Raw genomic sequence first — 72,089 nt, 5'->3', positions numbered from 1 at the left:
ACTTGTGCCAAACCACCCTCTGGGTTTTCCTGATATCCAAGCTAAAACTCCCCTGTCACAAATTCAGGCCGTTCCCTCAGGTCCTGTCACTGCTTGCCACAGAGGTCAGTGGAAAGGGATCAGGTTTGATAAGCAGGATTTTCCTCTCATGAAGCCATGCTGGCTGTCACCAATGACTGCCTCATCTTTCAGGTGAGGTTTTCTACTCAACCTACCTTACTCAAAGTGTGGTCAGCTACACAATGTTTTTCAGGGCCATGACAAGTTGAATTTTGAATATTTTCAAGAACATAACCTCTCCCCCAAAATAATTTTCTCCATAACTTTACCAGGCAATGAAATGAGGCTGTCAGGCCTGTAGTTTCTAAGGTCATCCTTCTTGTCCTTCTTGAAAATTGGGACAATATTTGCTAACTTACAGTCATTTGAGACCTCTTCAGATTCCCAGGAGTGCTCAAAAATCATCAAGAGAGTTTCTCAATACCAAATCAACATCTAGGGCACCCCAGATGTTTTCTAATAGTTAAATTAATTAAAAAATTATTTCTGAGACAAGAATTCTCTTCTGGGAGCAAAATAATGGATAACAGCTCTGAAACTTCTCTACATCTCATGTTCCCTGTACTCCCACAGACTGACTTAGTGTTAAACTATACTGAGTATCACAGCAGTAAATATGAATTTCACAGTATTGATTTCAGGGATCAATTCTCTGCAAATAAACCTGGCTGGCCTGAGTTTTGACTATATCTCTTCTACACACTTGTCTTTCAAATGGTTCCTAAAAATGCAGATTATGGGATATATAAATAAAAAAGAAAAACCTACTCAAATAATTATATATATTTAAATATTAATCATTATTATTATATTATTAATCATTAAATAGTCCTTGTTTACTTTTTTTTCTTAATTTGTAGAACAGACATTAAACTGCGTGAAATATATGGGCTGATGTTTCTCAGGAAACAGCATCTGAATAAAAAAAAAAAAAAATAATTTGGACGCACCAATCGACAAAATTGACCAGGAAATCAAATCTTTTCTTTTATTGGCTGAACAGTGAAATGTGGCAGCAATCAATGATGGGTTTACTGGAGTCTCTGCAATGGCAATTGTATTGCTTTATTTAGCTTAGACACAATAATAATAATAATAATAGGAATAATGGCAGTAAAAATGGCACTTTGATTTCCTGTCGTTCCACCTGAGTGACACGTAGACACATTGGTCCTAGTCAGCCTGCAACCCATCAGAAATGGAAACTAATGTGAATATGAGATGAGAAAAATTGTAAAAACGCTGTAATCTGTCACTTGTTGGCTCTGAATTACCTTGTTATTAACAGTTACTTATATTGCTTGGGGTAAAATACTGACCAGCCTGACTAAGGGTGGGAGAATCTGGGGTCATTATTGGGGGAACACTTAGATCTTCTCAGTATCCTTGCTATCTGACAAGGCAGTTGATTGAAAACACTGAGAATCTTGAATGGGAGTTGCACCAGTAGGTCACTGTACATATCTCATTCATGTTCTTTTTGACACACCTGGAAGACTAGGAGGAGGTTCTACGTTCATCAAGGAAAGAACCTAATGGAGCAAAGTTATGAGGCATGTTGTGTTGTCAACTAAAACTCAGCTTTAAATACAAACAGTGAAATTCAAATTTCTTCCGTTTCCCTTAAGGGTGGGTCAGCACACCTAAATGTTACTTGTCTTGATTTTGGATGCAATTATTTTTAAAATAGATCACTGCATTAAATGGAGTTAATTAAATTTCATAAATCAAAAGCACTTGCTCTCTAGACTTCTCATCCGTGGTTCAGTCAAGCATGTTGCAACTGCTGTTATCAGTTGGGCTGGTGGGTGATACATACTTAAGCCTCTGAGTGTAATTATGTTTTGCATCCTTCACACTTTGGGGTGGCAAGATCATAGTGTAATGAGCATTGCCCTAAGCTAAATCCATATTTAAAATGAAAAAGAAAACCGTGGTAGCTTTAGGTGCACCCACACTTTGTCTGGGACACCATTCCTAGTCACCAGCATAGAATTATACTATATAGCCTGTTATACTTTGTTCAGCATTTTCAAACCTAGACAGAAAAACAGTGTTTAAATATTTCTTCTTTAGCTAGGACTGTATTGGCTTTCAATCTGATATAGATTCCATGATGATGCTATCTTGAAAGCAACAGAAACCTTTTCTGAACAGTTCAATCTTCACATAAGCTTTTGCATTCAGTTTCATTCATGGTGTGAAACCATTTCCTCAAATCAGAAAAAACCTTTGTAATAGAAATAAAATACCATCACCTTCAGGTTAAAAAGCTTAAAGGCTTGGTTTCCATCGCTATAAATCTCAGACATATGCAATTTGGATAAATGTGATGAATATACCTGATGGAACCTGATGGTTTATTCAAAGTATTCAGAACTCACTGCTATCCCTAAAAGTTGCAGATATTCAGCCATAAAAATGTGCTTTTTTTTTTTTTTTTTTTTTTTTTTTTTTTTTCAGGGCCATGTTCTAAATGGTACCTTTACTTGAACAGTTTTTTGAGGGAGTTGATGTTGGTTGTTTCAGGACTAAACTGATTGTTGACAAAGCTCTGTTTACTGTGTAGTTAAAAAGAACATGTTAATTATCTTAAGAAATCATCTGATATTAAGAAATCATCTCACCAATCCACTTTTTAGAAACCTAATACCTCCTCTCTGGCAAGTTGGACAAAGATGGCTCAAAAGAATCAAAGAATAAGACATTAAAGAGTTAATATAGACATACAAAATAGTTCTCAAAATATGTGGTTCTGTAAAAGATAAAATTTATAATACACTAAAATAAATGATTTTTTGTCTTGAAAGAGAAGAAACAAATTGCAAATTTGCAGCTGATGGTAGCTGGAAAAAAGAAAGTGCATTGACCCAGTTTTGGAGGGAATGATAAACAACTGTAATATTTATATCAACTGTCTCAAGAACAACTACAATGTATACTTTGATGTGGGAACAGTATGATGATGAATTTTCTTTCTACTAACAAATTATAGTAAAATCACCACCACCAATAAAATAACTGGATAATTGTTTTCCAGTTTCTTTAGAGAAGTGCTTTCTTTAGCTTCCTGTTTCTATGAGAAGAAACATATGAATTTTTTCTAGAGATGTGTCAGAACACAGAAATCAATTCTCTGCACTTGTAGCCTATTACTTTTCTCAGAACTTAGACTGTATTTTACATGGCAAGCAAACAAAATCATTCCCAAGTTTAGAAAACTTTTTTTCTTCCCTTTGTACCTTTGCCCATGCAATATTGAAAAGTCAGTTGATTTTTTATTTTTCCACAGAACAAACAAGAACTCATTATGGTTTTAATCTGTTTTTTTGCTTTCTACTTAAAAATGCTTTTAACATTGAGTTTTAAAAGATTGAATGGTTTGAAGTAAACTTGTTTTATAAAACTATATACACTAATGGCTGGAAAAGAAAATGTACAGGTGACTGTAAAAAGTAAGTAGTTGGAAAAATAATTTTTTTATGTTTCCAGAAAAATGTTACCCACATTTCATAGTTTGGAAATTGAGGACACTGCTAAGAAAAGATTGTAAATATGGACTTCAAAGGAATGATTTAAAAAAAAAAAAAAAAGAATTGCCTATTGAAAAGATCCATAGCCATTGTTCTCATCCTGGATATTCTTAAAAGTCAAGGTTTTATAATAATCTAGTTAGGTTTGCCGTGCTGTGTATAATATCACTGTCACGGGTATTTCTCTGACTCACTGCATTGAAGGTCGCTGTGAGAGTTCAATGCCTCAAGAAACTTGCACTTTTGTTGAGATGACAATCTTTTGCTTTGTCCACTTTGAACCTCAACACTTTCCTTCTTTTTTCCTGCTTGTATTTCTCATAGGAGAACCCTTCTTCAGCTTTGAAATTTTATTTAGTTCTACATATAGACAGAAGTCTAGAGTTTCAATATGTGGAGGAGCCAATAGGAAGACTGAATAAACAGTAGGATTTTAGATACATTAGGAACTGTAGAACTTTATGGACAGAGGAACTTGAGTAGAAAGAAACCAGCTTAGCATACTCATAATGCTGCAGCATACTCATAATGGCAACGTTATCCCGAAACCAAAATGCTCAAAAGGATTACTTAAATCAGAAGTTAATAGGAAAGCCTGTTGTTGCAGAAGAACAGGTAGTTCAGGCTGACATAGTCTGCAGAAGCGACATCCAAATTAATGTTAAGTGTGTCTCTCAAAAGAGGAAGGAAATTCACAAGGGAAGCACAGTGCTTTATGCATAGAATATGCAACATTAATCAGTGAAATGGGGAAAACTTACTAGTGTTTCCTTAATTATGCTGTGAGCCTGGAAAACAACATAAGGAATTATTACAATTCTTGGAATCTAAGCAATTACCCTGACATACCAGGTAACTCAGAGACTTGGTGGAAAGAGGATAAGCCATGGATTGTTGTGTTGCCAGGCTTCCAGTTTAGCAGGGATTCTAGACTAGGACATAACGGAGAAAGAATGAATGTATGAAACTTAGGAAAAATTAAATTACTATGATAATAATTTAAAAGCATTATTCATTTTGGATGGAAATTTCATGTGATTAATAAAAATGTAGAACTAGCATGGAACTATGCCTACCCTCATCAGAAAACTACAAAATGCTGAGTGAGATGGAAAAAATTCCAAGTTTGGGAGAGACTCTGATTATCTATCTAGCAATCTGATAGGATTGAATGGAATGAGGTGTAAACTTACTTTTTTGCTGTGATGAATGTTTTATTTCTAGAACTACAAAAAATTCTTAGTACTCATAGGAAAAGATTTCCTCATAGGAAAAGTTAAAAATTTGGTCTTGAGCCATGCAGGAGAAATCATTTCAAGAGATATTATTGGGAGATTTGTTATGTGATAGTGACCATGCCAGAAGAAGTTTTAAAGGCAGGAAACAGGTCAAAAAAACCCCAGAATATGAGTTTTCATTTTTCAGAACAGAAGAAAGATTTACTTAACAAACGGGAGAACAAACCCTGGGAAAAAAACCCAAACCAAACTAACCAACCAACCAACCAAAATGTAACAAGAAAACTCCAAACAAACCCTTAAAACACTCTTTTCATCATTATTACAGTGGAAGTCCAAGTAAAAAGAATATTAAATTAAAAGAAATCAAAATAGACCTAAACTTCTTACGTTAGGTAAGGAGCTCAGAATACAAGTTAACAATGATAACATAGATAAAAACTCCTTGTTGAAGAAATTAAAAACATACTAAATATGGATAACAAATAAACCATAAAATATGCAGAACATATATGAACAAGCAATTTTAAAAAACCCTCAAAAAAAATTTGAATAGCACCTTCAAAAGTGTGCTTAGACTGATAATAAATCAGTCCTTAAAACAGCAAGTAGCAAATTTACAGAACTTACTGCACTATGACATTGTAGGTGAAGTCACGCAGTAAGCTGAAAAATAATAAGATATTCATTTACTTAAATGTCTAAATAACAGTGTACCATTAAACAATAGCCTGTGGCAATTGATTGAGTTTGGACTGCAAAAAGCAGCTAGATTGGTGTTTCCTCTAAACATCTCCTTCTGCCCGTGTCAAAGATTGGGCTCTGGGCTGGATTGGCTGTTGGTTTGACATATATCCTTATGTTTTTAATTAATGCATGTGGCCCTCCTCTGATCACCTAAAAGTTCCTCTGTGAATTCCTGCAATATCTGCCCAAGTTTCTGCCATCTGGTCTCTGCATTGGACCACCCACAAGGACAGTCATACTTCTGATATCTTCCCACTGTTCAGCATCTCTCAGAAAACACTATATGGCTATGCTTTGCCTTGTGCCTGAAAGTTAGATTGACATTTCCAGAAAACATGCGTTTAACGTATATTTATTGAGGAAATGATGCCCCCTTGTCCAGGCTTTCAGAATTCTGACAACCCACTGAAAAGTAGCTTTAATTAGCATAACCATAGTCCAGGAGCGACAGAAGGTTTAAAAATCCTTCAGTTTCATCTGAAATAAATTTTGCAGATGAAAGTAGATTTGATGAGGCCTGGGTATACACTTGCTGCAATCATTAAACACTGAGCTCTCCCATAATTTTTCAAAAGTCTTCATTTGGACTGCCAAATCCTTGACATAAACAAGAAATTATCTTGTATTCATAGACACAGGAGGAATGCTGGTCTCCTTGTTGTCCTTGTATGCGAACCATCCTAATATAAAAAACAAGATATAGCTTCTTTTTCACCTTAATTTTACCTTTGTATTTTGGGGGATTTTTGAAAGTTTTGGTTTGTTTGTTTACTTTTTTCCACAGATATACAGGTGGAAAATGGACCGAACACAAAATTACCTAGTTCCTTGTTGTTGCTCATAATATCAGCATTGATATGCTGAGATACTGAGACACTAATGTTGTACCATGCTGAATATTACTCTTTAATCATAAATTCTGATCAATTTGACCACCTCCAGACCAATGTCAAGAGGAAAGAAACATAAAATCCAAACCCAAAGCCTAATGTACCCAAAAATGCGTAAGTTAAGGCAAGGCATATTGTGTGCTTGTTATTTATTTTATCATTTTCTATTTTGAGAAAGAATCTTCAGTAGCCATTGAAACAGATGTAGTTGTGTGTGTCAGTAGATTACAAAATTTCAGGTTTGTTATTGTATTGGAATCAGGGTACTGTTCATTTTGCATACAAGATGCAGCTTAAACTTACAGATGCTAGACATTTTTAATAATGAAGGCAGCTGTCAAATTATAAAAAATGTCAGAGCAGATAAAACCCCTGAAGCCATGCTGATCTTTGAAAAGGTTTTCTTTTACTAGTATGCCATTGCCTCCTTCACCGTCATACCTGAAAGACATCAATGATTTCCACCTGAATGATGTTGTCATTGTTCTTTTCAATAATTAAATAATCTTCTTTTTTTTTTTTTGACATACCATTAAAATAGAGTTAAAAACACATTCTCTACATTTTTGTTTTAATTTAAATCTATGTAGCAACTAAAGGGTTTGAAATGTGGCCATTTTCAACACTCCACTAGAAATTTTATATATGGGCCGTACAGGTATCTTCCATTAGCAGAAATCAACTTTCCATTCCTTTGGCTAATCTACACATACTTCTTTATTCACTTTTGTCCAAATGAGATTAATAAAACGATGACAGTGATTTCTCAGCCCACGTGAAAAGGTTTAAATGCCTCAAAGAAAACTCAGATAAATCTGAAAAGGTTTAAACAGTGCAGTTGGCAAAATATACTTAAGCTATTGCTCAAAAACAACCCAGGTAATTTACAATGTCAATTGAAGCCCAGCCTCACACTGAAACTTCACTCCAGTCCTTCCCATGTATTGACTGGGGTTCTTGTATCAGAAGAAATAAAAAGACGAAAAAAGACATCAGTTTCCTAATTTTCATCCAGGTGATTTGAAGACAGCAGGGACATATGTAGAGAATCTACTGTATTTTTAGAGAAAATAGGATTAAGAAGAGACTTATTATATCATAACCTGTTATACTTTCTGTAATGGTGGACTACTAGCTTGGAGTACTTCACTGCTTTCTCTGCTCTAAATAAAAGAGGCTCCAAGCCTTAAGAGAATACATTGTTTACAAAGAAAGAATTCTGTCTCAAACAGGTGTGTTTGGGTTTTTTCTACTTGTGAAGTTTGGTTTTTTTTATTTTTTTAAAGATACTTTTCACTGAAAATACCAATTTTTCAAATTTTTAACTCATTAATCCCTAAGTTGTCTATCTTATGACCAAGAGAAAATGACACATATACACATAGTAAATACAAGAAAAAATAATTTGTAAAAACAAAATTCAACTTCTACAAACATGAATTTTTAAATGTAAAGCCAACATACAAATTACAGGGACTAAAATACAAAAACCACTTAATCCAGTGACATATAATTAAACCTTAGGGAAATATAATCACATTATCTGAGCAGTCCTCTGTCTAAGACAAAAAGTGTTCATTTCCATGGATGCTAACGGAACTTGGAGGAAAAAAAGACTTCCTTCCTGCACCTCTCACTGGTTCCATCACCTGCAAATCAAGTCACATTGCAATTTATACTTTTTTTGGGGTACATATGACTGTGAATATAAGAATAATTAAATTAGATCATTGATATGTAGTTTGCAAGTAACTACCAACAGGAATTTACTGATTTGTATTTGGGAACGTAATATTAGTTCTTGAGGGTTAGAAGGATTGTAACAACTGAATAGCTCTGAACATTACTTACCATTGAATTGTAATCTGAATGTATGGTCAACATTATGGGATTACACAAGAAAGCTACCAGGCTAATTTTACAGTTGTAGTGAGGCATTTTGATTCATCTGACAACATCATTTTATTTTCTACCATAAAGAGAAACACAAAGTGGGAAGATGGTTGCAAACACCACAGCAAAAGGGAGGAAAGCACAGACCATTTTGAAGTTTCACTTGTGTGCATACTGGAGAAAGAGTTCATGCACTCACAGTCACACAGAACTCTAAATAAAATGACTCCTGCACAGAAGTCCTCCTGGAGATAGCATCACTGTTCTTTGGGCTCTTGACAGTTTTAAAGGCCATTACGAACACCTCCTTTGCAATCTACTCCTCTGCATCACACAAGTGTCGGGGAATCGAATCAGGCAAAACTCCCATTAAAGTAAATGAAGGTCATGCCTGCATAAGAGACAAATGTAAACTCAACAAGGATCTTTTGGTTTGGCCTCAGGAGCTCAGGAGCAGCCTCAGAGAGAAAGGATATGCCCATTAATAGTGCTCTAGGTCAGATGATTTTCTGGTCCATTAGGTTAAGTTCTAGAGAAGAGAGAATCTAATAGTACTTTGTTCTCTTGAATATTCATATAGACAGATAATAAATTTATTATAATTATGCCTTAGAAACTTATAAAGATACACATAAGCATGCATCTGTCTGTAGTTATGATGAAGTGCTATTTCAATTCTGATTTCCACTTAGAAATTAGAATTATTTAATGGAGAGGAGTATATTTTATTGTTTTAAGAGATGTGCAATGTCAAGCAAATTGCTTGAACCTGATTTAGGTTGAATTTGGAGGGAATGAGAAACATGCAAATTAAATAGCATATTAATATATTGTTTCCTCAGTTGCATGTCACAAAATAACCTAGAACCAAATACATCATCTCAGGCAAAGCTAAGGCTTCCTGACTAAGGATAAAGTTTCACTGAACCACAGGAAGTTCTCCTGTAGCGTCAGTCAATGAATTTATGATTTTCCTATTAATTGTGTTGTTCCAATGATTAAGAATTTGTTAATCAGACCAATTCTTCTGGCATACTTTGTTTATCCTTCTTTCATCTTATGAACAACATAGACATTTCTCTTTCTCCATCCCAAAATTAATAAGGAAACACAAGTAAACAGGTTGCTGCATTTGCTCCTAAATTGTGTGGAAAGATTTTACAGACTCTGATTTCAGAAATATAAGTAGCAACTCCCAGATACATATGTATTTTGTAGACATCACTATTCGTGTTCTTTAATATGTTTATGGAATATTTCTTCATACTAAAATAAGGCAGGCCATGCAAGAAAGAAAATGTTCCCTTTTTTCCTCCATGAATTGCTACTGAGAATACTGATACTGTGCCTTCCTGAATTTGTCATAAAATTCCATTGTGCTTAGATGATATTTTTTTGAACCAGGAATATTTTCAAAGATGGAGCAGGGTCCAGGTGATTGAACGGCTTTTTTTTTGCATAAAATAGCCAAAGCACTGAATTTTTTTGCGTTGTGTTTTAACATGCTTCTGAGACTACACATGAAAAATAAATAGGGCATATATCAAAATAAACTCACAAAAGCATTTCAAAAGCATAAGAGGTCTGTGACAATTTGAACATTTTGGTCAATTGTTCAGGACCAGAAGATGCTAACAGTATGTTAACAGGTCATGAAAGTGGTGTAGAGAAAGGGTTAATTCATACTTAGATATACATCTCTTGTCTGTGTCCAGTGGTTAAAATATAGACACTCAAAATTATTTTCCACCCACATATTAGGAAACATTTCCCAAATTCTAATTCATTGAGCTAAGCTGTGTCTTATCTCAGGTTCCCTTGCATGGAATTATCACTTGTTAAAGTTATAGTTAGTATGAAAGTTAAAATATTAACAGAATTTTATCCATGTTACTCACATGCTTCTACAATTGCCGAAAGACAAAAAATTCCTAACATTAGAAAAAGAAAAAAACCAAAACAGATTCTGCAAACTGCCCCAACCAACATCTGGAGTAATTGACTTTTTAGTTCTGTGGGGTTTGGTTTGGGGATTTTTTTTTGTTTATTTGCCTGCTTCTTAGGGGAAAGAAAAAAGAAGAAATGTTAACTAAGACACTAAAGACTTTTCAAAACTTGAGAAAAAAGAAAAGTGCACCTTAAATCCCCTGCCAAATTCCAACCTAGAGCAAATTACCATGCTGCAGTCTTAGGTGGCATGGATACACATAGGCCTTTCAACATATCCCTGATTCAGTTAGGCAGGTAAATAATCAATTAAATTAATGGAGGATGACAGTTTCCAAGCCTTTCTGCTGTGAAAATTTCATAGTAACATATATGTACATCTCAACAAATTTCCACAAAACCCCACATTAGGAAAGAACAGACAGAGACCTTTAGACAGTTTAGGAAATTCAGCATCAGATGAATCTCTACTGCCAAAGTGAAAATTTCCAGCAGACCTACTACTGGCAAAGAGACATTTCATGGATATTGTCACTATCTTCACAAATGAAAGGGAATGCTTATAACTTTGTTTTCAGAATTTCAAATCTCTATGAACATATGGGATCTTCTTTGTTTTTTTTTTTTTTTTTTTTTTCCCCAGTTCTATCTTGGTTTAAATTATGATCACAATAAACTCTCATTAGCACCATACTATTTGTTTGAATTATAAATCAAATGTAGCCCAATGAGCACCTGTAAATCATTTGGCACAAGTTTGAAACTTTCCTAAAAGTTAGTCTGAAGACAAAATGCATCTTGACAAAAAGTTAATTTTTTCTTTTTCAGAATTTAGAATTTTAAATTTTTGATTGACTTTTATAGTAAAGCAAATGTTTAGCTTATGTCCTTTTCATGTACCATTATTTTTTTTTTCACTGAGAAGTTTTATTGTGTATATTAAACTTTGGTCTGCATTGGAATATTAAGGAATAATCATTTTGACTTTTATATACACTTTGCACATGCAAGGTATGACAACACCTTGAACCTATTATCCTATGATTATGAGGAATATGTGTTAAGTGCATACAATGTTTTTTCCCTCTCCATTTCTCAGTATGCATTTCAGGAAACAAAATGAAGAACAGGAAAGGCTTTAGTCTACAGGAAACTGTAGAATGAAAGAATGACAGCAATAAGCACATTAAATACAATAGTATATGAGAGATATTGTCTATAACCCATTTATATCAAAATGTTATAACTAAATTCTAAGGGTCCAAAGACATATGAGTCAAAGTACTGCTGTGTACTTTTCATATTGAGACTAAAATTGCTGAAATCAGTATTGTCCTTTTCACAATTTTTATCTTATCACCGGGGAATGAAATTATGAAGCTGACTGCCTCATTCTCTGCAGTCACCATTAGTTTACATGCACAGCTTTCAGAATTATTTTTCTCTCAGGGAAAACATCTATCCACTAGGTAATACTTATGCATCCTTATAAATGCTGTTTTCTGTGTTATTAAGCCACTTAGATGAGTTTAAAATGTTCAGTACATTCAGCAACAGGGAAGTGGTAGGGCAGGCTGAAATGAACTTTGATCATAGACCTTTTTCCCCCACCATTCTGAAAAAGACATTTTTAATGTCTTATTATAATAAGACATGAAAATAAATGACCATGACCATATAGTCATGGTAAAATTACCCATATTCTTCTGCAATACAAGAGGCTACTTTGCACATCAAAATAAAGGCTTTTTTTTGTGGCTAATAATATAGCTGTTAATATAATTTCAATTGCCAGCCTTAATTTCCAGAGAATCTTCAACAGATCAGGAATCTCCATTTACTTATTTATTTAGAGATTCAGTCAGCAACTGGGAATTTCTATTACAGTCCCCTAATTATATCTCCTTACACCTTTATCCTATTTATTTGCTTAGCCCAGGATCATGTGGGTGATTCATTTGGAAAAACTTTCTGAATTTAAATGTGAATATTATCTTAGCTCTTCTATAGGCGTTAGACCAATGGCTAAGTAGTTATTATTTCCAGATGTTGTTCCTTTCTATCTACACCCAGGTACTGCTCAGCTGTGTTTGAAGTCAAGGAATTTATTTACACACACAAAACACAAAAAGAAAAAAATCCACCTTGAGAAATGTTCCATACAGCTGAACTGTAGACTCATAAATTCCTCACTCTAATGTTTACATACTTCTGAATGGCTCCAATTGCTACCAGCCAGGGGCCTGGGTGTTCTGCTTGCCACAAAGAAATCTGAAACCTGAAAAAATTTCATAAACAATTGTCCTTAACCAAGAACATATGCTCACCCGGCCACTATGTAAGGCATTAAATATCCAGGGAATACAAAGAAGGGGGAAAGGGGAAGAAGAAGAAAGAGAAAAACACTGAATGCTTTGTTAAGTGAAGTAGGATTGTCAGGTAAAGGTCACTGTTCTACTTTAGGAGATTTTGCACCCTCAGTATTTTACCTAATATACACTTTCATATTTTTATCTGTCTGCAGCTATCTGCCATGAAACAATTCTGCTAAATAAACATGCACTATTAAATATCCAAATTTGCCTTTGCTGCTGTTTACCAAGTTTACTCCCCTTCTGCATATTGAATTTTCAAGTTTACAAGTCAATTTGTCACAGCAGTAGGACATAGACTCGCTCTCCCCCCTTACTACATATAAATTAGAGTACAGAAACAATGTTTAAACAGATTTTCCAGACTTTTCAAACAGCAAAAATTTCTTTCCCCATGGTTTAAACTATCGCCAGCTATTAGGATTCCACAGTTTCCTTTCAGAAACTATTTCACAATCTAATAGCATCCACCATGGGGAATTTCTTCTTGTATAATTGAGCGCACATTTGCTTAATATGTATTCTTTAGCTTGAGAAATTAATATATTTGATTGTTAGTTATGGGAGGTTAATCCTGTGGTTGTGTCATTCTTTCAGATTGCAAGTTCAGCTCAAAAGTTGGAAAAATGATCATAAAGTATAACTTTTTCTTTTTTTTTTTGGGGGGGGCGGGGAAGTATGATTCAATGTCTTGAAATTTGATGGCTTCCTTTGTTACCTAAAAACTCTGTGTGTTTGTCTCCTTGGGAAGAAGCTATTCTCCCATAGAATTTATGCAGCTTTGGCAGCATGATTAAGAAATGTTTAGATGATTTGATTCATTTTATCCTTCCATCACTGCTGCACAAGTAACATCATGTGCATTGAATATTTTCATGCCTTAACTTATTAAAAGAATGTGAGAGTAGTTGAGTGTATTTAAATGGGAAATATAAATCCAGAACTCTGAATAATGCTTGTTTAAGAGCACAGGTTGTTTAGCAGTAAGATATCAGACTAACTAATATGGCATTTTAAAAAGACACTCAAGATCAGTACTCAATATATCCCCCATTTTACCCCATTTTGTGTTTCAGATGTGCTTTTGAAATTGATAATTCAAGAATGCCTAAATGATTTCTTCAGGGTCTAGAGTATAACTATAAAAATCCTTTTTTTCCTGAGAAATACACACATCTACGCAGATGCACATTTGCAAAAGTGAATTCTAAGAGCAGACATATTGAAATCAGTTTTGGGTGTTCTGTTCAGCAGGAGTAAAATTCACAAGGAAAACAAAAGCAGAAAAAATGTCTGGCCATATTTTCTGTTGCTTTAGTGAGATATGATCTGTCTTGCTTACATCACAGATTCTTCTATCAGTTTTGTCACTTGGATTCTCCTACTGCCTTCATCAAAAAAACCATACTCGTCTGCTTACCTGAGGCTTGCTCTGCTCTGCTCTGATAGTACTACAAGTTTCAGATATACCCTGTTGCACCTCTAACACTTGGTGGATCTTAATGAATGAGTCTTGCAAACACTTTATGAAAGTTATTTCCAGAAGAGTTAAGAAGAAAGAAAGGAGCATGGATTCAAGTGGAGTAGGGAGACAGAGCACTTACAGAAATAAGAGAAATTATAGTCTCGTCTTCTTCACAGTATCTTCTTCAAAAAAAAACTGAAAAGAAAATTTGCTAAAAATATTACTGACAGACAGCATGCAAAGAAACCTGCTCACTCAATCTAAGCTGCAGCAGAATGCTGCATGCAGTGTTTTGAACTCCAAGAGCAATGAAAATGTGTCTGTTTTCATTAAGAAACCTCCATGGTTTCTTAATTTGAATACTACCATATACTGATGTTGCCATATTTCTCTTCTGGAAATGTCACTCTTGAAAACACCACGTCAAGGCTCACCTGTACTAAGTAATGACAGTACTTACACTGCAAACCCTTTGCAACATTTTGGTCCATCCACACCTCTTGAGATCTGCATTGCATTACTGCTACAATAGAAGAATAGAGGAATATAGTACAAAATGAAAATGAAGAAGCATAGCTTTGATTACTTGAAATAAATGTGGGGAACAGATGAATTAGCTGAACCCAAATGTGGATCAAATCAGGAATAGAATTCTCTATAGTATAACCAAGGTCAACTTGCCCTCTTTCCCATGGTTGTAATAATGATTTAATACAGAACAGTCTTTATGGCATATATTTCATATGCCGTTATGTGTCACATGCAAAGAAAAACAAAAAAAAAACCTCCTGCATTATCCAGAACTGTTCTATGAAAACCAGATAGTTTAAAAAAAAAAAAAAAAAAAAAAAAACCCAAAAAAACCTCCATGAATATATTGTCATGACATTATGGAGAAGAAGCCATATCTTTCCCACTTATTAATTAACATTATAAATGTCATCCCTAAATTCCAACACATGCAATTTATTCTGGGAAATTTCTAAGTAATCTTAAATATGAAAGCTAAAGAAGAAATTGTTGTCAACTATTCTCTGTCCACTTTGTGGGAAGACAGATAATCTTAAATTATATTCCTGAATCCTCCAGTCTATATTGCACATACATTGTTTGATCTCAGACAGGTCTTTTAATATCTCTACAACTCAGCATTCTAAAACACAGATGAAGAATAATTCTATTTATTCTCATTGTAAGGAAAATATTCACTGAACAGCAACCTTACAAGATCCTACAGTTCATCTGAAGTTTCCATGTGCTACTGTGGTATTGAATAATTTAACTGAATTATATAATATAATATATAGTATATAATAATAAATATATTTAAATATAAATAATAACTATATAAAATAATTATATAATAATATATAAAATATTATAGGATTATTATATATATGATTACACATATATATATGTACACAAATAGAGTTTGTTAAATGTGATCACTCAAGTATATACAGAAAGGAAATAAAAACTAGGCCCATAGTATAATTGCAGATGACATTATCATGTTTTAATATATCTATCATCAACTTTTATGCTACTTAAGCAAAGGGAAACTTCAAAATGCTCAGAAATAGCATAATTATGCTCTTTGATCAAGCCTTGAAGGAGCAAGTATAAACTGATTGATGTCACTTTAAAGGCTGACTGAACAGTCAAGAGCTAATATTATGCAATATTTCTTGATAGAATAAAAGAATACAGAAAGGTTCAGATTTTTGTCTGAAAAAGATACTATGGACTACAGATTATTTTTTATGTCTGTTGTTTTCTTGGTGTTTTTTTATTATCTCACATTTAAAGTGACAAGAAAGAAATACAGTGGTTTTAGGAACAGCAAATGTTAGGGGAAGATAAAGGGGCATGTTCCTAATCTTCCTGCTATTGTCAGCAATTTTCTTTGTTTAGGCAAAGCAGCTTGGTATAATTTGCTTGAAATCCTGCTAACAGTTAAAATAACTCAAAAGTTCCCACTTCAGCCTGCCAAATATGATTGCTGATGTATTGCAGTTGTCACATATGAACTTGTCAGGCTTTTGTCTTTCTTGCTATAGGGCCAGGAGTTGGTGTCCCAAGGGAAGGCGCACTCATTTCTATGCCCTAAATGCGCAGCTTTGCTGAGCTTTGCAGTTTTGCAGTCTAGGTAACCCTGAGAGTTTGTGTTCAAGATAGCCTGAATGCCTGCTGTTAACAATCATGCATTTTGTCATATAGACTGTGTGACTCCTTAAAAAGAATGTCCTAACTAATCAAACTTCGAAATTACATTTTTGTTTACACTGATCTGATTTTTCCTTCTTTAACTTGCTTTCCTATTTTCCTTACTAGTTTCAAATTAGGCTTTTATTTGTCTATATCAGTAGTAGTGTTATCTTTAGATCTAATCAGCCTAGTCCCATAGTACCTAGTAGAACAATAAAATTGGAATAAATGATTGCCCTGTAGCTTATCATTACGTGTATGTTCATGATAAGACTATTATTAGAAATTACAATGCCAGATGAAACTACTTTTCAATCATGTTATTGTTTTATGGGTGAATGTCAAATCTAAGTTTCAATGCATGCTTTAGTGAATAATTGTAGTTGAAAATGTTGTATGTTTTGCTATGAAATATAACTCTGATCTATCTGCCACAGTCTTACTATGTTTTTATGTACTTTTGGTTTGCCAAAGACCTGATTCCAAAAATCACCTTCTTGATGGAAACATATGAAACACTTTCTTGTACTTCATGCAATCAAAAGCCTTGCCATCAGTCATAAAAACGTGTATTCTTAAGTTGGTTAATTTGAAATAAAACCCCAGTGCAGACTAAAGAGTTTATAGTTTTCACTACAAAAATGCAATCAGGTCAAGCAAAATAGAAAACTTCCCTCTAGTCTTTAACTGAGGATACGAATCTTGTAAGAATTACATTTTTCCTGGTCTTTAGTAAAATTTGACATTGTGTATAATTCGTGTTGAGAATACACTTTTTCTCTCTCACAGACAATACAGCTGGATAGATTTAAGTAAGATAAACTTCCCAAATTAAGTGGAAACCCATGTATGTCCCTTTCCACAGTTTGGGTTATTGTGTAAATTACAAACTGTAGTAATTTGATGACACTGTTCATATTTTTTTTGCTAGTTGTCACTAATGTAAAACAATGCTATAGGGCAATTTGCTGTGATTACTGTTTTCTGATCAAAAGAATGTAATGAGTGGGAAAATGGAATGTTTGAGGTCAGGATCACAGAGAGTCAACAAAGACCCTGGAAGCTAGAGATCCGGAATAGCAGATCCTGCTGCATCATCTAATGACTGAATCACTATGCCAGGTTTGTGTGCAATCCCAAGTACAAAGAAATATGCCCAGACCTTATGACAGTTTTACAGCCATATTTCAGGAGTTCACTTAAGGATTGTCAGTGTTTGAGCAAAATAAGATTCTTATTTTGTCTATTATCTTCTGCTTTATTGAAAACAGGCCATAACTTTTTTTTTTTTTTTTACTTTTTAAATCAAGTGACTCTTTTATGACAGAACATGGTGTCATTAACTCATTCTTTACCAGTGGTTTGAAGTGGGTTGGCTTTTTTTTTTAATAGTGATTCATGCATTTGATGAAGATCATATGCCAAATGATTCCAAGTAAATTTTCAGATTCACTACAATAGTTTCCATCTTAATTATTTTCTTTTGAATTTAGGTAAATTTATACTGCATTACCATCATGTAAGATTTTGAGCTCAATAGGGGTTTATTTTACTTTTAAAGCTATTTTTCAAAAGTGAGTTTTTTCAATGTAAGGAATGAAATTTGGCTTCTCAGGTCTTCAGTAAAACATTGTGCATGAAGATAATTGGATAACCTTTTTCTTTTCCAAAACATTCCAGGATTTCACTTTCTTTCTATTGTATTATTATGCTGTGGGGTTTTCTTTCTTTATTTTTTATTAATATTTGGTAATATTTTTTTTTCTTATTTTCTTCACAGTATTTGTATTTATTTAATTTCTCTGTGGCAAAGTTTGTTTGGCATACACTAGTGTACTCTGAGGGGTTTTTTTATCTAGTCAATTAATATAATTTCATGGCTTTTTATTTAAAGGTAAAACAGAAAAATTAGGGATAGAAAATCTATTAACAAACACTTGATATTTCAAACTTAATGAAGGCTCATGAGCATAGAGGGTGTATGGCTCAGTAAATGTTTTAGAGTATCAGAATATAAGTTTTGGAACACTAAAGAATTCTCTGTTAAAAAGACAAAACTGCTATAGGGATGCTTCAAGTGACTAAGAGAGTGTGAACATGACTTTAGATTAGAATTTCACAGATATAATTTTTTGCCTTTTTTAATGACTTGTGTAACCTGGACCTCTATTTAGCAAGGAGATGGATAAAAGGAACTTTTCAGTTCTTTCACTTGCTTTTATCTTCTTCCACTATTTCTCTTGCTGGTAAAAGCACTGGCTTATATCTTTATGATGCTAAAACTATTCTAAAAAGGAAAAGTGATAAAATATGTCCCTACTTGCTTTCTTTCTGAAGTCCAAGGATGCACTTGATTGCAACAAATAGAATTTAATGAAGAACTGAGAATTAGGATGATAATTTTGATAATTATTGTTAGCATGTCAACAGTTATGTTACTAAAGAAAAGTTTGCAATTAGCTTATAGACTCTGTTTGGGAGCTACATTTCTGTATTTTTCTACCCTAATTATGAAATCTCTAGCAGCTTATATGTAGTTACATAAAATCCTATTTTACTATTTAAAACTAACTAGTGTATTGTTCCACATGATAGAGAAATAAGTAGACCAGCTAGACTTCAGGAAGATGGAAAAAAAAAAAAAACCCAAAACATCTCCTTTTTATTATAATCAAAAGATACTTTAAGTTCATAACTGACATGTCAAGTCCTTTTCTCATGTCCCAGTGATAGTTACAGTGAAGGAGACATGTTTTAATAAGGAGATGTGGAGGACAGTAGGCTTTAGGAAGAAGTTTAGCTGAGATTTAAAGCTGAAATAGAGGTAAAATAAACAATCAAGGATATTTCAGAAAAAAACCCCAAACAACAAAATCGACTGACCAACCAAACAAGAAGCTGTAACCAAACAAACCCTTGCTACTAAGTAGTATTAAATATGTTCAGAATTTCCATTTTTTATTTTACTTTTCAAAGATTTCAAAGCATTATTTTAATAAACTGGAATATCAGTGTATCAATAATTATTGTTGCTGTGAAAGTAAAGAGCTTCAAGTGGGTTATACACCTTATAGTTTATGTATGGTTAATCCTTGCTATGATTCAGTGGTGCTGAGAAACTTAAACCAGGAGCCGTGATATCCAGACCACTTCTCTCTTCTTTCACAGTAATTCCTTTTGACCTGTCCAGAATTAATTACCATCTGTCTGATGCTATCTTCCTAGCTGAAGGTGAGGTAACAGTAACAACATGGAGGCTGCAATAATGCCTACCAGCAGATTTCATTGGGTTTTCGCCAAATTGACAGGGTCCCATCTGCTTTGTGAGGACATGTTGCAACAAACTCAGGTGTTCTCTTAATGACCTGACATAACTATTTAAAGAGATGTTTATGATTGTAATATATTGCTCTCTTAATTACAGCAGCAGGGATTAGCTCTCTGTATGCTTCTATGTTGTTTGATTTTCTTACTGCAATCTTCTTAGTAGCTGCTTCACCATGTAAATTGTATCACATTAGATTCCCTTAAATCAATCCAATTTCAGATATGGTGCTTAAAAGAGTGTAAGTCTTCATTTCTTGCGTGAGTGCACACCAGAATGGTAGTGGTCCTCTTCTCCACTGAATAAATTATATGAAAAACTTCACTGTCCTAAACTCAGTTTGGATGCTACTGAATGCATGGAGTATAGGGAAATATACATTTGAAACAATGAACCAAGTTGTTTTCTTCAATGTCCTTGTTCTACATGTTTTGGTGACCCACTTGTAAATTTGAGTCACTAAAAAAAATAGCTGAGGTTGTTTGGTATTCTCAGATCACCTGTGAAGGAAGAAAATATGAACTGTAGAATTGCAGAGAACAGAAATTATTATGTTTGAGGAAAGCATCATAATAATGTGTATAATCCATAGGGAGATTTTGCACTTTTGAAATATTATTCATATGGGTGGTATCCCCTAATTTGCACACTTACCTCCATATTTTCTGTGGTTATGAAGGGATTATAGGATGACTGGACATCTACAATAAAGATGTCCACACACGACCTACAGGTCTATGAGCTCAATAACACCTTTTTCTCTGTTTCATGAAATCCACATGGTTTGAATTTACTGAAGATTCATCATTCCATTGTCAGTTATGATGAGCTAAAATGAGCTGCTTGCATGTAATTTAGTAAATGCAAAGCAAAATGTAGCATGTTGGAGGAATTTCACTCACCTTGGTAAAGCTTTCTGCTCCTAATTTTTTTCAGCATATTCCACATTCTCAGACAAAGAGAGCTGAGAGAGACACTGCAAAACACACTTGAGAACTAATTATCAACTCAAAAAGTACATGCCAAAGGAACTTTCTGGGAACTTTCCTTCAATACTTACTTTGCCATTTCTGCCAATTGGCAGTGCTGGTACCTCTCTGAAACCTCTTCCATTCTGACCTGATTCTAAGACAGTTATACCATTGGAGTAAGAAATTGTCCCGGAATTACTAACCATTAGTAATTTTTTAATGATAGACCCATTAATGACTTTCACACTGCAGAGGTACAAGCACGGTTTCTGGTATAGACGGAACACAGATAAAGGCTATTCCTTAGAGCCTGTGGAACCCCACATTTGAGATTTCCAACATTTTCATTAATTGCCAGACACACTTACACAGGCCATCCACAAGATACTTGTGAGGTAGTCATGTTGAGGTAATATGGGAAAGAAAAAGAGTGTCCCCAGTTACTGTTTGCTTTGGAATTGCCCTTTCAATGCAATATTAACTTTGTCTCTAAGTCTAACCAAAAGAAATTGAGCCAAATGTGGAGAAATTGTAGTTCTGAGGAAGAGAATCAATATTTTTGTCTCTGTTCTAATAGCATAGTAGCTTAATTCAAGGAGCACTGATTGGAAAGGAGGTTTTCAGTCAGTAACTCTGTCCAAAAAAAAAAAGCTCAGGCATTGAAAGTATGTCATAGTGTCATGGAACATTTCATTTGTATCTCACAATTTTGATCTCTTGGGTCTTTCTTTAGCTCTATCAGTGCTTCTTATATAATAATCTGAGACCTTTAGCCTTCATACATTGAATATACATAACTGCAGTGTGTTTCAGATTTATAGTGTCAAAAAGGCCTGTCTCAGTTATGCTGATTCTGCTGAACAAAGTCTTGTTTCTATATAGATGTGTGCATTCATGTGAGATCACGTATGGCCGAACTCAGCTGCACATTAGCTGCAGGTGGAAAACTGGCACATTGGTAGACTCTAATGACAGAATGTGTCTATGTGGGTCACCTTTTTCCTTTCCATATTTAAAAATAATGTTAAAATGATTTTTCATCCTGCCAGCATTACAATCCTTCTAAATCTAGTTAGTGTACATGGATTAGTCAATAGGAGAAACTGTCTCGTTAGACAGCATCATATGCTTCTAAGGAACCATCTCTAGCTGCAGCCTCTTTAGGGGATGGAAGGGAGAAGCAAAGAACCAAAAGTGTGAAACTATTTACTAGGCCTCAGAGGGTCAATAGTCTTTCATTTTGTGTGCTTGTAATTAACTTGTCTATCTGACATTTCAAATGAGACAAAGTCTAAAATCCTCTAACCCTTTTTTATAATATCTCTGTGATATCTTTTCTTAGGTGTCAATTAAAAAGTGTTCTCATCATAGACAGAGGAAAATAGAGAAATGAAAGGGATGTGGAGTGTAAATTTCTTATAAACCTGTAATCAGAGAGATAAATTAGCCTCAAGAAGAGACAGTATGAGAAAGGATATCTGTACAACACAGAAGTATAATGACACTGTTATTTCATTACAGTTTATTAGCTGCAAGGAAATGGAGTGTGAGAAAAAAGCACAGCTTTATTGAAAAGAGGAAGTCAGTCATTTATTATTCCAAGTCTTATAGTCTCAGAAAGTTTCCAATCTCAAATTCACCTTTCCCACCAAATTCAACCTTAGAAACCTTTTTAAAAATGTAACTTCACTGCTGCTTTGCATATGAGGGTTTATGCAGCCTCTCAGCCTGATACTGTCTCAGAGAAAGTAGAAATGGTATCATTTATTTTCTAATAAAAAAAAAATCCCTCCAACAAGGTGATTCTCTCTCTATCCTATTCCCTTTAATCAAAAGAATGTATGAGGCTTTCCCCTCAACCCCCATAGCAGAAAGACTTTTTTTTTTTTGATCCCTGATATGATACATCAGTGTGTTGCTGGTCTTTTCTAGATATCAAACTTGCTGTGAGTCAGGAGAACTTAGGGAAGCACCAGCAGAATACATGATTCCTTATTACAAAGGTGCCAGCCAAATGATCAGCTCAAATTCCCTCAAGCCATTTTTATTGTAAATTATATCATAGGTGTAATAATTAAGCTCCTCAATTTCAGCTGGAACACTTTTTATTACTAGACCAGATGACTCCCCAAACGGCACAAAGTTGATCTCAGGTATTTAGGCTGGGTCCCAGGGGGTGTAATTCAGGCTAAATTCTAATGTCATGCTCAAAATTCCTGACACTGCCACCATCAAACTATATCTAATATTTTTGTCTAGGAGGAGGAAAAGCCAGCTAGGAAGTGCCTCTCACAGGTGAGGTTTAACCATATTTGCCTAAAAAGTGAAATAAAGAAGTGGTTAGTAAAACAACTATCTGGATTTCTATAACTCATAGAGAAATATGAGGAAAATGCCTGTACGGAAAATTCATGTTAAGTTTCTATGACAAAATAAATGGTACATTACAGTTACTGGATATTTTATAAACATTTGTCTAAACATTTATATCTATTGATAGGCATCTTTTTTAGTTCACAATGCAAATTTATTAATGTCATTAACATTACACTTAGGAGCTTTACATATTTTGTATTCTAAGCTGCTCCTAGATTCACAGAACTCTTTGTGTCTTTTACTGTGTCAAAATATCAGTGTTCAAATATCACACCTTACAGAGCTTTCTCACTGACTTCAAAATTTAACTTATGGTGCTAGAATGGGGTGGGGTGGAGGGGGTGTACACTAATACAAGAATGGATTTCATAGAAGTCTTCTTAACCAGTCTTTCTGAAATCTATGGTCACCCAAAATCATCAATTGCCATTGTGCATAATTTCAACAAGCAGCTTGTAACAACTATACGAATTTCCTTGAGTTAGATGTTTTCTTGAAATATGTGTATTAATTAATATATTAAATTGTTATGGAAAGTAATTTTCAAAGTAGGAAATGCTTCATGTTGAAACATAATAATGAATTACCAAGAGGGAAAGGGTAAGATTCATTATGATTTATTTATTAATCAAGCAAATAGAGTAGGTAAGACTTTGTTAAATTATGCTCCTCATGGAAGCCAGGCATACCTACAAGTTGGAGACATTTTGGCAATTTGAGATCTGCCCTTCCTTTTTTACAAATTAACAGGTACAAAACCTTTATTCTCATTAGAATTGATGCTGATATAACATGGATGAAGAGTTGCTTTTAAGCATCTAAAGGCAACCAAAAAGCTTTAGCATTCAGGAAAAGGTTGGGGTACATGCTTAAATCTCAACACTCTTAATGTGTGCATAGTATGGATTTGTTTATCAGTGGTAAGGAAGATTGACCACACATGAAGAAATTTGACATCCTGAATAAGATTAAGTGCTATGAAAGAATGACTTTTACAGCAGCACTTGATTAATTCCTTCCACAGTGGACTTTTATTCAGACAAGCCCTTCCTTTGATCAGCTATAGGAGACTTCTCTCAGCTGCATGATCTCTTTTGCCTGCAATGAATAATAAAACATGCTTATTCAGTAAGATGTGGCCTTCTATAGATTAACTAATTATGTCATATGTGACATAAGCCTATTCAACCTTTTGGTAGTAAAATGAAATTAAGTAAGTGAGAGATGTGTGAGATTTTCTTAAGAGAAAGGATATGGCTTCTTTTAACTACCTGCAGTATGGAGAGATCAATGAGTACCTTAAATACCCCAGAGACCTGACATAATTGTTAGATATATTAGTAATTCCAGTTCCAAAGATTTTCTGTTGTCTCCACAGATGCCAGAAGCTTCAGGGGCTAGACAAGAGTCCTTTTCAAATTTCATATCATCTTTAGCCTTTCATGGACCGGCTGTAAAAATCAATTAGACTTGGTGAAACTAATCTGGTGCATGTTCTCAATAAGGAAAAATACCAACTGTGCTCTGGTGATATTCTCTGTCTGTAGAAAGAAGGATGGTGTTTCTGAATTTCTTTCTCACGTTTTTCCTACATAGACTTGCCTTTTTACTTCTGCTTTTGAAACTTACCAGATGTGCCAGACAGGTTAACACAGGACACTGTTTAAAAAGGCAGGAAAGCTATACTGTAACCCAGTTCTGACATTTGTGATTCCCTAAGGCTTGTGCAAAGCCAGCTCTCAAAGTAAAAAGCATCTGACCGAGAGCCAAAGTTGACTTACACTAATTCCTTGATAATATTATGATGCCCAGCAATTCCTTGGGAATGTAAAAGCTGTTCCTCTTACAGATGTCTTCTGCTTCTTTCTTTGCTTAGCAGAACAAGACAGCATCTTTGAATTTGAGAAACTTTAAGACAATGTTTGAAGAAGAGGATAAGAAGAATCTGCCTGCACTAATTACAATTTTATAGACAAAGAGAGGTGCATCCATTATAATGTCAGATGCTAGTCTGACATTACTGATTTCAACATAAATAAGAACAGGAATGAAAAAAATCCACTTTTAAGGCTCTTATTATCTTATTATTTTGTGTTTGACTTGGTGAGTTTATCTTCTCTTCCCTTTCCTCTTCCATCCCAAGAGTCTCAAGCTTCTTTGGTTCCTTCTACTGCTACTACTTCTAGTAGGCAACAACTACTTCTAGCAGGCAACACAAATCTAGGAACGACTTAGGAATGGATCTGATGTAGATACAGGAAGTTGGAATAACTCAGTGTGTAAGAGTCACTCACTGGAGAACTTTCTGAACAAAATAGGCATTTATTGACGTGCTGAGAAGCACCTAAGTTCATTGTGTCAGAGGGCAGAGTGCTTTTCTTCATGAGACAAATTAAAATTTGAGTTAAATCCCCAAATATGCCTGTTAGCTTATAGTATTATATCCTGGCATTTTTCTGAGCTTTGGTTCACACTTCAGTGATATCAGCTACCTGTCACACCGAGCACTGAAATACCACTGGCCCAGTCCATTACTTCCAACAAAATAACACACAGAAGAGGTCTTTTCCATAACTTAATTTTTTGAATGATAATACCATTATTTTATTTTATTCCTCAATTCAAACATAAACATATCCAAATACAATGGTTCTACCTCTCCCTAAAATCAGAACAACATAACCACAGACCTGATTATTGAAATTATTGAAAGTATATAAAACCTGAAATCTTGACAGAAGCAGTGTAAGTATCCTTTGAGTTATTTTATGGCTGTCTTCTGCTATGAAACATTTGTATGTTTAACAGATAGAAGCTTCCAAGTTATGCCTAGATTCTATGCCTGGACATGGAAGGACAGATAACAAAATATAAAAAGGCCTGTCACAAGGTCTGACTTTGGATAAATAATAGATATTGCAATGGGATTTTTGTCCTCATGGTTGCAATACTATCTATATGTCAGTACAAAATTCAGTGAGCTGAACTGTAAAGAACAATACAATCAATTCTGTTGTAATTTCACTTCTTTATTAAAGTAAGAAATTAGAGCGGTATAAAAAGTGATGATTTGGTTACTTTTGTGTAAGTGCTACTTTTTCTTGTGCCTCCTAGGTTTGTTTTCCTTCTATAAAACCTTCATAAAACAAATCAAACCTGAATATGTTATCTGTGAGGTATATTTAAAAAATTGAGTTGTTTATAGTGCTGATTGAGAAAAACAATTGTAAGGATTTACAGATTGGATCATAGATCACCTGCAAATGACTGAATCAGGATTCTAATGTTTTGTTTGTTATTTGGTAGAACAAGGAAATATATTGGAAGCAGAAGAAATCAGGGTTGGTTAGATATTTAAAATATATTTTATTCATATTCTATTGTGTTAAAGACAGACTGTAAAGAAAAAACAGAAGAGATGTTTCAAAGATGTAAATCTCCTCTTTCATCTCACATTTCTTGAAAGTTGCTCTAAGTTATGATTTCCTTAGTTCCTATATATGAGAAATAGACATTCCATATGATCAGTTGTGTAGTGTATATCTGTAGTCTATATCAGAATAGAAATTCACCTCCAGAGTTCTGCATCATTAAAATGAAGAAAAATATAAAGATATATGAACTACTGCATTAGTAATTAGCCTGGAATATTTTTGTGCCGCTTCTCTTTCCCCGGCTAGCTGATGTTAAGAGAGGGGGGCGGCAGTTTTCCCCCTGGAGCTCCATTGAATCCCAGTTGTCAATTGTTTCGGCGCAGTATAAAACACAGGCAGTGCACACGGGTCCCAGGGAAACTTTATTTGATAGTAAACTTCCCCTTTTTTCCTCTCCTGGGCCCCGATCAAGGGGCGAACAAAGACTTATATCTCGGGAGAAAGTCAAGGGAAGGCCCAACTTTCAACAAATCAGGAGAGTTCGGAGTAAAAAACCTAGGTGGGGATAACAGTAGTGAACCAATAAACTTCCAAGAAAGAAAAAACAGTTTCAGTAAATGGATAAAGTCTGGAGAAATAGAAACTAGAAACTAGCTGACGACATAACTGGGAAAAAGGCGGAGACAAAAGGAAAACTGCACCAAGGAAAACTACCAAATCACAAATCAAACCATAAACCTACTAATAAAACAAAAAGCACGATACAACATCTTTGCTGCTTTTAATGTACTGATAAAGCTTTTAACACCTTTCTTAAATGATATAGAAATATGTTTTATGCACTGCAACTACTGCAATTATCTGTACTTTCAATAGATAATGATATTCTGTTAGTCAGAGAATTCTACCAATAGAGAAAAAAACAAGCCAAACAAACTAGAGAAATGTACCTTGAATTTGACCAAGAAGAAGGGATTTTCATTAACTTTTGGCTAAAAGAACTTAATGCTGTCTGATATTTTTCATCCCAACAAAGTGTAATGTATCAGCTTCTTTATGGCATTTTTGGTTTCTGGAATCAGTGTCAAAGCAGTTCTGAAAACACCCATATAACATGCAACATTACACAAAAACATGCATGGATTAGTCAAAGTGCCACTAAACAGAGAAGAGTTACTCTCTTTAGGCAAAGTTACCCAAGATCAACCTCTCTGTGGTCTCGTGTCAATGACAGCAGCTCGAGTGGCATCTTACCTGACCACGCCCACCACAGCGCAGTTCCATTGGCTGCCAACACCCCAGTCCAGCTCATACATCCATCTAACACAAACCTGCTCTTCCTAGATCAAGTGACAAGGAATTGTGACACAACATTTCACTGCAAGACAAGAGCAATCTACCAGGAACCAAATAAAGGCATGTACCATTAGTTTCAAAGGAGCAGCCACCTCCTCTCAGCCTTTAAAAATCCTTGTCATCACCACAGTTTTAAACTTTCAGCCTGATGAAAAAAGGGTATAGAAAGGCTACCACTGTGGGAGTCACAGACATATATCTCAGCAACAGAATAATTCCATATATCAACAAGTGCAAATTTGTTGACCCAAATTTTTGCACCAAACTCAGCTAGCATAACTTTCTCAAAAGACCATCTGATTAAACATTATTATTAGTGCTTCTTATTTATCTGGCCTGCAGTCGTCCACAACCATTACTGAGGTAGGTTGTTAGACGTTAAGGACAGCTTTATATGCTGCTCTTTTGTCAACTTGATTCTCTATAAACTAGTCATTTAAAATTTCCCAAACCCCTCTTACAAGTTATTGTTTTGTGCACTTAGTACCAAAGACGTGTCAGGGAAATTAATGGTAAATACTTTTTCTTGTTCCATTGGACATCTCATCTTGCCACTTGAACATAGTTTCTAATAATCACACTGTTTACCTTGTTACAGTCTAAAGAACAGGTCCTTTAAAAAAGCTGATTCCTGTTCTCTTCACATCAGCCTTATTTTTCTAAGGCACATAGGATTTTTTTCTTTGAGCTAAAAGCTTTGGTTCATCTTTGCAGCTCAGGCTGAAAGACTTTTGTCCATAATAATGCAATTTTACCTTTTCAGTTTCTGTTCTTCCACTCCATCTGATGATTACATCCCAACCTTCAACTGAAAACCAAAATCTCTACCAGCTTCATTAAAATCAAGAATATTCCAATAACTCAGGTTTTTTACATCATGCTTCTAGTTCAAACTGCCCAAAGAGAGAAACAAAATGGAAAGGATGGGTACTGGTCAATGTGGAACTGAATAGAAAGAATTAGGCTTTTTAGAATAAACCCCATATTTTGCTGAATAACATTTTTATGGCAATAAAATTACAGCAAATTGTTTTATTAAATTGATAATTTAATTCCAAGGTGAATTTGTTAGCCTTTAGGATGAAGACAGAAAATCACTTTTGAAGGTAATGATATCCTCAAATCAATTTGGAATGTGTGGTCCACGTACTACACATTTTACTGCTTACCTAGAAATAATATCTCCAGAAAGGTCTTGTGTCTTAATTAAAATCACACATTTCCAATAAAACATTCTAAAGCTAGCAGCTGAAGGAAACTAATTAAAAGAAACCAGTAATTCTGAAGTTTAATGTCAAAATCCTAAATATTTATTTTATTTTATTAATTTATTTAATTTTGTTTAATTTAAATATCTTTATCTTATTAATTATTACTTTGAAACATGTTGCAGAGTCATTTTGAAGCACCTACCTTTGCAAATTATCTTTAAACAGTAAATGTATTTTGTTTTAATTTTCCCTTTCCTTTTGCTTTAAAACCAAGAATTTTTTAGGGTATCCTTGATATTTTTTCAGTTTATTTTTCTATTGCACAGTAAATGTGAGTTTATGAGCTGCCAAATTTCCTATTACATGAACCTTCAAAAAAGTTTTGTAATTTTCAATAAGCTATAAGAACCATATTTAAAGGTACATCTGCAAATCAATACGTGAGATATAGAGCTATTCAGAGAGAAGAAAAAATAATTTTGAATATGTAATATGTGTTTGTCTTCCTACAAGATGGCATTGAGGATTATAATTTTTTATAGCTTCTGTACTCTTTTCTGAGAATCATGATTTATTAGACAATAGAATCCCAGTATCAGCTACCTTCCATACTTCCAGAGAAATCTTCTATGCCCTGAGTATGTTAAGTTTATACTTCTCCTTTTAAACAAAAATTTTAGTCTTTTATAGTAATTCCCAACCAGAAGGCACTGACTGAGATCCTCTTTGAATATGCTACATATGGTTTTAATACTGCATTTCATGAACTCTGGGTTTTGGGGCTTACTTTCCTTTTCTCATCACCTTTTTTGGCTCAAGGGGGAAATTTAAGGCATCAGAGAGCATCAAATTCATCACTTGAAATGCAGTGAGACCTCAAGACAGATTTATTGCTTTACAAATGAATTTAAATAAAAGTAATTAGCTAGCATTCTTTACTAAAAAAAAAAAAAAAAAAAAAATTACCTCTAGAGAGAAATCCTTCTTGAGATTCAAGACTTACTGGAATTATCCCTGAGGGTGATCCAATAGCACAAGAGTAAATACACCATTAGCCAATTACACATAATGACTCTAAGACATAACAGTCCTGATGTCATTCAAGTGATTTATTAGATTTACTTCAAAGAGTCTAATTCTAATCTGTATTTATTAGAGAAAACATTATATGTATGCAGTGCATAACATGCAGTTTTAAATCTTGCACCATGATGCAAAAATTTCAATACTTTTTTAACTGAGGAAAAAAAATGAACCTTGAAGACAGTCTGTATTACATTAAAAATGATATCAAATATTTCCTGAATTATCCCAGACCTTATGAGTTTAAGGCCTGATGTGCTTATGGGATTACTTTAAATGAATCCTCAATTTGATTTCACTTCTAGCATTACTTAACAGAAGAAACACAAATGAAGATATATTTTAGTGCTAGTAATTAGATAGGAAGAGAAAGGAGAATGGACTTGAAGAAGGATTGCTTGATCATGTCCTGGAGCTAAATAAAAGTGTATTGTTTTTATCTTGAATCAAAAACATTAGAAGACTTTTCTTTTACTCAGAACCTCAGAAGTGATTTTTTTTTTTTTCTGAAAAAGGGAATATCTATAGTGTCATAAACAGTATTTGCTCCCTAACTTATTGCTATAGCAGTATATACAGAAATCTCCTTAGCACAGCTATATGAAAAAGTAGTTCTGATGCATAAAAAGTCAAAGAAAAAAATAAACCAAAACTGAAATCACCTACCCGACATAATAAACTAGAGAAGGAATAAATGACAGTGTTATTCATTTATACAACATGGTTCTTTCTAAGGCCACAAATATGCCTGTGATGTCACATTGCATTGGTGACAGTATTCATTACTATCTTTTACATCTGTGGATATTGGGACAGACTACTCACAGGCCTGTGTGAGGCGTTCCTGCATAAGGAGCAATTCTAATGCTGGCTGTGTGGTCAGAGACCTCCCTGTTCCTGCAGTAATGAAAGGCATTTTCTGATCAGGGCTTGGAGGTGTGTCCTAAAAACTCTTCCTTTTTATCTGCAACATGTTTGTTTACTCTCCATATTTCCTTTTTATCTATTACATACCTACAACCCTGCTGTTTACATTCCCCCCTTTGTCCATGGATTTTAGCTTTCATTAACAAGAACTTCTTTAAAAAATAGTAAAAAAAATGAGAGACTCCTTTAGTCTTTCTGCCATTTCTTATCTTGATGATATTTAGGATGCTCCACATTCTGTGCACTTAATATGTGATCAATACTCTATGAAAGGAAATTATCTTCTATTGTCTAGCACAATCAATTTTCATTGTTTATTGGCCTTTAGTTGCTGTCCTAATAAAAACTAACAATAATAAGACCTGAAATAACCCATGTTCCTGTCTTAGTTGTACAGCTGTGAATTACTACAATTTACAGGTATTTCTGTAATTAAGGATTTATTTTGTTTTTAGCATAAATCTCAGAAAAAAAAAGTTTGTTTGATTATTTGTTTATTTATTTTCTTTCAATTACTGTATGTCTCCAGTTGTGTAATGGGCCAAACAAGTTCCTCAGTGTTAGTGTAGACCCCATTTTTTTGGCATAAATCCAATAATTTATTTAAAACTGAAGGAACACTAGAACACAAGAATTTAATCAGAGTTCCATGAATGTTATTTAATCAGAGTTCATGAATGTTCCATTAAATGAATGTTAGTAACTATTGCTTTTCTTTGATCCCCAAAAGAAAAGGTAGAAAAAGAAGTTTGATCTATTTTTCTTCACAATTTATTTATTGGAGTTGAACTTCAAATTAAAGAAAATTCTATTTTCAATTGTGCAGTATAGCAATACAGTATAACACTGGAAGCAACAAAATGTTCCCTTTTTATCTGTCATGTTCATGTGCACAACGAATACATTGTCAAATTTGTGCTCAGTTCAGGAACTAAAAGTTAATGTCAGTTCTTCAGTTTATATAAACATTGCTTGGATGTTTCAATGCTAATTTACACCAGCAGAGAAGGTGTGAACTGAAGGATCAATGACATATATAATTTGAAGGGAGAATGCAAACACAAAGGATTTGCTTATTCTGAGCCACAGGGAGCATAGGAGTTTAATGCAATATAGTTTCTCTTTTGCAGGTCTGGCTCAAAGTCTTATCAATATAATGTCCTGATATCTTATCAATTAACAATACAGTCAAAATTTATTTTAATTTGTTTCATTTTCAACTTTGCCTACATCTGTGCATCACAAACCTGCAGATATATTTGTTGCACGTTTAGTCTTGGCTTTTGCTGTATGTTTAAGGATATTAAATCAAATTAAGGTAAACTGATAGCACAATCTAACAAGATCTAACAGATAACACAAGCACTAACTTGATACCTCATCCCTCAAATGTGATTTTGTGTTTACATTTCAGCATAACTAGAATACTTTTGGGGCAGTGGAATTCTTTATTAAAATTAATTCAAAGAAATGTGTGAATATGTGTGACATGAAGATTCTGAGACAAATGTTTTGGATGTCAAAGAAACTGGACTGTATTTAGGTCAGATAGAAGGTTTGATAGTCAAGATGTAATGAATTGCTGCTCTGACTAATGTGATATCATTAATGTTTCCTACTTCTCACTAATGCAGATGTCTTCAAATTAATTAGACTCTCAGAAAAAAAGAGGCTCAAGTCTAGATATTTCCAGAAATGGGATATCTGTATTACTCTGTGCAGATAGAGCAATTTAAACAAAAAATATCAAATCAAGTCTCACAACAGGAGAACGATCATCTTGAACTTAAGAGTACTGAACTTAAATTTGAGGTATTTGTATTCAGTTTTTACCTTTTATTGTGATTGACTTTCTATCCTCAAAGAAATCACTACGGATAAGAAAAGGTTTCCTCAGATAAAATGGAACAGTGCTATAATTTAATCTTTGGGATCTGCAGCTTCATTCTCCTACACTGAGATTTGAAGACAAAAAAAAAGAAAGAAGATGAAATTTAGAGTAAGGTGAAATCTACAATCCCTTGGATTAATGAAAATTCCATAATAAAAGTAGCTCTACATAACTACATAGACAGATGTGACTGTCTAATTTGTTGTCTTCTGTGTTGAAACAGTTGTGAAAAAAAACCCAACCAAACTCACATCTTTAGTACTCTACACAGTGTCAGAGTAAATGCCATTGTTCATTTAATTACTAAACTACACAATCCTAACCCATATGAGGAAATTGTAGATTGTGACAAGGTCCCCACAAGGGAGAAAACATTTTGATCAGTTTTGGATGCACATCAACTCTTTCAGAATCTTCAAACTTGGAACGTGTTCCAAATAATTTTTGGTTTTCATGGATTTTTAATTCTATTTGCAAATTGAGCGGCAACTTTAGAAAAACCCCTGAAATGCATTCTTTCAAAATAACCAACAGCTCCAATTTAATTTTGAATTATGTTTGGTTTAGTTTACAACAAAAGCTGAGACTGGGAAAAATTACTGGATGTTTCTCATTGTATCTTTATTCGATCAGCCATCATTTACTTCATTCATGGAGACTTAGAACCTAAAGCAGATCAAAAATACCAAATTTTTATCAACTGCTAATGAAATTCTGCTTATGTGATTTAAGATACTTCTCAGAGGAGAGAAAGCACCATCTGCTCCATCACTATTTTATAGAGCCCACAGGATAATATTTCTGTTTCCATACAGCAAAAAGCAGGGTTCTATGTCTTTGCATACAAGGGAGATAACAAAGAGAAGGTATTGTAACATTAGAATTTTGTTTGCTTTTTAAACTGTGTATTTACTGCCCTTTTTCTCAGTAACTTTGCAACAATCCTAAATGAAATCTCACAAAGAGCTGCATGTTATAACTGCCTTACTGGTATTGTTATTTCTGAAAGCTCAAAATTCAAAGAGCCATGGACACCCACCTTGATAAAAGATAAAAGAATGTTGCTGTATATCTGGTTTAAATTTCTTATCCCTTATTAAGCAAATGCATAGCTATGTCAGTTGTGTAATTGTGCTCCTGAATAGGCTTCATCTACAAAAAACTAGTGAGGTTTCACACTTTATTTCCCTGTGAATGAATTAAGGATGGCAAATGAAGTCTTAGAATTTGAATTTATCAATAAAAATATCTCTCCATGACCCACAGGGCTCAGTAGAACTTTTGGTTTTTGCTTTCTCCTCCATAATTTCTGGGGGGATGATTTTACATAGGTTCTGTTGGTAGTTTGGAAAAACCATGAAAATGAATCTTTGTGCATTTCAAAATATGTTAATATAAGTTAATCTATTGAAAATATATTAATATAAATATATTAATTGTGGCAAATATTGTTGATCATTAAATTGTATAATATTAATCAGCTTTCGGTAAGAAAGTTATTTAGTACAATAAAAAGTGCAAAAGAACATTAAAAGACAAGTAAAGATAAAATTACTGGGTTAAGCAGGCAACTTATAGGTCCAAGCAGGACACTTAACAATAGAATAGGTCTTTTCCTGTTGCTCATGGTGTAAATACTCCAAAAAGGCTACTTCTCCTTCAAATAGTTTCTTTAGTACTTTGGTTACTGTCGTGCTTAAAGTAAAAATTTATTATTTCCTTCATGGAGGGCATGCTAACCAGTGCCATTCTGCTTTCCTGCATTCCCATGTTTGTTGCCTCTGATCTGCCTTGCTTGGGATGACACCATTGTGCATTTGTGCAGAATGTGATAGAAGTAAAATCCCTTCTACACTGAACTCTGGGTGTTAGAGAGTGATTGCACAAATAAAGAAATAAATAGCAGTGTAGAAGTGAGAGAGGTTTTGCATACATATACCCCAGCAGTTATTGATGCAAGGGGAACACAAAACTGCCACAACGTGGCTTCCTGCACAGCTTTTTCCTTGGAACCAGCCTTAGCCCAGGGCTGCGTTTACTTCCTAGGGTTAGGGTTAGTCTTCAACAAGTCTGTGCACTACCTCACATGTGATATCTCTGCCTAAATTTAATTATCTAACAGAAGACAAACATTCTTTATCCATGAATGTGTGCATATTGGGGCATATATGTGTTAAACCAATAATATTCATTCTTCTGTAAAATGTTACTGAAGTTAATGGAAGAAATAGCCTAGGAATGATGTGTGTTGAGAGAAGAATGGGAGACTGAAGGAAGAAGACTGAGACAGAAGAGTACAGCTGCCTTTCATCTGCTACGTACCTGTTCTGTACTCCTCCCAGTTACAGTAAAACTTGTTTATTTTTCCCTTTTATCTAACTGCTATTGTATTTAGATTAACTATTTGTAGAGTGCTCCATAGTATGTCTCTATCAGTGATTTCTGTAAAAGTATTAGCACCCAGAAACATTTTCTAATGTATTATGCCATGACGAGGAGATAATCTGCAACTAACTGGAGTTTTACTATGAAGAGGAAGTTATTTCATCCTTTGTAATAATGCTTATGGGCTAAATGTCTAAGAGGAGAAATTCTTATTTTAAGGCAGCTGCTTTTTTTCTGAAACTTAAATAATTTATGCAATTTTACTTGCCCGTTATGCAAATTTTTCTCTTAGAGTGTAGTTGAAACAAAGTCTTGATGGGAAATACAGGATTGCATTGGCATAAGTTTGTCTAATAAATCTGGTTAGTTGTGTTCCAGCCTCTTCAGACTTCTAAATTCCCGCTAAGGAAGAGTTAAACACTGCATTAAATAATCAGGAAAACAGCTGCTGACATGTTTCATTACTTCAGAGCGAGATCAGGATCTAACTGCTCTTTCTGCTGCATATGCTCCACAGCAGCAAGTCTGGGGGGGGCAGAGACAGGTGGCCAGCACCATACCTGCCCAAGGCCAGAGAGAGCACTTATTTCCACCAGTAATTTGAAATGATAATCTAAGTAAACATTCGTTTATTATACTACAACTTATGTCCAAGCACATTACAAGGTAGGCCTGACCTACCTTATAAGAACTGCAACACTGTAGTATTGCAGAACTTCATTAGTTCAATGGAAAACTTATATGAAAAAAGCAAACATATATAGAATGTACATTCTATTAGTAGTAGTAGTAGTATAGTCAAAATAAACTAACTGACAACAGCATTTCTTAAATCCTCTATAGTGCTTATGCTTAACTTCATTATGGACAGAAAAGACAATTGTAAACCAGGGCGTTTTTACAAGACTAAAGCATTCACTCCTGATGTAGAGCAGACTTTCCTTCTGAAATGCTCTTTAATATTTATATTAAGATTTATATTAACAAATATATAATTAGTAAAATTAGTTGAATAATGAATCATTTATTAAATGCCTAATAAAATATAATGTACAAACAACTAGAATTCTCATTTTTGAGCAGCTTTGAAATATATTTTTAACTTTAAAGTCAAAATACAAAAAAACACATACCAGGAGATGCCAGCTATGAAACACAGTTCAGCAGATTTTAAAGCTAAACATGAATCTGTTTTATGGTCCTTGTTATCTGTTGAGAAAAATCTCACAAAGTTAATGAAGAACTCATCATCATGGTTGGATTTCTGCTGTTAAACCTAAAGAAAATGCCTTGGCATTAACATGAAGTAATTGAAGAAGGTATCTACTCCTTCTGCCAAAACCTGATTAAATTACTTCAATCTGCCTTTTCAGACTTTAAACTTATACTATTTAATCCACAATATTTAAAGCTATTGTTTAAGAAACTACCTTGTGAAAGAATCCTGTTCAGTGCCTGCTGCTAAGCAGCTCTGATCTGACTGCCATGGGTGTACATTAAACATACAAATTATGTGCAGAAATTATCTGCATAGAGCAGTCACTACAAACAACTTTCAGACACACATTTTCATTTGCATATGCTAAATGAGCGTAGAAACACCGTTAGTTATGGTACACTGAAGAAAACAAAATCAAGCAGGGATAAAGTGTTTTAACACCACTGGAAGATGGTCAGCTGCAAGTGAAAAACAGTTACTGAGCAAAAATATCTGTCACTATTGTCTTAGAAGTCTCTAAAGACAACAGCCAGTCTTCTTGACGTCAACACAGATTATGCTTATTCAGCAAGTTTATGTTATTTGCTGTAATTATTGTAAAACATTTGACCTGGGTCATGAAACCAGACAATGTCAATTAGTGCTCTGCATGCAGTTGAACTGGATTAAGCCCCAAGGTGGAATACTGAAGAGATTTAAGGGATGCATTATTGCATTACAGAACTGCGAAGTATATAACCCAAATGGCAATTTCAGTGTATGAGATGTCTCAACAGACTGTTAGCTCAAAGTAAACTATAGTAAACTTAACATAAATTTAAGTAAAGAAAAATGGCAAACAAATTTTAGCAGCAAAAATTTAATGTAGATGTGGAGGTGTGTATGTTTGTATAATTATATGCTTATACACCATCCAAGCAGAAGAAGATACAAATTTCCCTTTTAATTTTAGCTGGCAATGGTTTTTGCATGGTACACAACCACTGACAAACTAAGATCCACTGAGCTATTAAACAGGAGAATCCTAATGTTCATGTAAGCGCATATTATCTCTTCATAGTTAAAGCTGATTTTTAGCTCAGAATACTTGACTGCTACAAGCAGTTGAAACTTCGTTCTCTGTCTTTTTAGAAAAGGCAAGTTTTGCTCCTTCTCATGACAAGAAAGTAATGAAAGTGTTGGTTTAGTACTTCCAAATCAAATCTAGAGCTCTTACTTCCTCTTTCTCCAGTTTCTCAAATGCTTTTTTCATGGCTGCTTTTAAAGTACTGCTGAAAGAATGTTCTGGCTACAGGGGCAGTCTCTACCATGATGCAAAGTTGTTGCACAATAAATCCTGGAGCACCTAGTAGTGCATTTTAGCATCTGCAATAATGCCGCTGTAAAGATTTTATTAAGATTAATGTTAGTGTACAAAATGTTGAACCCTATTCTGGAATGTGCATATTTAGCCATACCCTTTTCTGATAGATGTATTGAAAATGTGGGGGTTTTAATTAACCTGCATTGTGAGGCATTGACAAATCAGCATAGAGGTAAGCAATACTGACTCTGGCACGTGTTACAGTTCATAGAAATCAGCAGGAGTTATGTTCTCACTCTGGCTGATTGGAAATTGAGCAGAAAATTATGTTGATGCCTCATGCCTTCATAAAGAATGGGTGGAGCAAGTTGCATAGCACAGAATCAAGGAATCATCCAGGCTGGAAAAGACCTCTAAGATCATTGAGTCTAACCTTTGACTGATTACTACCATGTCAATTAGGAAAAAATAAAAATAAAAAGTACCTCACTTATTATATTTAATTGCTGTAGCATAGCAAAAAAGATGTACAGGCATTGGAATTTCCCTTAAAGAAATAAATGGCTGTACAATATAATATTGTAAGCTGGAACTATAGTATTGGTTTTTTGTAAGAAATGAAGTATTAATGAACATCTCTATTTAAGTGCCTGCACCTATGTTTCCCAATTGCAGCAGTTTTGTTAGAGAAAGCCATTGCAACCAACTTATAGCTGTATGAAAAGACAAGTAAACATGCTCACATGAAAGGGTATAATAAATGAAGTGTGAATATTTTTCAGAACGCCTTGGGTTCTCTCCACTTCACTTACCTCACCTATGTACTTCATCTCCCACCAGCACTGACTCAGAAAAATGTGTCCTTCCCCCAAAACAGATGTTATTCTACTTTGAGTTTTACATAAGAAAAATATTTCTCCAAATTATACAAACCCTACCCTGATAAACCTAATATCTAATCATTCACAGCTGTAAATCATTATTGATAGCATATTACAAGTTGTATTTCATGTAAAGACCTTGTATGTCCTTGGGCAGATATTTCATGCCAAAACCTAGTTCAGAAAGCTATAGTCAAAATATAGCCTCTATAGGAGGGCACACCATATGTTTCCCTAACTAATTTAAGATACTGTTTAACAGAATGGTTGTTTCTTAGGTTACTCTGGGAAAAAACACTTTCAGGGGAACCGCACACATGCCTATTTCATGGCTGAGTACACCAGAGTTGTTTATAAATGGTTTCTTTGCATGCTATTTTTTTTAAATTTATTTTCAGTGTGCATAATTGCACAACCATGACAAGACAAAACTCTGCTTACATGCAAAAAGTGCATGGGGTGAAAACCAGAATACAATGGAAACATGAAGTTGTGACTTATTTCTCTTGAATCTGTTATTCAGTTCAATGATAATTTTTACTTTTTAATCTTTGGTAAATTTAGTAAGAGATTTAACTGCCTCACAGCTTCATTTTAGACATTTCCCCCGCACAAGCTTTCACATAAATTCCCAAGTCTTTCATCGCATCTTCTCTTTTTCTGATGAATGTGCAAACACCCACATCACATAGTTCTCCTCTCTTCAGCAAAATAACTTTCTTAGTAATTCTTCTCAGATCTAAAATAAAAGGATGTCTCCCATTTCTAAACACAAATATCTGCTACCAGCTGTTCATGCAGTAAGGGCATAGGACTTTTGTTGTAAAATAATAAATCTCACAAAATTATTCAGGAAAGTTTGAAGTTTTTACAAGTTTTTCATCCTGTGCAGTTTTCCAATTGGATCACTAAATTCTCATGCAAAGTACAGTTACCTAAGAAACAGATTATAGTCACATATTTTACTGTATTGGATTGTCATGAATACTCAATGCATAAAAATTTAACCAAGAACAACACTTCTTTTTATAACTTCTCCCTTTATCCCTTTTCTCAATATATCTAAATCTATTTCTGGCAGGTCTAATGAGTCTTTAAGTTCTGTATGAATTCAAGCCAAGGGGTTGAGATATAATGCATGCTGGACACAGAGGTGTTTCTTCCTTTGGAAGAGCAGGAGGCCTTAAATGAGATTGAGTATCTGAAGATGTCAGGTGGAAAAGTGTGTAAAGTAAAGAAGCTGAGGTGAGAAAACTGCCTAAAAGAGGGAGATAAACTTTTCAGTGGGTTTTACCTTGATCTCATGCAGACAAGATGAGGAGTATAAACAAGGTGTAGGACAGAAATACCCATTTTCTCAAGTTGCCATTTCATTTGGAGTTTCCATAGTAATTACGACTCAAACAAGGTAATTTTTCTATAACGAAATTTCTATTTGGGTGGCTGAAGCCTAATTATGGATTTTCATCACAATTCTGACTTTTATGGGTACCTGTCACATATATTTTGACTTATTTTGGACTGAATTTAAAGGTTTTCTAAAGTGTAGGAATTATTACCTTCTCTGAGAGATGTAAAAATTTATTGGGAATGAAAGACTTAAGGATTTCAATTTTTATCTAAAAGAAGACTATGTGATTATGTTATCTTCTATAACTACCTCAATGTTACTTTTCAAAATACCAACTACTAAAAGGATGCTTAATTTGGAAAAGAAAAGCAGAAGGAATGAATGGCTTGAAAACTGGCTAGATGAATGCAGGCCCTGCATAATTCAGAAGGAAAGTAAGAAAGATGTTAAACAATTTATTTTATCTGTAGTTAAATCTCCTTTTGATTTTGCTGCTGGTTTTGGTGCCATTTTTTTAAAAAGTGGTGAGTAAACAAAATCCAGAATGATACAGCTTGCAGAGAATTAGGCCCTTATGTTAATAGGGTTGAGTGGCACTAAGAAGTTGAATAAACATTGTGTATAAAAGTGAAGCAGTAAAGTGTGGAAGCTGGTAAGTGACTGAGTAGTTAAAAAGGTAAACTCAATAGGAATATTTCGGAGGGCTGGATTAGATCTGCAATGGCAAAACTATGTAAATGACCAGGAAGTCATATTAAAAAGGGGTTGCATGTCTGAGAAAAAAAATTTAATGTGAAAAATTAGATAATAGGAGTCTGAATTTACAAAGGTAGAGAGACTTGGCAGGATTCCCAGGACAGAAAAAGTTTCTTCTAAATTGTTCCAAGACAACTTCTTTTAATCCATGTATGAGTTGCTAAACTCACATTTCGAGGGACCAGAAAAAAAAGTTGGGTTATTTTTTTGGTATGTAAGATGTATTTTTTTCTTCAGCGGCATAAGGCCATGAAAATCAGTTGGAAGATCTACACAGAATTAAGATTTCATGCTATTTTTCTTGGATATTTGTATCTTGGGGTTAGATTTTGTCACTCTTCAGGTTTGCAAATTTTTTGAAGTACTTTTCTGGCAGGAACAACTCTATTATCTTCTAATCATGTCTGAACTTTTCTATTCCTGTTCTATAAATATGTTATTCAAGACTGTTAATGATAGAAGAGGTCACCAGAAAAGTATAAGGGGGAAAAAATATTAATAATTTTACCTCTTCATTTGTGTGGCTTAAAAATTCCAATTCAAGTTCTATTACATTATTTGAAGAGCTTTCTTAATTTTTGACTTCTTCTTCTGTTTCTGCTCAGTTTCTCTGTACAGTTTTTTCGAATGCACTTATGCATGCTGAAATGGCTATAGATGTGGACACATAGTCTAGATTAATTGAAATAAATGTAGCAATAAAACTTCTTTTTTATTACAAAATGATGTCCCACATGTGACAAGTAAACTTCAAATTTCCATATTAGCTAGGATTCAAAAACATATTTAAAACTTTAGATAATACTTTCATTTCAAACACCTTTAAAACATAACTTAATGTGATCTGAAGTAATCTCCATACCTTTACATGCCTTTTCTCTTTCTGCTTTTGGGTCTTGATTCCAAATATTTTAATTTCTAATTTTCTGTCACCAGTTATAGAGGAATTTTCCACTTGTTTTAGTAACTCAGCTGAATCTAAACTTTTAAAGTTAAAGTGACAAACATCAGCTCCAGGTTTCAAGTTCATGCCCTGTTGAGATTCTGAATGCATATTAAATTTGGTACATGTTCTCCTGTGTGTCTGTATTGCTCTAGAGGAAAATTCTCAATCTGCTCTGGAAGGAGATGTAGGATACTCCTACAGTGGTCTGAACTGAGGATTTAGAATTGCAAAGGCACTTCAGAATACATGTGTCTCATAATATGTATTTACATTTTGCCTGGCATGTATATTGATCTTTATTGGTTTATAATTCTATTTATATTCATAAAATGGAGAGAAAACAGAAATATTTACTTCAAGTATAATTTTAGAAAAAGCAAATTACTTTAGATGCTAAAATGCATTTGTGAGCTAAATGCTGTGAATAAGTTAAAAACCATCAAATATTGCAATGTTTATACTATACATGACATGGTATAGCCTGTAGATTTGAGCAGAACTCTGAATTATTTTGTAATCCTTTGGGGAGAAGAGGCAGAAGGCAAGGGAAGAGCAGGATTAAGATCAAGTCTCTTGTTCTGATTTGTGATCCCAGAACTGATTATCAATTTACAGTGCAACTGATGGATACAACTGGATCCAGTCCTTAGACCATAAGGAAGTACCAAACCCCCTGAAAAATGCATAAACCTCCAAGCTAAGGAATCACAGCTCTCCTGTGGTCTCTTCTAAATTGTACATTCCTGTCTGCACTATAGCCAAGGGTCTTGGAAAAGATGACTTTGAAAAATCCACTACAAGTTCCAAGTATTTTCCCCACTGAAAACAAAGTTGTAATTGGAGTCACTGGGGTTATGTAAGGTGTGATTTCAGCCTGTTCCCATATAGATAAGCATTTTTGCACCTTGTATGACCTTGATTGTCTGACAACTGAATAGATATTGCAGTAAGTTTCTGTTCATTTGAAACAATTATGTACAGATGTTTTCAAAGGATAAGAAAGCTGATCAGAAGGTACTTGAAATCCGGGAAAAGATAAATATAATATATGAAATAAACAAGTGCAACTGACACTGCTTGGAACTTTAATTGATGTATTGTGCTGACAGCAGTACTGAACATTTAAATGTTTTGCTCAAGATTGTGAAACTTTAACCCCTGGGAAGCTTAGCCTTGGGAATCACTACATGGGGTTTCTCATAGTAATTTTTGCTTCAAAACCATATTGAAAATGAGTGGAATAATTCAAAATAAATGCAATCCAGACATGAGCCTAGATTTTGATCTGAACTTTTCTTTAGGCTCAGACAAGTTGAGATAGTGTTTATAAAGGCTTTTGTCATTTATGTTCTGTTCTCTAAAGGAAATGAGATCATAGTTTGTTCCCTTCTCTTTCTCTGTATCTGTCCATCAGCTCTCACCTCTGTATGACAGAGTTTAAGTTTATTGGCCAAATGGACTACTTTGGCATAGACAGAGGTCCTTCACGGGAAAAAAAAAAATGCTTTGTGACATGGCTCAATTTTAATGGAATAATACAGAGTTTAAACTGGGAAACATTGCCTGGAATGTTGGTAGAAGTATGGAATAAATATTAAGTGGATCTTGTGCTATACCAGGTACCAATACAGTCCAAATACAAGACACCAGGCTTCAATGGCTCTGCTGTTTATGGTGTTATTGTTATATTTCTGGTTACTACACAGGTAGGAAATTCCATTATTTAATATGCATTTTAACTTAAACTTCATGTGCATTACAGGGAAAGTAAAACAAAATAGTCTCTTCTACTGCTGTATTGTCTTAGTTCTCTGTAAACTCCTTATTGTATCCTAATCCTCAGTTTTTAATCACAATTTTCTTCAGCCATCCCTTGCCCTGTCTTTCTCTGAGAGCATATTTAATTATCATCCTCTCCATGAAAAATTCTAGATGTACACTGCTGTTTCAAATGTTTCCATCATTTTTTGTGGCATCAACAACTGGAGCCATACCTGTTGAAACAGTTGGTCTTTTCTTGAGCTTTCAGTATTCTTTAATCTTTATTTCAGACTGAAAACTATCCTCGTGTCTATCCTCTCTCTGTTGATAAATTCTCAAGCCTGCAAGGCTCTCAGCAAATAAAAAAATTATTAATATTTAACACAAATATACAGGAAGGATTGTAAATTTAGCACATGAAATATTTGTTAAATTTTAATGACCTAAATTTTGTTCTTTACAAGGCTATTTGTCTTCCAGCTGTAATATATTCAACAACATATATTATATTTTCAATAAATATAATATTGTGTGCCTATCTATAATACATATAAAGATATATTTTCCATGGGAAAATTGAATTTATTTAATTTTACAGAAATCCTATGTGTTAAGTAAGTTTCCAAAGTAACAGTTCAAACAAACAGTTGTAAAGGTTCAGTAAACACCTGTTTACTGAAAGTAAAAAAAAACAAAGAAAACACATCTTGATCTGAGGACTGAGTTCACTGTGAAGAAAATGACTTTTTTTTTTCTTCCTTTTTGAAGTTCTGAGGTCTAACACTAGGAAAACTACAACTTCTCTACTGATAATATAATTTTTTTGTTGTTGTTTGGCAGGGAGGGGAGTTACAAGAATAGTCAAGGTGTTTATACATTCTCTTTTCTGCCATTTCCTTCTCCATCATATCTAGAGTTAGATTGAGCACAATATTGCATGAACAAACAAACTCCAGATTAGTCTGCTCAAAAAAATAATGATCCATGTGGTTGTGCAAATAACACACCTGTCCAAAATTTACACCAACTTGCACTTCTTACAGAATCAACCAAGAAAGAGACTTCAAAGTATTTTTTGAACAGTGAGATTAAACTCATTCTGTCATTAAAACATTTCTTAGGGAAACTGAGGCAAGGGAGTTTGACAGTTTCCCATTATTCATCCTTTTATTTCATGTAGGGGAAATAGAGTTTCTTTTTGTTAACTAATTTTATTGCATGGTTCTTCTGCTGTCTGCTCCCAGTTTGATTTTTTCTTTAAGTCCTGTGAGAGTCAGGCTTGAAATTTTACTAGTTCTTCTTATAGCTTACATTTTCACAGAAGAGTTCCACTGGAATCATCTTGCCATTTTAATTCTCAGCAAATTATTTTTATTAGCTTAAATGAAAGCTTAGATCTTATGTATTTATAAATTTTTTCTCCTTCTTTAAAATTACAAAAAATTAAAGCATAACTATGAAATTGTGATATGTGAATCACAATACTTAGAAGGTTTTAAAAACTCTCTCCCAGGTCTGTTTTCCTCACTTCTGTTATGAACAGAAGGAGCTAAAATATCATTTGAAGCTTAAGAGACATGGGCTGATATCTCAGGCCCACTGTCATCAAGCCCCATTGAAGAAATTGGGAGCTTTCTTAAATTTTGATGGGGATGTTATTCAAAATTTTCAAGGTAAAGTGAAGGAAAAAATAATTGTTTGACTTCAAGAATGACAGCAACAACAACAAAAAAGTTTTGTTAGAAAATTTCTATTTGGTTGTGAAAATTGGTGGTGGTGGTGCATATAGAAATTTATGTTTATTACCCTACATATGATTACTATGTGGTGAATTTTGTATGGCATTCAAATATATTGGTGTACTTTGAATAAAATATAAAATTTTTTTGTGCAAGTGTCAATGATGAAAAATAATTGAGAACAGAAGTGCCAATATCAGAAAAAAGAGTTTGATTTAAAATGAATACTTCAGACATTTATCTCTTTGCCCATCTCTGCTTATAGGCATTGCAATCATGAACTGAACAGTACTTTATTGCATCTATTGTTTTAGGCCTCTTAGCTTTAAGAAAAAAAATGCAAAAATAATTAAAGTTTCCTGGTCACGAGGCTGATTTCCTGACCCATTGTCTAGAAGTACTCAGGAAATCACTTGGCATTAGTCACTGAAAAGGCCATAGGTAATTGCTGCAGCTTTATCACTTCCTGAGCTAATGCATGTAGGAAGCGGACACGAAAACAATAAAATTTTCAGTTAGGCTTCATTTGCCATTTAAAAATAATAATTAAAAAAAACGAGCAAGGGTTTAACACTTGACTGTTACCTCAGTCTTGGAATCATGTTGAAGAAGGGGAAATTGGCAAGCAGAAATATTGGTCTGTACTTGTTTTTTAGAGCATTGTATACAAGCTAACTGCCCCTTTGTACCAACTTTGACAACTGCTCTTTTATTCCCTCATATATATTGTAATATCTCTAGTAAAGTTTTCATCACTAGAATTTGTGACAAAGTAAACAGACTGTCAGACTAAAGCTTCATATGTAATCCAAATTTAATTAAATATCCTTACTTATAAATAATAATTTCCTATTGTATGAAAAAATGTAAAAGTTACACTTACCTTTCCAATATTTCAATGTAGCTGAACTATAGACTCAGACAATTGCTTATTAGCTACAACATTTGAAAATGAACATAAATTATAAAGATATACAACTGAACCTGGAATTTAAAATAACCAATTGCATTTTAGAAACAAAGCAGTTTACTACTTTTCCCCTTTCCATCTAAAAATACTGGGTCTCTAATCTTTGCTCAAGTCAGTTTCAAACTCCTGAGTGAAAGACTCTTATTCAGTGTGGAATCACTTACTGAAAATTGTTCTTGGTTTTATCCACATTTTGTTTTACACTCAAAATACACATTTGTATATGTTTATGCTCTGAGCAATTTATATTCCTGAAATGAATATAGAAACTTTCCAAAGCACTTCCTTTGCAGATGTAGAGGAAAGAACCACCCAACTGAATGCATCTTTAAGTATATACTGACAGCCTATGAAGAAGAATTTATATGCAGTGCAAAGTGTATTGTATTAGCTTTATTTTCATATGTATAAATATAGATCTAAGTAACACCCACATAGTTTTTTAAACATTTGACATGTGAAGTTAAGCATGAAATTCAGTAGAAAGTAGAAGAATTAGGCTGTTTTGGAGATTTGTGTTCTTTTCTGTGGTCCAGCTTCATTTCAATGGATAAGTTCAGATCATACAAAAAATGTAGCTGTATTTATCATTACCAAAAATTAAATATTTTACTTCATAAGTCTTGTATCTAAAATTGTTCATTTCTCTAGTGTATATTCTTTTAAAAATGCAGTTTTATTTCAGAGATATCTCAGGTCTCTGTGATTTAAGTTAGGGTTGCATCAGTTCTAGATATTAACAACATGAATTTACAAGACATTTTGGGGAAATGTATAAGCAAAAGCATTAGTCATCATGTACTAATTAGAAATGTTTTTAAAGACACAGAAGTATTTTAATGCTTGTGCTTAGCATTTAATGTGGCATTGAATGTTCCATATCAGTTATCTTATTAGCTCTTGTGTAAGTGTCTATTATCTTTCATTGATCAAAAAAATAAATCTACAAAATTCTGTTATTTTCCATCATGGAAAAACTGGCCCAGATCTATCTGCTCTTGTCTGTGCCTTAAAGAATCAGTACAGGTTTCCCACACACTCTAAAGATTTGTAAATACTGTAGTTAAACTCACACTTTGAAAATATTTAATTTTCTGGAAATCAGATCTTATACTTGGTCCTGAATAAGACCTTTTAAGTTCCTTCTTGTTCTTAAGATATTTCCAATTCTATCTTGTTCACAAAGTTGCATAGTCTTTCCCCTCACACAGATTAACAATTTTAACACTGATTAGAGTGAGCAAAAGAAGCAGAGTATTTCAGTAGATTATTTTTCTTTTTTAAAATAATTTATTACCTCTGATAAGATTTTTAAATTTACGTAATTCCATTCTAGAAAAGCTTTGCAATAATGAAAACTGAAGCCTGTGAAAGAGTTCTAGGGTAAAGGATTAAAGTAAACCTAGGAGATTCTTCATTCATATCCTGAAAAATATATACTTTTTAGAGTTAGGAGTAAGCTGGAGTTATGATATACTGGTAATCAGGTGCACTGTGGCTTTGCTACAAAATCTGCATTGAGAAACTATGTGTATTCATACCCATGACTCAAAAGTTTGGGGAATGTTGAGTAAATCTACACAAAAATTAGATTAAAAATTGCAGACATCTAGTTTGAAAAGAACAGCTGAGAGGGTTTTTTATAGCTCTAAAAATTACATTTTATTACAAAGCATATGTGCACGTGATCTAAACTAGTGAAAGCATATGTAGAAATGATCTAAATGAGTATCTAAAACTCCTTGTGCTCTCACTTTCTGATCTACATTTGCAATAGTGATATCAGCTAATTCATGAAAAAAATGTTGTTAGTCTTGTAGGATTTACGAATTTACAAGTAGTAAGGATCTGTGAGAAACTTTTGTCAATTCCCACCTACATTTAATAAATCTGAATAAAATGGTGTGGTTCCCTTTGCAAATTTATGTAGAAGCAAACAAATGGACGTAGGATGAAAGACGGTAGTGGAGTCATTGTGGTGAGGGAGTTCATGATACGGGCAAAATCACAAAAATGGTCATTCTTCTTCCATTCCAAGAATGCAGTGGGGATGGGGGGGTAAAGTGGGCACAGGAGAGAAAAGGATACTGTGTCTTTCAGTTCTTCCTAATTACCTTCTTGACCCAAAACCCTGCTTCTCTTATGTCAGGTCAGGGCCCCTAATTAGCTGTTAAGCATGCCATGTTGGTTTTCCAAAGCTGGGCAAAAGGATAACATTAAGAGGCTAGAATATAAACAGGGGCCTTCTGAATTTGGTGTAAGGTGACTGTCAAATCAGTAATTCATTATACTGCAAGCCTCTTCAACTCCAGACCAAAGCAAATTATTAGTATTGAAGCTCACTATCTTCTCTGATAGAGAAGATGTGTGCTAAGGTGTTTACAAGTATTTCTGTTGGTGAAGATATGGGTGTTTACCTCTTTGAAATGGGTCTTAAGTTCTCTATTAACTTCAAGAAGCAGGTTTGTTACAGAGTCCAGACAGTCTGGCTCCTGAAACAGAGAAGTGGATCTGCACAAGCTTGAGTTGCTGAACTTTAGGGTAAAATGGTAAATTCAAGAGGGCATGTGTGGTACGAGGTTTGGGAAGGCTGTACCTTCTCTGTACCTCAGGAATGGGGAAAGGAAGAGGGCAACGTGTGGCCAGGAGTTTGGGATGAAAGGAGGTTTCCCCCTCCAAAACCCCGAGAGAGAAAACCCTGTGGGCATGTGCCTCAGTGGACTCTCCCTTTATTCGAATCAATTTGCAGGACTCCTCTGTCTCCTTTATGGACACTGGCTTTTCATAGCATGCTGTTTTCTGTACACCTCTAATTCAAAAAGCAAACATGTACTAGTGTACATTATACACAACATACTCTGAGAAGCAGATCCAATCCCTTGCTTTCAGTGAGTAGCAACTTATTCCACAGCAATTCCACAAAATATTGTGTAGCATCTCTCTTTGGAGGAAAGTGTTTTATAGAGTGAGAAAAGGAGGAAGGGAATATGGTTTTTGATAATTACCACCATTCTCAGGATGTTCATAAATCCATACTTAAACATTTATACAAGAAGATAAGCTTTGAAAATACAGCAGTATAAAATAGTCTTCCAGATGCATTAAAGAAAATTATAAAGGAAAACAACTGTTCCTTCATAAACTGACAGAAATAATTTCAGTTTTACACTGGAGAAGAAAAACTGAAAGCAAATGTTGCAGCTATAGGGATTCTGCCAAAATTGCCACATACATTAAAAGTAAGCCTCAATATAAGGGAAAGTAATTTCTCATACCTGTGTAAAATTATGGCTCAATCTTTAAATGCAAGGAATTTCTGAATTGAAGGTGCAGAGAAAAATACTCCAGATTAATGTTGCATGCTGGCTACTGGTGTTTAGATTACATCTTGCTGACCACACTTGTTTACTGTAATTCACTTGGACTAAAATACAGAATGTGGCTGAACTCTGAAATGATACAACACATACAAAAGATAGGACTTTGTGTCCATTTTGGTTTTTTTTCTGCAACCCTTGAAACCACTAATAAGCTTTGAAAGGGGATACCTTTTTAAAATACATTAAAGTTTATGAAGGTACATTGAAGTGAATACACTGAGCATGGCAAGCTATTTGACCTGCATGTGTTTTCTTCGTATTAATCTACCCTTCTCAGTTTTCAACCGCAAGCACAAGCCCTAGGAAGGAGCTTCAGTAGTTCATCATCAAGGTCATTACATTACACTGAGAGCACTGATACTATTGGTGTGAAATGTAACCAAAGAGTTTTTGAATCATAATCTTGTGTTTCCATTGGCATATTAAGACCACTAACATTTGTAAACTTCAATGGCCAAAGGATTCAACACTCAGCACCTTAATTTTCTTGCTTCCTCTCAGGTAAGAATTCATTGTTTTCTGTTATTTTGCTTTCTGAATAATTTGATTTTTTTTTTTAATTTCTGCAGCTGTCAAAAAATCACCAGTCATATTTCTAAGCTGATGATACTGGTGTGTATGTGTACACTTCGCTTTGGCCAAAGAATTCTGATAGAATTCATAATTCATATGGAACTTAACCAACACATTTACAATGGACATGTTCAAATGTCCAAACAAGTAAAATGAATAATTTAGCCACCTAAAAAAATCTAGATTGTTTTTTCCTTAATAGTTAGCTTGGGGATAAACACAGTGATTGATAAAATAAGCTTCTGTAAAATAGTTTTAAATAATTGTTTATCTGTCACTAAGGCTTCAGTTATTGTAAAGGAACTCAAATATAATTCTGTTATATTAAACTTCATTGCATCTAGATGAGATAAAAAGCAGCTACACCTTGGGTTAAAATATTTGACACATTACAACTGGTCATGTGCTTCTTAATTTATCACATCCTTCCTTTCTCTTTCCCCCTTCACTTTTATCATTTTTATCAGAAAATAATTAAGATGATCACAAGAGGAAATGGCAAGATTTTCCAAAGTGATCACTTTTCCTTTTTCTTTTATGAGAGGCTTCAGCTTTGTATCAGATCAATTAGTTAATTAGGCATCACTCCTCTAACACAGCTCACTTACCAAAAAGCTCCCATCTTAAGCAAACTGTCACAATCCTTCACTTTAGATTGAAGGCTGAAGGTTCATAATTGGCCTCTGATTCTGTTTCTTTGAACATTCTTATCTGGGGGTCAAACTGCATGTAATGCAATATTCTTCCACATGAACAAGAATGTTACCAAAATAAACCTGCTCTGCTATCCCTCTCCTTTCTCACCTTCCTTGTCATAGTGGTAGCTGAAAAAAGTACATTATTTAAAACAAAGTAAGAAAAAGAGAGCAGGGGGAAGCCGTCAATTAGGTTGAGCAAGATTGAAAGGGAATTTTATATTCATACGGTATTTTAACTTCTGTGTTGTTATTGAATCCTGCATTTGATTACATTGCAGTTGTGCTATTACTAATCCCCTATATAAATACACAATATCGTACTAGCAGAGAAGTATAAAGGTGGTTATAGTTTAAAGAGGTCACACAGTTTAAAAAAACCAGATATGATGCAGCTTAGTGCCTTTTAGAACTGGTCATCCATACACTTTTACAAGCTATTTCAGGTATATTTTAACTTAAACGTCTTCTATAGTATCCTATTGCTTAGCAAGACTCCCAATAACAAAGTAATCTAAAATGAAATAAGGGCTGAATAGTTAACTATCCAATAATTTCATGTTGGAGTGTTAGTGCAGCTGTGATAAATATACTTTGTTTACTTACAGACAGTACACATTTTCACATGTACTTTTCTAGGTATTTTCTTTTGTTGTGTGCATGCTATTAGGCCTTCCATGCAGGGCTACTCCACAGATTATAAGAATGGCATTTTCTAAATGTGAACAAGGCAAATATATGACATTATTGTGAAGCATCAGCATTGCACAAGAGAGTGCTGTTTCTCTCCACAACAATGGGCTAGCTACCAGATGTCTCCTAGGTCTGGAGCTGACCTTTGAGACTAAAAGATAATAGATACCTTAAAACTAAGGTACCTTAAAACTTCTTCTTGAGGAGAACTGCTGTAAGAAGTGTCTTAAAACTATGGAAAACATTTTAAATGAACACTGTTTATTGTAGTGGTCTGCTTTAAAATTACCCTCAAATTTTGCATTTTCAGAGCAAGGACCTTTTTAAACACAAAATTAGGAGTTTCCAATGCTCAGGCAGGCACTCAGTCCCAAGCTATTTATTAATAGTAATGATTGAAAAATATACATGCAGGAACATTTTTACTCATCATTGAAACAGAACTGCATCCGAAATCAAATGTGGCAGATGTTTAGCAGTACATGAGAACACTAAACAAATGTTTAGACAAGGGGAATTGAAAATATACCAAAAATTACACTTTGATAGGATCCGTTTACAGAAAGGGATGCCAGAAAGTATTGTTTCTAAATGTTTAATGTGGTTTTTCCAGACATCAGGCTTCAGATGCTGAAATATACCAGTATTTCACTGATTAATAATATGTTGGACCTCAATATTTTGGTATCTTGTTAACTACATCCTTAATTCATTAGCCTTTCCATTAGTGATTGCATAATTTCTGAACATTATCCTGTCAAACTAGACACTGTTTCCATCTCGTGCACACATACACACAAAGAGTTGTCTCTTGACAGGTACAAGATTCACTTGTACTTGGGCCTGACTGGTTTCTCAGCCACTTCTTTTGAGTGTCCTTTTAACTCTTTTTTTTTTTTTAATTAATTAGGAAATTATATTTAAATGTTGTTTTAGCAAATTAAGACATCTGGCCAGATGATTTCCAGAAGCTTAACAAGTTTTAATTCTCCCTTTGACTTCGTCATGTGACAGTAAATGGTCAGTAAGCAGCCCCATGAATTTTTCAAAACCTCATTTTCAAAGCCTTTATTTGTGACTTATTTGCAAAGAACAGATCTGAGTATCTACTTTTCTTGAGAGATTGCTGTAAATCAAGGTTGTCCTATCTCTCTGGGTTATTGGCAAATTTTAATTTCAAAAATTGGTCTAATAGGCCACATTGAAAATGTAAAGAGTAGTCTACACATTATATTTCTAGAAGATACTTCCAATAATAACAGAGATCATAACACAGCAAAAGGTCCATTGTAGAGGAGATTCCAAAGAAGAAGGGAGACATTTTAGTTCCTGAAGGTGTCTTTTACCTTATCTCACCTTTGCTAAAAGTTGATTCATGAAAATCCATTAAACAAGAACTCTACAGACTTTAGTAGTATTTTATAAGGATATATAATTATCATCTGTTATTAATTGCACCTGCACTAGGAAACTGCATGAGCTTCTACCAAAATTTATTTTTTAAGTAATTATATCACATGTACGTATAATGTAATTTGCAAATGTGAAGACTGAACGTGGAGAAAAGGGGAAAGGAAGAAGAAATGTAGGCTAAGAGCTCTCCTCTATTAGTAGTGCAGATGAAGAGACTGGATGAGAGCAATAAGAACAACTTCTCCTCTGAGAGATGATCCTGATGAGCACCGAATACTTGCAAATCTAGTTATTTGCAAATCTGTGTCTTGGCAAGAGCTAATGTTCTGTTATCCCACTAAAAGTAACAGTTGTAGTCAATATACAGCTGGTCTTCCCAACATACATGGGGAAAGGAAGAAAGGAAATTTTGAAAGGTAAATGTAATCTTTCTTCCATAATCTTTTTTCTATGCAAAAGATGCTAAAAAGGGGAAATGTGCCATTCCTTAATTTGTATCAGGTAAAAGATTTTGTGAAAAAAAAATTAAACTATTATGGCTGTGATACTTAAGATATTCTCACTTACAGAATTTAACCTCTGATGACGCCAGAGCTAAGAAACCATGAACTGTAATTAATGCTTTTTGCCACCCCTCTGCACTGACTGCTGTGGTGTTCGAAGTGGGGAAGTATAACTGTGTTATTTCTAAGTTTTGTTTTGCCACTGCAATCTCCTGGCCACATAGAAAATAACTCATTCTAGCATTTGTTAGCAAATCCCCTTCAAAATATTGCTGAAACCTTCATAAAGTACATTTAAGGTGTCTTAACATTTCTGAACTTCTTCCTAAAGCTGTGAAATATCCTCTTATTCTAGTCTCATTTTGATTCAGGAAGGGCACTGCTTCTGTGAATTCTTTGAACATGTGGGTATTCAATTACCCAAAGCTGGATATATCCAGTACATTTGTGACAAACTATTCTGTAGTGTGCTTTTAAATATTGAAAAACACTCCTGTTGAGGCAGACAATTCAGCTGTAAGCCAGCTTGCATCCATAAAAATAACAAAAAAAAAGAAATTCTCACATACTGTAAATATTCATTTATTGAAATTATCTATAAAAACATCTGCAATAGATGCAGTATTATTAATTACTCTATATCACAATGGACTAGTCTTTAAATCTTTCACAATATTATTATCAGCTTAATCAGTTTGCATTGCTAACAACCTCAAAAGACCTTAGTTTGTAAAGTAATTTTGGAAAATGAAAATAAGGGTACAAGAAATATTTTAAAACAGAACAAATCTATGTGGATGCAATAATTTTAATTTTTTTTTCTTTCATTAAAATACAAATTACAAATACCTCCCATCCTACTGCAGCATTTCAATAGTAATATTATAATTTTGCCTAGACAATAAAAAAAGACCCCAAAGATTTATGCTAATGGCAGAAATTATGTATGAAATAAGCATATGCCAATATTATATAGTATTTGGTTTCACTGGGATACATGTCAGGAAAGCAGTGGATTTTGTATGAACTTAATTGAGATGAACATGACTCATCCGGTTTTTGGATTACATTTTTCAAAGCTGTTCAGTATATGTGTTTATTTTCCTAGTCTTCTTGATAAAATTCTGTTCAGGGCACACAATGGTTAAGAATAACTCACTAGGCATAATTCACTCACTAGGTCTGATAAAGGATTGATTCCATTGAGGATTGCTTTAGGATTGTAGTTTCTGTCTGGGCCAATGCACGGGGCACCATCAGAACAGTTGTAACTTGACTTGAGTGCCCAGGTGGAGATAAGGCTGTAACAGAATCATTTTTTCATCATCCTTGGACATGGAAGTTGGATCTTGTCCAACAGTATAATACTTTCAACCATTGCCAGCTCTGAGTAACATAGTAAGCCTGGAGCAAATCACAGGAGAGAAAAATTATTCTCTGGCCTTTAGTTTTGGCACTCTTTTCCCCCAGTTTGCATTTTTCTTGAAACTTGAATTCTCTCCCACCCTAGAAATGTTATTACATGGAAAAAATACACACAGGTACTCTAACATAATGAAGAGTTCATTCTAGTCATTTATTAGAAGGAGGTATGCTTGCTAAATCAAATATTCACATATCCAAATGTTTGCGGGGTGTAATAGAGAGGAATCAATATGGTTTTGTTAGAGATGGCAGGATTTGTTCTGCTCTCAAAAGCTGGGCAACACTGCTTGCAGTTCAGGCATAGACAAAAATTAATTAAAATGTACATTTTCCAATAGTCTGCAAACTCAGGGATGTGCTACTTAGGCTAGTACATATGACAGTTGTAGGCAGCAGATATTTTGGGTCAACAATGGCAGGACATGACTGTTTTACTATCAAAAGAGCTATTTTCTGCCTTAAGTACCTGGATTTCTGAGCAGAACACACATGCAGTGTTAAAGAACATTACAGTGAGTTTCCAAAGATTGTTGCTCCATAAAAATTATTTTTTTTTAAATTAAAAATTAAACTCACTCTTTAATTAAGAGGTTGTATGTTATTAATATATTTTTTCCTTGCATTAAAAAAACCCATAAAATTGTCCACAACTCAACAATGTATATAAATGTCTCCCCTCATGTCATTTTAGCTTTTAATTTAGGCATAGTTAAAATAGCTACAGTTTTTTCTAATTTTTTTTTTAAACAAAATACAAACCACAAGATTTTTGTGAAAAGCAATTGGTTTTTTGAGAAATTTTAAATTATTTAATTTCTTAAAGAAGAAAATCTCAAGGTCAAGCATGAAAATAATACGGAATATTTACTTATGTTGCTGATGCTTAGTCCTCATTAATTTTCAATGTATTTTAAACTACAAATATTTTTAAATAGAGTGCTTAATGGAAGGCTAAATTTTTGTTGACTATCTAAACTGCTTTCAGGTAGAAAGGGGGAATTTTGTGTGGTTTGTTTGTTTAACTTTCTTAATGAGAAGTCCTTATTAATTCATAGAGTCTGTCTCCATTACTTAAATGGTTGATTTCCTTATTCTTTTAGGTAGAAGCATTAGTCTTGAAGGTACTTGTCTAAATTTACAAACTACAGAACTAAAATTGACATCTGTATGTTAGAGATGTACAACCAAAGTTGAAAAACTAATTGGCTTCCCAAGTTCACACAGACTTTGGACAGAATTGCTCAAGTCCAAGATTAATGCTCTATTCACCAAAGCTGTCCTGAGCTTTGTCAAAGCATTTAACAGAGAAAAGCTGTCCAACTATGAGCTATAGAGTAGGTGAAAGGAAAAAGAAAAGCATGTCCAGACTGGAAAGTGTGAGGCTGACAAATTCTGATTTAACAAAATTTGAAATATTTAAGTCAATATTCTTGTATTAGCCTTTAACTACAACATGAATTTGAAATCAGTACAATGAAGAATGTATGTTCTGGTTCCCATTGGACCAAACTGCATTTACCTGTCTCATGGAATTTTAGCTGCTAAAATCTGTAAAGACCTAGGATGTGTGGAATAATTTGAAAACCTGCAGTAATACAAACTTGAAAGTATAGAGGAACAGATAACAAAAATAAAGGGCTGGGATGTATTGATCAAAGTGATATTAAAATGGTTTAATTTTTTAAATATAAATTTTAATAAATAAATTTTGAAATTTCAATTAATGTTATACTGTTAGGGATCCATTTTATAAAAAAAAACATATTTTAAAAATATTATTTTTCTTCTGTAAAGAAGGAAAAAGTGAGTTTAGAGATGAACAAACAAACCCCACAAAAGTAAGAAAAATACTCAAAGAAAACACAACCAAAGCAAATAGCCACTGATTTTGTACAGTTCATCTGCCAGAGCATTGACAAGGCTAACAAGAGTTTTAAACCTTTGAAGTGCTTCTTCCTTAAATATGCTTATTATGCTCTAGCCAAGGACCAAGCAACTAATCAGGGTAGCAGGTAATTGTTATTTCCATGACTTTTCTTGAAATTGTAGACAGCAATTTCATTTTTGGAGAAAAAATATAAACATTAATCTGTATCTGAGCATGATTAAATCACAGTTCTGCACCTGGAGTTAGTCATGACCTAGCCACTGGGGTGAAGAAATGACAAAAAAATCACAAAGATCCCCAAGATACAAATGATCCAAGAGCCACAAAAGCGAGTAGGTTGAAAATTGCCTTTTTTTGCTACCCTTTCCACTGCCTACATTTGTCCTTTTCTTCACAATCATTGTGCAGTACTAAATAAAGAGTGTTGCCTGGACTGGTTTCCTTCTCTAAACAACAAATTTGTAAACCCTCTCCAGAAGCCTACATATTTTCTTTTTGCATCCCTTACAGTCCACAGCTGAATTATGTAGAGAAGAAAATTATTGAATGATATAGCTTGGAATTATTAATTAATATGAAATATATCTAGAAAAGAAAATTCCTTAATTCCTTTTTCTTTTTAATTTTTCTTATAGATACCTCATCTTCTTTTTTCTCTCATATATTTTTTTTTTTTTACTACAGTCCAAACAATACAAGGATAAACTGGTTTTCTACTGTGGTTCTTTCATCATCAACAGAATAATAATTTGCATTATAATTGCAAGTGTTTTATTATTCATGACCAATCAGAAAGAACACTGAGTATTTTCAAAACCTCAATTAAATTTCAAGGCTCACAATGTGAAAGGGGTGGGTGTGGGAGTGTGGAACAGTCATGATTTGTCTCTAAAAACCATGAGCAAATCTGATTGCACCGACAGAAAGAATCCCCACAGGACCACTTTATAAAGCATTTTTCCAGATTCTTTTGTGCTGTCAGTCTCTGGATTAGAGAAATAACCTTACTGCACTCTACCACAAAACTTCTCAGATCAAAGCTGAATTAAAAGTTAACTTTTAATGGAACTTCAAGGAATGTAAGTGCAAGCTGTATAGTAGGCATGACTTCTTATCAGATATTCCTCGTGAGGCACCTTACACATAGATTTAAATATATGCATGTATAAACATTTCTTCATCTTTGAAGGGAGAAGTGTCTAACCCATTTTATTTCTGGGATTTCCATTGACTGATACCTTTAGCAGGGGGAAAAACTGGTCAATCTGAAAGTTCCCTGCCGAACTCAGTCAACAGGTTAAATGTGACCTTGGCAGCTGTTTCTGTTTTCAAGGTCATTACAAACCTTACAAGCTGTTTTCCTTTCCATCCCTCATAGGATTAAACAGCAATATGGTAAAAAACAACTAAATTAAATATAAGTCTCAAGAGAAAGTTAAAAAACAAGAAATACATAGGACAGGGACATATAAGATTCATAAAAAGGTTCTATTCAGGGTCACATCCACGGACTATGGCTCTTTTTCTGCTGCTGTTTCCTACGCCTCTAGATGAAGGCAGGCTGTTTCACTGCACATTTAGAATCTCTAACCTACCACCTCCTGACTTTCTTTTTAGTAGAACGTGCTTCTTATAGGATTAAATGAATAAGATAGTAAGAAGTTATTATTCTACTAATGTTCTGAACTAGAGGTACTCAGCTTGAAGCCTATGAATTAAGACTGTGTGAGAGAAAGGATTAACTCCTTTCTTCCTTCAAAGGTTTAGAAACCCCAGTCTGAGCATGACGAACAGCCAGGGAACAAGAAAAATTGTAAAGAAATGTTTTCTTCACTAGTTACTCAGGGCACACTAGAAATCAAGTTAAGACCATTAGAAACTGTGGCTCAAGTATATATTTGTCCTTACCTAGGTTCAAGCAAATTTGGAATCATTTTGTTGTCTAACAGCAACTGGCAAGTAATCTCTGGGAATAAGTGACAAGTGTGCCCTTTTTTCACTCCCCACAACCATTTAATCCCTTGTACTCAAGGAAAAGAGAGTCAGGGCTGCCACACAGCAGGGAATCCCTAAAAGTAATTTATGAGATGTTTCTGCCTATTTTAACAAAGTATTCAGTTCAAGTTGAGCCAAGCTGCTGAGGGAACCTTAAGTATAAGTCTAACCCTAAGCAGAGCAGTAAAAGCAGCCTTTTGCTGAGGTGCCCAGTACATGGGTGGTGGCGAAGCAAAAAGGTGGCGAAGGAGCAATGCTGGGGCTGTTTCGTGTTCTCCCTGGCACGCCTTTTGTAGCTATAGGGTCCCTGGAGCTCTCAGCTTTGTGCTTTTCTCAATCTGTAAAGAATTGGTTTAACAGTGAAGAAAAAGGAGACCAAGCCTCTGTGAATAAAATGGATCAGACCCAGAAATGTTCAAAATATACCCAAAAAACATGATTAAAACTAAACGTTAGATGTTGGTGCCAATATACTACTATATTTTATTTAATACTAAAAGAAGCAAAGAGAATGAAATGGAAAAGAAGAAAGAAAGAAAAAATAGAAAAAGTTTTTCATGGTGGGGATGGGGCACAGAGGGAGAGTGACAGGGGTTATGTGTAAACACATCACCCGTCTAGGGTTCCAACAACAACTGTTTTTCCCCCTCTCTCTTGTCATCTGGGTGGTGATGGTCCCCCAGCTGCTGCTGCTCCTGCTGTGCCAAAAGGTGTAGAATCCCATGGATTAGTGTACATTTGGGCCCTGTGGGAACACCCAGGTGCTTCCCTTGCAGGGGTCCGGTTTGACACTGTCCCTTGCAACACTGTGGACCTGTTGCATCATTTGCAGCGCCCTGGTGCAGGGTCTGGGGGCCCCTTTGTGGGAGGCCTCCGATGGGCTATTGTTCTATTGCACTAAATAATTTAGTTGTTGTTTTGCACTGGGTGATTGGAGATTTACACTGAGTAGTCTTTATATTGCACTGAATAGTTTACGTTACATCACACAGTTTGTTCTTCCCCTCTCTTATCACATGGTCTTTCTCTTACCCACCCCTCTCCCCAGTACCGCCGGTGGTCTCTTCCCTGGTCAGTCCCTCCCCTCGCTGCTCCTCGCTGGTATCCCATTGGCTGTGGTCCTCTTCCTCCGCCCCCCATTCCCCCAGGGATAAAAGTCTCCCACCATCAAGCTACACTGTCGTTCGCATCTGGGGTGTCGCCTGATTCTCAGGTGTCTTTTGAGAGGACGTTCATCCCCACATAGAGAAGAGCGCTTCTGGTCTTTTGTTCATGTAAGATTATGTGTGCTGGGGTCCATAGCTAGCCAGGTTGGACCCAAACAGCCCGTCCAGGTGCGGATTCTTACAGACTATGACTCTGCTGTCCTTTGCTAGGATGCGGCTTTTCCCGGGGTGGAGGGGCCCCACAGCTGGGCTCCTCTGCACAGCAGAGGATGGGCATTCACTGCCTCGAACCGGAGGCTTCTTCACTACACACCCAAAACCTTCCATCCCCCCAGGCTTTGGTGTGAGGGTCTGTGCCAGTCTGGCAGCTGACAGCCCTGTGGTCTGTGGTCCTCACCTTGAAGATGCTAAGCTTGATCCCTCTGTGAATACATTCTTGTCCCCCCAGCCCATACCTGAGTCTCCATCAGCCCATCTTCATCAGCGTGCAGTCCGGGGACTCAGTCAGAAGGCCTATTCAGGGTGCAGTGGTTATCTCTGCAGCTTTTATAATACAGTTTTGCTTTAATAGACAAAAGTCCTTCGTGAAGATATTTAAACAATAAATTACAACATTCAGTCTTTGAAAAACAGGATGTGTGCATTTTGCAACTGCTTTGAACTGCCAGAATGTCCCTAAGAAGTTGTGGGAAGACTAAGAATGTGGACCAAAAAGTTTGGAACAGCTAAAAAATCATGCCAAATTTCCTATGCTGTACCAGCTCATGTTGCCAAAGGAATAACATTCTCTGCTTTGTTGCTGTGCTCTGTAGATGTGTGACTATTGAAAAGTACATATGAAAACTGCAACATCAGCAGGCTTTGTTTGTATGTGGTTGTGGATTCTCAAATAGGTCTAGTTTAGTAAATATCCCACAGGAATAGGAAATACTTTAAACATAATATATACACTCATAGACTCATTATATACACTAATCATAATTTCTCTCATTTATTCCAATGTGTTTTGCCCTTTTTTACTTAATTGTTCCCTTTACTTTATCAACCAATGAAACAATTGTTTATGAAACACAATTAAAAATAATTTATTACATTTATTTTAATACAAGAGTTATGTAATGATTATATATTGGTGGTATTTTCAATTACACAATAGGATGAAGCCCATAAGGATTATGAATCTTCCTATTTTAAAGCTATTGTTACCTGCCATTAGGAAAGAAATTCTCTCTATAGCAAATACTATATAACACATTTAGGTGTGTAAAAAGGATTTCATGCCTCTGCCTGAAACATTGAGATGATATTTATTCATTTATTCATCAATTCATAATGCTTCAAGAGCACAATCAGGGGAACTATTGTACTAGGCCCTGGACAAATGAAATCCCAGAACTCCCTGATTTAGAATATTTATAATGAATGATGCAATTGTAGAATTAAACATTTTCTTTCCATTCAGTATCTAAACAGACATTTAAACTTTTTCCAGCATGGTAATTCTGCAAACTTGCCTCAGGTCAGTGAAGTAACAGTAAAGAAAAAGATGAAGTGCAATAATAAGGTCAGCTTGTAAATTGTTGGAATTCTTTTTATAATAGCTTCTAAAATTTCCACAGTGACTATGAAAGAAATATGGTCCCTACATAGTCACCTAGTACTTGACAGTATGCTTTACTCAGCATTTCATACAGTGAGATTTCAAAACATCAGTTCTGCCACCTGGTACATGTGAAGAAGAATGTCCATCGAGTGGTCATACAATGCTATTGGTCACACATATTCAAGCAACACCCACTTCTGTGTGGAAAAGAGGGTTGTTCTATGTACTTGAATAGAAAAATTTCTTTGAATTCTCTTTGCATCCTATTATTCTCAGAACTGATTTGATTATCTCTGTCTTCTCACTTCTTGAGTGCACACTATTAGTTGGTATTGTGGCACAAAACAATTCTGCTTCTTCCCTGAAGGAGAGTCTAAGATTTCAAGGCACAAGGAAATCCACACTACTCATTTCTTCTTCTTTGCATATCCTGCCTGGAGACGTTGAGACAGAAGGAAGAACTATTGTATGTAAATGAAATTTTCAAAATTTCCTAAACCTCTAGAAAACCCTGGACTAAATCTAGTAGTTCCATTGCTTCAAAAAATTCCATTTGGGACCAAGAAAACCAAAAAAGCAATCAACAAACAAACAAACAAACAAAAAAAAAACACAAAAAACCCAAACCAAACTAAAACAAAACAAAATTTTAAAAACCCCAAACCAAATCTACCCATATAATTAAAAAGTTGACTTATTTTTGCATAGCCATACCACAACATTCCTAAATTTGCCCACATCTTTTGTCTCCGTGTTTCCTCTGTCTTTCTCTTTAGACAATGCTGTATTCTCTAAGAATTTCTTTTCATATCTTTTCAAGATCTTAATTTAAAAATTATTTTTCTATATTTTGACAGATCGCTCTAAAGCACACAAAAAGGTGGAGTAGGTTAGCAACACAATAATGAGTGAAGGGCTGGAGGGGGAGAAGAGATTGGAAAAAAAATGTTTTTCTCCTAGTCATCAGAAAAATAATATTGTTGTTTATGTTTATTCTTTGAAAGACGTACTCTAAAATATTTGTGAACAGAGAATGCAGAAAAAAAAGTAGATAAAGGATTAATGTATGGTCGTTTCACGTATTAAAAATGTATATGTATAAAGTGTAAGCACAGAAACAGAACATTATTGGGGTTTTTTGTGTGTGTGTGTTTTGGTTTCTGTTTGTTTTGGGGTTTTTTTTTTAGTTTTTTGTTGCTTTTTTTTTTTCTGGATTTTTCCTGGCTGAAAGCTGTTGCCTGGGTCCATTTCCAAAGAACTAAACATATAATTATATAGCATGTAATTACTCAGCTTTCCAATTATATACAGCAGGGTCAGAAACTCCCTGCATTTTCATGGAAGGGCTAATAAAATGGGTCTCAACACCTGGTCCTTGCTTGAGGAAAAAAAATTGATTGAACGAAATCTAAGGGTAGGAAAAAAAGCATTAGTGCTTTGTATTCTCATTTTTTGCCAACTATTTTTCTATCTTAATAAAACTGAGGATGCTGCAGTAGAATTGGGTTGAAAGTCTCAGAAATCCTTAGTGTCTTTATACTCCTAAGAATAGGTAAGATACTTAAGGAAACAAAGAATTAGAATTATTATTTTTCTGATTCTCTGAAGACACCAATACAGCCTAGCATATTCCATTATGGAAGTCCATTACAGGGTACGTCCTGAACAGAAAAATAAATGGCTTATTTCCCAAAGATTATTTAATTCTAACCAAGCTTTTTATTCCCTATTAGGATTGGCGCTTTTCTTCAGCAAAAAATAGTTTGTAAGAGTCTATCAGAAATTCTGGAGCAAAGACAGGTCTTTTAGATTCTTTTATCAAGGGATTAATAGAATTCTTAAGTATTCTTGGTATGTTCATGTTTTCAGCTAAGTTCTTTCTCAGCTCTTGTCAACCAGGTTTCATTAATTTTTATGAGGTTAAGAGAAGTAAAATAACCATTTGTTACTTCTAAAACTGACATTTTTCTATGGATTGGCCAGTCACAATTCTATGCATGTAGAATACCAAACATAGCTATTTAGTTCATTGTCAGCTTCCATCAGGAGAAAATACATCACCTAAAGGCAAAAAATCCTTTTTCCTTTTGTTTATCAGTAATATAAGTCAGTTAAGTGTTGAAAAAATAAAAATTCACCATATGTCCCACAAATTCAAAGCCATTTGTAGGAGATGGCACAAAAATTTGATTCCAGATTTTCTGAAGATTTTAACCATGTTAAAATGAATCCTTCAGAGTGTAAAGTTAAAAGTCCAGAATCTATATTGAAATTTGCAATGGTTAGGAAGGTCCTTAAGGTCCCTTTTTTTTCTAGATTAAGAGCTGGAATCTAAGAACTTCAAGATCTTTTCCAACCTTAACGATTCTGTGATTCTGTGGGTCAACCTGCTTCTTCCATATCTGGTTGAATATGTGTTAGGATGTTTTCTTCAGTTGTCTACTGATGAGAGGCAATAACACAAGTAGCTTCTCCACCCAATATGGTGCTTTGAGCCACTTCTTCCTCTTTGTTAAATCTTACTTTTAATGTATTGTCATATGTCTAGATTAAAGAGAATTTACAAGTAACAATATTCCAGTTTGATTTCTCTTTCTTCCTTCTGTGATCATAGTTATATCAGAAATCCTATAGTAGTTTAGATTGATATATTTTTCTCTGCTACAAAATTTATGTTCAGGTCACAATATTCAGGTCACCATTCACAGGATTTAAAATCTTAGATTTTCTATCTATCCCTTTTAAAGTTAAATAAACCTTTTCTAATATTGAACAGATTGATAGCACTATTTAGAAAACTCCTCATACATCTGATTCACTCCTCCTACAGTATATTGTTCTTGTACTTTATATTATATATTTTCCCTTTTTAAGAAGTGTTTATCACACCACTACTCACTTTAAATTGTAAGCAGGTTTCCTCAGCCTTTGGAGGTGGACTCACAAATATTTCTAATTGCCATATACCTGGCTTTCTGCTCGAAGAGTGATCCAAAGGCTTGGAAGAAACTTCAGGTAAGCACTGATAATTTGATCATAGCTTGAGAAGATAACAAAGTGAGTAAAGATTGAAAATCATGGAAATCCAGTTTTTTTGCATATAATAATGGAATACAATATAAAAACTGAAGGAGAATTTTTTAATTGGGTGCAGTTTTAAAATCATATAAGAATTAAAAAGTACTCACCACCTAAACCAAAGGATGAAATATGGATTAATTTTAAACTGTTACAGCAGCTCCCTCAAGGCAGTGTTTTCTTAATAATAGGCATAAAAAGTCATGATGTTTTCATAGTGGAAAATGAAGAAGAAGTAGCTGTATACATTTTTGAAATTTATAAAATGTATTGGTGTTCTCAATGTCATCATAGTCTAAAAAACAACCATGTTTGTCTCATCCTTTTGGAAAAGTCTTCTAAGAGTACTTACCCCACTGATGTCTCAAAGCTGGTATACATTTAAATAGGTCTGTCAGAAAGAAAAGAGGGTTTCTAAATACTTCAGGAGGTCTGTGAGAATGTAAGGACTTCTATCCACAATTTATATTAAAAAGGTAGTCACAATTTTTTCCAGCTCATTTCAGTATTAAAAGTTTTGAGGGAAAATACAAAAGAGAAAGAAGAATGTTGTTTTTTGAAAAAAAAAAATCTTCCTAACCACATTTACATAGCAACACAAAATTCAATATTTTATATAACAGACCTGTCAAATTGAGAAACTATTATTTTTGCTCAAAAAAACAAACAAAAAAAAAATCCAACAAACAGCTAAAGACATGAAGGACACAGTATCAGCTAACGTGTTTAAAAATGTTGATGTCTCAATCCATGATAAATCTTGAAAATATCTCACCTTTTCTGCAGTGGTTGCTTTTATGCAAAGATGCAGAAAACCTCTACAGACACAAAATATCATGCTCAATATTATCATGCCCTGAACTACAGAAAACAAACTGAAGAGAAGTACCCACAATTTTACAGGGACTCAGGTTTCTGTGGAATGTTGCACTATGAATGGCATATAATTTTTAACCAAGAGCCTTAATTTCTTCAATCCAAATAAACTTCATGAGGCTTCAAATGGGGATGTACATATTTATCTCCATGATTTCAACAGCACCCTCTAAATCCAGAAGTGGATGTCTCTGCCTTTTATTTTTCTCTGTATTTCTTGATTTGAGCTAAATTGAAAATAGCAGCTCAGGTCCTTATAGATCAAACTTAAAAGAAAATATAACATATGTATTTTCAAAAACATTCTTATCCTTTATTATTTCATGGAGTCTCATCCTCCTCTCCCCTCTTCTGCAAACAATGGTGTGATAATCACTTAATAGCTGTCTTCAGTCACAGAGGTGTAATTACAGAAATAACCTAATAAAACCCAATAGTGTGCTATTTTTTATTATCAGCATAAGGTATCTTTTTAGATGACTGTGGAACAGCTATAGGTATTAGTTTTTAAGTTTCAAAACTCTATTGGTGAAGGAAACTAATACAAAGAAAAACATATTATTCTATTTTACTCTTGTAATAAAGAAACATTTAGAAGAGTGAAAAAACTTTTCCTTCTCTATTTTATTTGAAAACATAAGCTGTTATGTGATCAGCTATTGCATTTTAAGGATGAGGCAGAGACAAGAGAGGAAAAGAATGTTCATTTGGAAGATATTTAAATAGCTTTGTCACGATCTGTCCTGAGCTGCTATTTCAAAATATATCTGAATTGACTTCTAATTTCATTTTCTCACCATCTAATATTCATCTACCTCCGATCTCAGTATGAAACTGATTATAATTCTAGCAGGACTCCATCATCCCCTGATACTGGCTAGCATTTAGAAATTCCTAGTCAGTGAGGGTATCTAGCCTCGTATTACCCAGATGCTTCAACCGTAGATTTGATTCTAGTCACTGTTTTCAAAAAGATCCCAGTATGACCTTAGCCTTTTAGCACTGGCTGTTTAAATCATATCATAGTCCACATTGGTAAGGAGTTATGTTTAAGAACTCTGTTCAGAGGCTGCTCTCCTGCAAGCATGGGTCAAAGTTTCTATTGGCATCAAACATTCCCAGCTAGTCTTGTTTAAGAAAGAGAGAAATCGAATATTCACAGTTCCTTTCCTCCTTGTAAAATAATTCTGGAGTTGTTACACATTTAGTGGGAACATCTGGATCCATGGATAAAAGAACACAGCTGTCTTATATGATTTATGATTCCATTTTCCTGTCTTTACCCAGGGCCAATTTCAGTCTTTTTTTACTCTCACCCCCCATCCTTTAACTCATATAACTGTCATTCTTAAAGTATTTTAAGATGGTTCTCACTTTCTGACTGTCCCAATAAATCCACCTTGAATTTCTTATGCTTGTTACTGCAGTATTGGTTCAACTGACAGATATATTAATCTTTGAACAGACACATTCTAAGCAGAGTTTTTTAATAAAAACAACAAAAGAATGAGGGTTAAAATTGAATAAAAATTTTCCTTTGTAATGTTAAGATTTTGCACTCAAATATGCTTCATGCTTCATGCTCCTGTTAATTTAGCTGAGTAATGTCAAAAAGAAAAATCTTATTTTATCCTATTGACAATTATGCCTCTTAATGATTCATGTTTACAGTTGGACTTGATGCTCTCAAAGGTCTTTTCCAATCTAAATAATACTAGTACATGATTTTATGATAATACTTATGTAAGTAATATGAAAAGTTACTTCTGTTACCATTTTCCTTTTTTTTCTTTATAAAACATAAACTAATTGCATTCTCCTTGAACATTGTTTACCATGGGTTCTTCAGCATGTTACTAGCAGAATGTGAAAAAAGTGTTTCAGAATGCAATTTTCTGACTTTTTTTTTGTCTCGGGTACTTCAAAATTTGTGCTAATTTAATACTATGACATCTGCCTGTGCATTTTTATAAAATGCAGCAATCCTGTTGTGGTAAAACACAACCTGGAGCACAGTTTCCTTATGTGACATGTGAATGTGAGGACATTACAAGGCACTTCAAAATCAGCAGAATGCTGTTTATATTAGACGTTACATCAGTGTAACTATATAGTGCCTGTGTATAATACTGGGACAAAAAAAAGATGTCTGATCTTAAGATCAGACATTGATAATAGGATAAAGATGGCTTAAATAGCTTCAAGTCTTTGAGCCATGGGCTTAAATCTAGACTGCTGAAAGGTATTGTAAGTTACAACAGCCTCCTCCTCTGAGCTATTTAGCATCAAGAGACCTGTACAGAATCATGCCTGTAAGGACAGCGCTGCATTTCAATTCACCAAGACTTTTCCATTATTTACAACATGCACAAGGAGAAATGTGTTATGTCCAGAATTAATTTCTGCTCACATTATTTTGTAGGAATAGAAGAACCCATTTAAGTAAATTAGACTATTCTTGATGTGCAACTAGAGAAAAACTGAATCCAGAAGTGCTTGTTCCAAAAGCAAGCAAGCTTGGTTATCTTTCAAAGACATGTAGTTATGAATGTATCTATAGAAATTTCTTGAGTTTTACTATGATTATTTATTTTTAAATCACTGTGCCAGTACATCAAAATTCCACAGTCTATGCTTCATGATTCAGAGGAAAAATAAATATTGAATCAAACAAAAATTACAAACAACTCTAAAAATACTCCAGTAAATGTTCTTTTGCTGATAAAAAATCTTGTACTGGTTCAGATTTCATTAATTTAATTTAATACAGACCTAAAAATTATAAGTATTTTTACAAGTACTTCTATAAGAAAATTGCTTTTTCTTACTAGACTTGAATACTGTTTCTAATAAGTCAATTATTAAACTTCTACAATTTCACCCAAACCATGAGTTGGTTTCTCATGGGAATTTCTACTTTGTAATAACTAGAAAAAAAAAAAATCAGTTTTCTTATTTTTATGGTAGATGAGAGGAAACTACTTTTTCCTATTTTCATGTCCAAGGAATAGGACTTCATTTTGCCTTTAATGTTATCTCCATATGGAAAAATACTTCCTTGAACTTTCTACCTAAAACCTCCTGATTTCTTAAGACTCTTTAAATTCCAAAGGTAATTTAATGATCTTAAAAGTCAGCAAAGAGCAAATTGTATTTTTTCTCAAAGTAAGTACCTGGATTTTTTTTTATTCACAAAGACCTAAAAGTATACCTTGTAATGAAAACCTGCAAAAAGCTCTTTCAGAGTTCAGACAGGAAAGTTCATTCTCAACAGCTCTATACAAAAAAATACTCGGCCAATATAATCTGTTTAACAGACATTAAAAAACTACTACCAGATTTTAGTTATTGGTAACTACTCTTCACCAGAACTGAAGCCTGTGGAGATGCTTAAGGTGTTAAAGCACCTCAGCTTTTAGTGTATATCTGTTTTCTTTGCTTCTTGCATTGTCAAGCTTTTAATGAGAGGCTTAAATCAGCGTGAGAATTCAAAATCTGTATTGACAAAACAAAGATATTTGAAACAAAAAGGTAATTTTGCTTAACAAAGATCCTGCACTTTAACACAGGGGAAAAAGATTGGCAGAGGCAACTTGTCAATTTACCACCACTGACTGTAGCATACCAAGAATACTGTATAATTAATTGGTAAAACAGATCACAAGGATTTAGGCTCCTGTACTGGTTAAGATTATCTATAGCCTGCTATTTTTTACAATGTCAATCTGTTTCATTTTTATTCTGAAATGATTGACTGAATGACCCAATTTTTATAATCAGTGTTGATTTTGATACCTTTACAATTGCTTAAAGAGGAGGAGTCAAAATGAAGATGGAAAAATCAAGGAGTGTAATAGTGTTTCTGTTATAATTAAGCTTTATGCAGGCAATACTGTTTATAATAAGCAACAGCCTATTTAGAAACTTAGCAGATAGTCAAATATGGCCTTAAAGTGTGAATTAAAAATATTTTTATTTTTTGATGTATGGAAGCTTGATTTGAATTTCTGCTCATTTTATCAGGGAGAAAAGAATGCATGTTTTTCTTCCCCACCAAAGAAAATAAATGGTATACTACTGAGAAAGAGATACCTTAAAGAGAGGAGCATCTATGGAATGTAATATGGGAAAGGGCTTCCCCTGCTTGCAAAGGTGTAGATACATAATGTGCAAACTGTTTCAGGTAAGTCTAAAATGTACTTCTCTCTGTATGCTACCAAACCCTTCATAATTCACTACTCAGAAAGCTTCACCAAAAGGTAAATCAACATTTTATGAGTTATTATATGCTTATTAAATAATTAATTTAATTATTTTTAATGCTATCTCCTTCACAAGTTTTCTATTTAGCTATGATGGGAATGGGAAGTAATAAAACACCAGCAGAAACATTACAAATATTGTGGAGGCTCTGTTAGAGGGTGCCAATAATGCCAGTAATGAATACAGATCAGCAGGGTACTTGCTGCATTCCAAAAGGTTTAGTTTATACACAAGACTTGCACTGTTATGACTATATCATAAGATTTATGTAGTGCAATTTCTTAAGTGTGGTTTTGATTACTGGCTCACTGATGTGAAATTGTGTTCACTAGTAGTTTATTTCTTCTTCTCCGAGAAGTAGAACTGATATAAGTAAGTGCACAATTGCATATATCTCAGTATAAAGGGAAAAAATAACCAAGCCAAGAGCATTTTACCAGTTAAAATACTGTGTTCAGACCAGACTTCAGCTTCCAACAGCAACAGTTTTCACACATAAAGAAAACAGTATTTATTAAGAAGGAAGTATTTTATTTCTGCTCTGACCAGAACTCAGTACACAGTAGGCAGTGTACTAGAGTATTTTAATTTTTTTCTTTTGCTGCATGTAAAGGAGAGCATTGATAATTCTCCCAAGCTAGCAAAACAGGACACAAGTTTTATTCTCCTTACTGCTGTTAGTACAGTGGGTTGGTGGCTTCTGGGAAGAGCAGAGTCCTCAAAAACATTGTAGAAGATCTATGGAGTTGACCCTCCCCTCCTGCTTCTCCCAGGAAAGAACAGCACTCATCTTAGATGGAGAAACAAGAGTGAAGTATTTTCAGAGAACTCCTATGAATATTGTTTTGTAAACACATGTTCTGGAGATGGGCTAGTAATGAGGAAATTATTTCCTTCAAAGTCTATCACTTATTTGAATAATAGACCTTTGCACATATATTAATATGAATTTGAATTGTTGTTGATAAGATAAAGTACCCAAGACACATTTTGCTGGTCTTTACAGCAGGGTTTGACTAACCTTCCTACTGCTATTGCTCTGCCTTATACCCTCTAGGTGATTCCTACTGGCAGTCAGTGCAAGGAATGAGTCTGTCAGGAAAAAGGAAATGAGCTGATGAATTCCTTTACATGTTATATGTGTGTTAAATTTTGGACATATAGCAAAGGGTAAATCACTGTCTTATAGTGACAAATATATTTTTGTTTCTGTGAATACTTTAATGTGTTTCTTCTGAAACAGATACATGCATTGTATCTGTTGAGAAGGAAAGGTATGAGAGTGTGTTATGAAGTGTTTATAGGCATACATAATAATAACATTGAGATAATATATATTGATTTAATTATTCATTGATTCATTTCAAAAACTGGCATATTTTACTAGAGGCACTTTACTTTCACTATTCTTTTATGCAAGGCAAACTTTAAGGTACATATTCAACTGACTACTTTTGCTGACACTGAGACAGACAGAAAGAGAAAAGCTAAAAACACTGGGATTTTTTCCCCTTCTTAAAACATCTGTTTTGACACATTTTTCTTTCCTTCTTCTTTTTTTTTTTTTTTTTTTTTTTTTTTTTTTTTTTTTTTTTTTTTTTTTTTAAGTTTAGGGATTGTTTTGGTTTAGATCCCATGCAGAATGAAAACAAATGCCATACACTGAGAGTTTTCATGCACTGAATCATTATTCTCCAGACAATTACAGCTACGGTGTGAGTGTGCCATGTGTAAATAAATCACAAAGGGAATGAGATATTACTTCAAATACCTTCACCTATGACATAGCTAAATAAAAAGTGAAAAAACACACACTGTAAAAATTAAGAAACTGGATGAGGAGACCCACATTTGACATGAAACAGAGAATGATACAAACAACTTCCAAACTCCAGGTGCAAGGAATCAAACCAATGTTGTCTTGCATTCCAGTCACATCTTTTATTGCACATAAAAAATAAAAGATGTGTCTCTCTAACACTTTGCAACAAGTGCCTGCTCATTACTTATTCCTCTGGTATTCAATGGAGGGTGATAACGATCATGATGACCTAACTTGGTTTTACATGTGGGCTTATCTACTCCTTTCAGCAAGGCCTAGACATTGGATTCAGAATATGCAGTAGCGTTGGCAGTATTTTGTTCTGCACTAAGGGATTTTCGAGGTAACACAAGACGGTGCTCTGGCTGCTTCTTTCCATGGCAGAAGAGCATTCAGTGGGGTACAGATGGGGGCTGGAGTTCAGGGCTTTATTTCAGTCTCTGAGACTGGCAGAGGCAACAAGACTCTATGGCCACTGAGGTTTCTGTCAGCTGCCTCTGTTGTCTGAGAGAAAGCCAGGCTTGGTACAATTTGTGCA

At 34.3% G+C, this 72,089-nt stretch overlaps 1 long non-coding RNA gene across 1 annotated transcript; it reads left to right on the top strand.

The window, feature by feature from the left end:
• Positions 1-49,940: 49,940 nt before the first annotated feature.
• LOC121355930 lies at positions 49,941-69,643 on the top strand. Its single transcript, XR_005955473.1, has 3 exons — positions 49,941-50,059; positions 64,428-64,527; positions 69,490-69,643. It is a non-coding gene; the product is annotated as an uncharacterized LOC121355930 (long non-coding RNA).
• Positions 69,644-72,089: the final 2,446 nt, after the last annotated feature.

This window comes from Pyrgilauda ruficollis, unplaced genomic scaffold, assembly GCF_017590135.1.
Source record: "Pyrgilauda ruficollis isolate IOZ18807 unplaced genomic scaffold, ASM1759013v1 scaffold28, whole genome shotgun sequence".
Classification (NCBI taxonomy): domain Eukaryota; kingdom Metazoa; phylum Chordata; class Aves; order Passeriformes; family Passeridae; genus Pyrgilauda; species Pyrgilauda ruficollis.
The sequence above is the reverse complement of the archived record's forward strand: the minus strand, read 5'-3'. Positions and strand labels throughout refer to the sequence as shown.